Source organism: Stegostoma tigrinum, chromosome 12 (genome assembly GCF_030684315.1).
Source record: "Stegostoma tigrinum isolate sSteTig4 chromosome 12, sSteTig4.hap1, whole genome shotgun sequence".
In the NCBI taxonomy this organism is placed as follows: Eukaryota; Metazoa; Chordata; class Chondrichthyes; order Orectolobiformes; family Stegostomatidae; genus Stegostoma; species Stegostoma tigrinum.
Genome location: NC_081365.1, coordinates 74,857,006 through 74,929,094, shown reverse-complemented (window position 1 = coordinate 74,929,094; position 72,089 = coordinate 74,857,006). Strand labels below are relative to the sequence as shown.

General features: G+C 41.7%; 1 protein-coding gene across 2 annotated transcripts; it reads right to left on the bottom strand.

Moving 5' to 3' along the window:
• Positions 1-27,425: 27,425 nt before the first annotated feature.
• On the bottom strand, positions 27,426-62,305 carry LOC125457067 (TSC22 domain family protein 1-like). 2 transcript variants are annotated; one of them, XM_048540777.2, is made up of 3 exons: positions 62,004-62,305; positions 34,222-34,273; positions 27,426-29,139 (listed from the first exon to the last, which is right to left on the bottom strand). In XM_048540777.2, the coding sequence occupies exons 1-3, from the start codon at positions 62,048-62,050 to the stop codon at positions 28,891-28,893; spliced, it is 348 nt and encodes a 115-aa protein (XP_048396734.1). In that variant the 5' UTR covers positions 62,051-62,305; the 3' UTR covers positions 27,426-28,890. The 2 variants fall into 2 exon arrangements, with proteins under 2 accessions (XP_048396734.1, XP_048396733.1); XM_048540776.2 differs by lacking the exon at positions 62,004-62,305 and adding an exon at positions 34,925-35,289.
• Positions 62,306-72,089: the final 9,784 nt, after the last annotated feature.

The following is a 72,089-nucleotide window of genomic DNA, read 5'->3' as shown; positions in this document are numbered from 1 at the left end:
ACTCGCTGCGCTCTGTCAACCTTTTATCAAAACTGCAATTGACTGTCCTAATCCTGTCAGTGGGGTTTTTGTTAGCCAGCCTTTTATGTAACACCTTTCTGAAAATCTACATTGAAAGTATCAAGTCCATTCACTTCATTAATTTTCTTTGGGAATTTTTTAATTGTTTGGGAAAAGTCAATCAAATTAACCAAACACAACCTGGTTTTTACAAATACGTGCTGACTTTCTTTACGTGTGGGTCTACCTACAGCACAGGGACTGCAGCGGTTCAACAAGGCAACTCCCCACCACCATCTCAAGGGCAACTAGGGACGGGCAATAAATGCTGGCCCAGAATCCCATAAATAAATTTTAAAAGTTAACTCCCACCAGGTATCTATTGAATTATGTTTTTCTGACAGTTCGTTCGTCAACCTCACCCAGAAAGTGATACTAAACTGACCGGCCTGCTCATCAGAACTGTTCTCCCTTTATTGGATAAGGCGGCCACATTTGTCATTCTCCAAAACTCTGGCACCACCAACACGTCCAGAAATCAACTAAGATTATGCCAAGTCTTTCTGCTGTCTCTGTCCCTCACTTCCTTTAGTAACCTGGGATGACGCCATGTGCACCTGGTGATCTAGATCCTGCAATCTTTGCCTTTTGTAAGACATCTTTAACCAACTTTCATTCTATAATTATTTTTGTGTTGGAAAAGCCTTACCCCATGAACATTCTTACTGTTGTCTACACTTAGGATGTCACTGTGAATAATCTTTAATTGAGTCACCTTTTTAACATCATTCCTGTTCTTATTGATGTGAATCCTTTATGGTTTTTGCAGGTGTGATGATGGCTTTGGGCATGGCATGTGTTTAAAACACTGAGCTTTTGGCACAAGCTGAATGGATGAAGCTCTTAAAAGGTCCTTGAAAATGGAGTCACAGGTAGAAGGGTGGTGAAGAAAGCTTTCGGCATGCTTGCTTTTATCAGTCAGAGCATTGAGCATAGGATGTCTTACTGCAACTGTACAAAATGTTGGTGAGCCTAAATTTGGAGTCCTGCATGCGGTTCTGGTCACTACTATAGAAGGGATGTTATTAAACTGGAAGGAGTGCAGAAAATAATCTCTAGAATGCTACCTGGACAGGGTGACTTTAGTTATAAAGAGAAGTTGGATATTCTGGGCCTTTTATCCCCTGGAAGGCTGAGGTACTTTTAGAGGTACATAAAATTATGAGAGGCATAGATAAGGTAGATAGCCGACAGCTTTTCCCCATGGTCAGGGAGTGTAAAACTAGACAGCATGAGTTTAAGTGGAGAAGTACAAAAGGTTCCAGACAGGCAGTTTATTTCATACAGTGGATGGTGAGTATCTGGAACAGACTGCCAGAGGTCGTGATGGAAGGGAGTACAATTTTGTCATTTTAAGAAATATTTGGACAGGTAGATGGATAAAATAGGTATGGAGGAAAATGGACCAAATCCAAGAAAATGGGACTAGATTAATTGTGAAAATTGGGTAGCATGGACAAGTTGGGTCGAAGGGCCTGTTTCCATGCTGCCGACCTCTATGACTCTCATTAACATGCATTAATTTTGTGAATGTGGGCACAGTCACCCTGCTGCTGAGATTGCTCAATCAGCAAATTGCTCTGTAGGGAACGTGAATCTTGTGTGTACCTGGGAGGGCCTTATTTTTACGTGCTGTTGCAATAGAGGAGCCTCATTGCTTGTGTTAGTAAATTACCGGGTACCATAATATGCTATTTAATAAAATTGCTGAACGTAGATTGTCAGACCACTAGTTTATTCGTTCACACAGTCAACTCAGTGGAATATTGAATACAGGCCCATTGTGCCTGCTGGCATGTAAACACCAAGTCCACCCTAATTGCATTTGCATTCAAACCTCCTTATCATGTAATTGTCCAATTTCCTCTTAAATTCTGTTAGTTCTACTCCTTGCCTCAAAGGCTTCTTTTAGTAAAACATTCCTTGTCATATAATAAGCCGCTATATGTAAACTATTTCTTCTTATTTCTGCTTTAATCCTTCAGTGACAATCCTCAGTCACCAAGCCCCCTTTACTGAATTGTCCACAACAGTAAGAATTGCATTTTTAACCATCTCACCATCTTTCTAGTGTAGAAATGCTGTTATATTCCTCCTTAACTGTCTCCCTTCCAATTTTTCTTCCTTAATTTGACCATCGTTGTCCCTCATGAACCTTCCCCGTCTCCTATCACTGTCTCTAACATATTTCTCCAAAGGTGACATTAGCTCGACATGAGGGATCTCCTAATGAAAGTGTCAGGCTTTTTATTGTGGAAATTCTGCCTTTCAGGTCATGATGTCACCTTATTGCCCACTGCGACTTGATCCTGTCCCTCACACAGCGTTGTCAGCTAAACAGGGAAACTTAACACAAACTGGTGGAACGGCATCTCTTATAATTTGATACCTTACACCCTCCTGAATCCTTGAAGTTGAGCTTGACAACTTCAGAACATAAACTGTGTTCTCTATTTTTATTCTTTTTCCCCTGAAGTACCAGTTTGTATGTTGTCTTCCTGTCCTTGCTTCAGTCAGAGCTGACATTTGCAACTTCTTGTGCAATGAGGCAGACTTGAAAAGGGAGCCTAAGGTGAAGGAACCCTTAAGGGGCAGTGACCATACTGTGATATAATTTACTTTGCGATTTGAGAGGGAGAAAATAGAATCAGAGGCAACGGTATTACAGCTGAATAAAGTCAACTACAGAGTTATGAGGGAGGAGCTGGGCAGAATTGACTGGAAGAGGAGTCTAGCAGGAAAGGAACAGCAATGGCAGGAGTTTCTGGGAGTAATTCAGGAGACACAGCAAAGATTCATCTCTAGGAAAAAGATGGTATAGGGAGGATGAGGCAGCTATGGCTGACTAGGGAAGCCAGGGATAGCATAAAAGCAAAAGAGAAAGCATATAATCTGGCGAAGGGCTGTGGGAAACCAGAGGACAGGAAAGTTTGCAAAGGCCAACAGAGAGCAACAAAAAAACAGTAGGGAGGGAGAAGATTAAATATGAGGGTAAGCTAGCCAGTAATATAAAGGAGGACTGTAAAAGTTTCTTTAGATATATAAAGGGCAAAAGTGAAACATTGGACTGCTGGAAAATGATGCTGGAGAGATAGTAATGGGGAACAAGGAAATGGGTGAGGAATTGAATAATTACTTCACATCAGTCTTCATAGTGGAAGGCACGAGTAATATCCCAAAAATTCGAGAGAGTCGGGGGTCAGAGCTGAGTATGGTGGTCATCATCAAGGAGAAAATGCTATAAAAACAGAATGGCTTGAAGGTGGATAAATCACCAGGACCAGATGGACTACATCCCAGAGTTCTTAAGGAGATAGTTGAAGAGATAGTGGAGATGCTAGTGGTGGTCTTTCGGGAATCGCTAGAGTCAGGAAGGGTTCCAGAGGACTGGAAAATTGCTAACATGACACTCCTGTACAAAAAGGGAGTAAGGCAAAAGACTGAAAATTACAGGCCTAACCTCGGTCATGGATAAGATTTTGGAGTCCATGGTGAAGGATGAGATTTCTGAATTCTTGGAAGTGTATGGTAAAATAAAGCAAAGTCAGCATGATTTCATCAAGGGGAGGTCATGCCTGACAAATCGGTTAGAAATGTTTGAGGAAGTAATGAGCAGGGCAGACCAAGGAGAGCCAATGGATGTAATCCACCTGGGCTTCAAGAAGGCCTTTATCAAGGTGCCACACAGGAGGCTGCTGAGTAAGATAAAGGCCCATGGTGTTTGAGGCAAGGTGCTAGCATGGATAGAAGATTGGCTGTCTGGCAGAAAGCAGAGAGTGGGGATAAAAGGGTTTTTCTCAGGATGCAGTGGTGTTCCACAAGGGTCAGTGTTGGGACTACAACTTTTCACTTTATACATTAATGATCTAGATGAAGGAACTGAGGGTATTTTGGCTACGTTTGCAGATAATATGAAGGTAGGCAGAGGGACAGGTAGTATTGAGGATGCAGGGAGCCTGCAGAAGGATTTGCATAGGTTAGGAGAATGGGCAAAGAAGTGGCAGATGGGGTATAATGTGGGAAAGTGTGAGATCATGCACTTTAGTAAGAAGAATAAAAGCATGGAATATTTTCTAAATGGGGAGAAAATTCCAAAATCTGAAGTGCAAAGAGACTTGGGATTTCTAGTCCAGAATTCTCTCAAGGTAAACTTCCAGGCTGAGTCAGTAGTCAGGAAGGCAAATGCAACTTTGGCATTTATTTTGAGAGGACTTGAATATAAAAGCAGGAATGAACTTCTGAAGCTCTATGAGGCTCTGGTCAGGCCACATTTGGAGTATTATGCACAGTTGTGGGCCCCATATCTTAGGAAGGATTTACTGGTCCTGGAGTGGGTTCAGAGAAGTTTCACGAGAATGATCCCAGGAATGGAAGGCTTAACAAATGAGGAACGTTTGAGGACTCTGGGACTAAACACAGTGGAGTTCAGAAGGATGAGACTTACGGAATACTGAATGGCATGGACAGAGTGGATGTTGGGAAGATGTTTCCATTGGCAGGAGAGACTAGGGCCCGAGGCCACAGCCTTGGAGTAAAGGGAAGACCTTTTAGAATGGAGATAAGGAGAAACTTCTTCAACTAGACAGTGGTAAATCTATGGAACTCATTGTCACAGAAGGCTGTGGAGAACAGTTCATTGGGTATATTTAAGATAGAGATAGATAGGTTCTTGATTGTCAAGGGGATCAAGGGTTACAGGGAGAATGCAGGAGAATGGGGTTGAGAAACTTATCGGCAGGCTCGATGGGCCGAATGGCCTAATTTCTGCTCCTATATATTATGGTCTTAATTGTTCTGCTATTAACACCTAGTCTGGTCCAATACTTTGTTTCTTCATTACGGCCATTATTGTTCTCTTTGCCTTTCGTTCAACAACACCTTTGACCTTTAATCTCCCTCACCCTCCATGGCCATTACCATGCACTTTTGTTCTTCTTACCTCCCACTGTACATGCACACACTTAATGTTATAGGGAGAGATCTTCGTCAGTGAGAGTGGGAAGTGCCAGAGTACTGGACAATTGCAAACATTTAATTCAGGGATGTTATGGCACGCCTCTGGGTAGGTGGAACTTGAATCCTAACCCTCCTGATCCTCAGGTAGGGACATCACCCCTGCACCAAGACCTTCTTTCCAAACCACTGGCCTTGTTCAAAAAACATTGTTGAGGAAAACCCAGCAACTACATGCCAGGCAGTTGAACTTCAGTGGTGGGAAGCTTCTGGAAACAAGTATTTGAGATAGAATTAATGGTCAAATGTGGATTAAATTTGGAGTGCCAATGTGGGGTTTATTAAGGGAAAATTGTGTAATAACGTTTGCTGGTATTATTTATTCTATTCACCCATGGGGTGTGGACATCACTGGCTGGGCCCAGCATTTATTGTCCATCCCTCGGTGCTCTCAAAGGAGGCAGTCAGCTGCCTTCTTGAACCACTGCAGTCCATGTGCTGTGGGTTGACCTACAATGCTCTTAGGGAGGGAATTCCAGGCTTTTGACCCAGTGATGAGAGTCTGAAACTTGGATACAGCCTAGGCTAGTGTCTTGGAGGGAATCTTGAAGGTGGTGGTGTGCCCATGTATCTGCTGCCCCTGCCCTTCCAAACGAAAGTGATCATGGGTTTGGAAGGTGCTGTCTGAGGATAGTTAATGAAAGTCTGCAGTGCATCTCGTAGACAGTACACACTGCTGCTACTGAGCGTCGGTGGTGGGGGGAGTGGATGCTTGTGGATGTGGTGCCAATCATGCGGCTGCTTTGTCCTAGATGGTGTCAAGCTTCTTGAGTGTTGTTGGGGCTGCACCCATCCAGGCAAGTGGGGAGTATTCCATCACACTCCTGACTTGTGCCTTGTAGATGGTGGTCAGGCTTTAGACAGTCAGGAGGTGAGTTACTCGCTGCAGTATTCCTAGCTTCTAACCTGCTCTTGTAGCCACTGTCTTTAAATGATGAGCCCAGTTCACCTTCTGATCGATGGTAACCCCCAGGATGTTGATAGTGGGGGATTCAATGACATAATTGAATGTGGAGTGGTTAGATTGTCTCTTAATGCAGACAAGGGTGAGGTGATGCACTTTGGTAGGAGTAACCAGAAGGCAAAGTACTGGGCTAATGGTAAGATTCTTGGTAGTGTAGATGAGCAGAGAGATCTCGGTGTCCATGTACACAGATCCTTGAAAGTTGCCACCAGGTTGACAGGGCTGTTAAGAAGGCATACAGTGTTTTAGCTTTTATTAATAGAGGGATTGAGTTCTGGAACCAAGAGGTTATGGTGAAGCTGTACAAAACTCTGGTGCGGCCGCACTTGGAGTATTGTGTACAGTTCTGGTCACTGCATTATACGAAGGATGTGGAAGCTTTGGAAAGTGTGCAGAGGAAATTTACTAGGATGTTGCCTGGTATGGAGAGAAGGTCTTACGAGGAAAGACTGAGGGACTTGAGGCTGTTTTCTTTAGAGAGAAGAAGGTTAAGAGATGACTTAATTGAAACATATAAAATAATCAGAGGGTTAGATAGGGTGGATAGGGAGAGCCTTTTTCCTAGGATGGTGACGGCGAGCACGAGGGGTCATAGCTTTAAATTGAGGGGTGAAAGATATAGGACAGATGTCAGAGATAGTTTCTTTACTCAGAGTAGTAAGGGAATGGAACGCTTTGCCTGCAACGGTAGTAGATTCGCCAACTTTAGGTATATTTAAGTCGTCATTGGACAAGCATATGGACGTACATGGAATAGTGTAGGTTAGATGGGCTTGAGATCGGTATGACAGGTCGTCAGAACATCGAGGGCCGAAGGGCCTGTATTGTGCTGTAATGTTCTGTGTTCTATGTTCTATTGGAGATGGTCATTGCCTGGCATTTGTGTGACACAAATGTTACTTGTCAGCCCAGGCCTGGACTGAGCTCCACCAACCACAACCGTCTTCCGAGAGTTTTCGCTGATACCCATTGATTCTAGGTTTGCTTGGACTCCTTGGGGTCTCACTCAGGCGAATACGGCCGTGATGCCAAGAGCTGTGACTCTCACCCCATATTTCTGAAGGGGTAACCCGAGAGGGTCAGTGAGGGTAGTGCTGCTGATGTGCTGTACATTGATTTTCAAAGAGCATTTGCTATAGTGTCTCACAACAGGCTTGGGAAAAATTATAGCTCATGGAATAAAAAGGGACACTAGCAACGGTTGAATGATAGGAAATCATGATGAGGCTTTTGGTGTGCAGGGGATAATTCCGAGTTTGCAGCTAACATGAACATTGTGAAATATGAGTGTCAAAGAAACATTGGCACATCGATGAAGTGGACACATAGATGGCAGGTGGAGTTCAATGCAGAGAAGTGGAAATGGTGTGTTTTGACAAGAAGAACATGGGGAGATACTATAATATAAAGGGTGCTACCCTGAACCAAATGTAGGAGCAGTGAGACCAGGGTACATACGTGCACAAATCACAGGTCTGTCTGTCACTCAGGACAGATAGAGAATACAGTTAATAAAATATACAGTATCCTTCCCCAGTGGCCTTGTAGTTGGGTGTTCTTATCACCATGTCCTGGGATCAGTTCCCAAATGGAGTATTTTAACATGGGTGTGGTTTGTCCTGGTTAAATTCATCAACAGTTTTCTCTCTCTCTCTCTCTCTGTCTCTTTCTCTTTCTGCATCTCTCTGTGTGTTTCTGTCCCACTGTCTCTCTCTCTCTCTCTCTGTCTCTTTCTCTTTCTGCATCTCTCTGTGTGTTTCTGTCCCACTGTCTCTCTCTCTTCTCTCCACCCCCAACCCCCTCCCCTCTCTCTATCTCTCTCTCTCTCTCTCTCGAGCCTGTGGTCACTTTCACTTTCATACAGTATCTTAGACTTCCCTGATAGGGACTTAGAATACAGGAGCAAGGAGGTGATGTTGATTTTGTATAAGATCTCAGCTGGGAGTAATGTGTCCAGTTCTGGGAGCCCCACCATGGGAAGGATGTGAGGTCATTGCAGAGGATGCAGTAAGGTTTACAAGAATATTTCCATAGGTGAGAAACTTCAGGCATGAGGATAGATTGAAGAAGTTGTGCCTGTTCTCCTTGGAAATTTGATCAACATTTTCTAAAGCGTGAGCAGGTCGGGTAGAGTAGAGAGTTACGAGTTGTTCCCGCTTGTAAAAGGATCAAGAATGAGAGGGCATTTCTAAAGTGATTTGCAAAATAAGTAAATGCAAGGTGAGAAAAAAATCTTTTATCACCCAGCAAGTGGTTTGGGTCCAGATTACACTGCCTGCAGGTGTGGTGGAGACAGGGTGAGTTGTCATAATATTTTTAATTTAGCCTGCATTGCTGAAGGCGTGACTAGGTATCATTGTAGTAAGAGAAACAGTGCATCTGGGACTTAAGTGAATGGGACAAACAATTGTAAATCATCTCCTCACTTAATGAAGGCGTGTGAAATAATCTGTGGAAGGAGTACGAATTAGAGTGGGCAAATTCAACGTCAGTTCAGGCACTGAAAATGAAACAGAGAGAACGAAAATAATATTGGGTTAATAGAAGAACAGAAGTTCACAACAGATAAAGGAAATATAAATCAAAGTTCATTAAAGTTTTAGCAAAGATTTGTAGCACAGATTGTGGGTGAGATTGTTGACTTGCTCGCCAAGCAATGAACGAAAACAAAGCCAGCTTAGCGAGCAAGTCAGCAATCTCACAAAATTCATTAAATTTGACATCTTAAACCTTTCTACGGTTTTAAACTGATGGGATGGCATCCGTGAGAGAGGGGCTGATAGGCAATGATTAATAATGATCACATGGTGAAACGATTTTGTAACAGCTAGATGCAATTTCTCTGTCAAGTTGAATTTACTGTCTACCAATGCAAAGACAGCAACTTCAGCGTCTTCAGTATATTTCAAAGGATAGAACTATTGGTGGACTGTCCCAACCCAGACAGTATTTGTGTGCCAAGTCCTCACCCAAAGTTGCTTTGTGGCTTGCAGATCAAATAAAGGCAAGTGCCAATAGCCTCGCTACGGTTTTGACAATAACACGTAGCCGAACGTAAATCTGATGTACTCACTGGGTGAAAATAGTTTTTGTTTAAGTTTTTGACGTTTCTTTTGACTGATGCTTAATAATTTTTCACACTAAGGGGCCTACTTTAATTATGTTGAACACAACAGTAGTTTATCGTTTTCACTATAGTAAGTGCCAGCTACACAGGCTACATGATCCGGTTCGCAATGTTTTAACTCTGCCTGGCTTACTTCATAAGGAATCCTCCTCTCTCTTAATAGTCCCAGGTAAAGATCAAGGCAGTATTAGTGAATCCTGACTCTGGGGATAATCAGTGTCGATGAGGAAGAGTATTAGAATCAGTAATCAGCTTCTGTAACCTACTAGCAGGGGCAGAGAGAGAGACAGACAGACAGAAACATTGGCATTAGCATCAAACTATGCAACCTTATTGTCGGTTTAAAAGCTCCCAAGGCATGTACATGTATGAGGGCTTGGAATGAGCTGGCACAAGTCAAAGCGCGTGCTGAGGTTGGCGCAGTTGATTTAAGGATTCAAACCTGGCAGATTACATGATATCACTGGCCATGTGCTACCAGAGACAGACAGACAATTAAAGGCGCTACCCCAAAGATGCAGACATTGGGGTTTGTGAAGAGAATGGCGTCCGTTTAACCATAACCGAGCTGAATGGTAGACCAGGCTTCAAGGGGCTGAATGGCTTGTTTGAGCGCTTCAGGCAGCAAGCGCATGAATATGACAGACAGGGTGGAGTGTATTTCTCAATACAGTCAGCATTGATCGACCAGGAGGGGTTTTACACTGGCAAGGGGCCAGATGTCACTTCCTGTTTTAGCTTCTACCACCTCCCCTCCCCACCAAAAAAAATCCCTTCATCAAGAAATGAAGGAGGGGAACTGACTGCTGCCGATGTGGCGACCGGGGGCCATCTGTACTTCTGCCATTTTTACAGTGCAGCGTACCACACTGCAAAACCCAACCAGGCGACCACAAACCACAGCCCAACAGAAGACAACCGCTCAGAAACTGGGGCACTGTCACCCGCAGGTGGCAGGAGGACTGCTCCAAGATGTGGCAGACTGAGGGCTGTACATGTGATGAAATAAGTGGGAAAGGAGCTTAAAGGGAAGTTAGTTCTAATAGAACATAGAACACCGATCATTACAGGCCCTTCAGCCCACGATGTTGTACGAACCTGTTATTCTACTAAGATCAATCTACCGTGCATACCCCACATTTTACTACCATCCATATGCCTATCCAGGAGTCGCTTAAATGTCCCTAATGTATCTACCACTGCCGGCAGCACATTCCACGCACCCACCACTCTCTGTGCAAAGAACCTACCTCTAACATCTCCCCTACACTTTCCTCCAATCATCTTAAAATTACGTCCCCTCGGAACAGTCATTTCCACCCTGGGAAAAAGTCTCTGGCTATCCACTCTATCAATGCCTCATCATCTTGTACACATTGGAAGAGCGTTGCGCTGTAGCAGCAGGTACACAGTACTATTGGCCAGGCACACTGTTCCACAGATCAAAACTGGAAGAGAGTGGCTGATTAAGTCTTGATATGACTCTCTCAGGCTGAAGACATTACACCAAGAGAGATTGAATCATAAAGAATGGAGGCATGGGTTAACTAATTTGGTTGGTTGCTAATGTGTTAACAGTTAAAATGTAAGGACCCAAATCTTGAACAGAACCCAGATATTCTTGGTGAGTTTCCTTTCCAGCAACACAAACAGGGAACATCATCAGCGCAATGTTGCACTGAATACTTGGAACTATCACAGGCCCTCATAGACCAGCAGGTCTCCTGTCCCATGCCTTACACAAGATGAGATGTGACACGGCTTGCTCAGCTGTGAAGATAATGATTCAATATTCTGCTGTCAAAGCTGTTACTTTATTTTTGGGGTGACAAACTCAAGCTGCAGATCAATGCAAAGTTGCTGAGGGAGTTGTGAATCATCAGCACCTAGAGTTTAATGACCTCTGTGTCTGATCAGAACCAGGATGAAACAATTGCCTTTTCATGTCTTTCTCAATCTGTCAGCTCTGTTAAAGCAGAATTTGCAGATGCTGACTGCCATGGCACTTTGTCTGTCGAGAACTTTCACTGCATTGTTTGAAATAGACTTTAGATTTAAGGAAGATGGGCAGTAGTGATTTGCATTGGAAATAGAGATTTGCTTTGAATAAATTTGTCTGGAACATAGAACATAACAGCACAGTACAGGCCCTTCAGCCCTAGCTGTTGCGTCAACCTGTGAAACTATGGCAGAATGTAATTTAGCAAACATTGTGTTGGATACCAGCGGAACCTCTCTCACATGGAAATAGAGTGTAACACAAACGCACTATTATGGCACAGCATTTGTGGAGAAAGAGTTATTGTTTTAGCTGCATGAACTTCTACCAGATCTGGGATTCTCTCTCTGCCGCTACTGCTGAGCTTATTTTCCAACATTTTTCTGTTTTGTATTCAAATGTCCAACATTTGCAGTGTTCTGCTTTTTGATGAGTCATTTTGAGGCATTTTTTTGCTTTTCAGTTGTAAATGTGAATCGAAAGCAATTGGGAGAACAATGAACCAAGGTCTGACAGATGTCAGATGTACCTTGGAAGGATGCCTTATCTTTATTCCTAAGTGGATGCCTCATTAGCTGACAATTTTCACTTTATTGCACTGAACCTATCTTGGATTTCATCCAACCTTAATCTGAAGCTCAGCTTTCAAAGTTAACAACACACCTCAACTCTCCCAAGACAGTCTCAAAGGCTAAGAATACTGTTCAGATAAGTAACTCACCTTCTGACTCCCCAAAGCGTGTCTATTATCTACAAGGCAGTGTGATGGAATATTCCCCACTTTCCTGGATGGGTGCAGCTCCAACAGCACTCCCATCCAGGACAAAGCAGCCTTCTTGATTGTCACCATAAGCACTCTCTGTCATGATGTTCAGTAGCAGCATTGTGTACCATCCACTGCAGTAATTCACCAAGGATCCTTTAGACAGCACCTTCCAAACCCATGACACTTCCATGTAGAAGGACAAGGACAGCAGCTACATTAGAACGCCACCCCCTGCATTCCCCTCCAAGCCACTCACCATCCCGACTTTGATGGAACGGTGATATATTTCCATGTCACTGGGTCAAAATCCTTGAACTCCTACCCTAAGATTACTGTGGGTCAACCTAAAACACACGGAGTGCAGCGGTTCAGTAAGACAACTCACTACCACCTTCTCTAGGGGCAAGTAGGGACAGTCAGAATTTCCTGCTCCAGCCAGCGACATTCCTGTCTCATGAATGAATTATTTAAAAAGTTGCTACCTTATTGTCATTTTTCACCGTTCCTGAACTTGACGTCTCTACACAATGCTTAGTTGCGCCTCAGTGAATCTGCTTTCTAGAGATACAGCTGTAAACTGTTGGTGCAATTTCAGAGTTTCTCTGTTACCATGTTTTGAAAGAGTGTAGTATATATCCTAGAGCTTTTTGGGGTCTGGAAAGGAGTACTTTAAGATGTTCACTGCTTAGTGCGGTCAGATTTTGGAGCATAATCAATTTAGGCAGGGATTTTCGCTTGTGTTTTGGCATCATAATTGAAGAATGGCCGAGACCAGACAGACAGAGTAGGATAATTCCAGTGTCATCATGGTTTCAATGAAGAAATGGGTCAAACAACACATTATATTCAGCATGAACATAAAACCTCATTGTAAAATAGTCTTGCCTAAAGAACTGTGAAATGAAATGGTTAGGATGCATTGTGAAATACTTATGCTCTAAGTACACTGAACTGCTGGCCTGGAGCATTGCTTGGCTCTTGTCAAGCTGAGAAGTTAATGACCCTATTTAGTAAAGAGTCTGTGCATGCCTCAGTACACACATTGCAGCAAATCTCAGGAACTATTCATATAAATGATGAGGCCAAGAAGGGAGTTTTCAGTGCTCGGCAGCAATTGGTCTCAAAGTGGAAAATCAGTGGGGAACCCAATGGGGATGAATCCTAGATGTGGTCCTGTCTGTGGGTGAGGGGGTGGGCAGCCATTGGCAACTGTGCCCCCATTCCATGAGAGCTGACAACCAAGATACCACAGGTCTCAATCAAGTCCAGTGGTGCCCAGGCCCCTGCCCATCTGTCCATTACATTCAGAGGCCAACGGCCTTTCGAAGACAATCTCTTGGCAGGCGATCACAGTATCTTCAGCATCAGATTCTCCAGTGGAAGTCCGTATTGGAGAGATACGCTGAACCATCTACAAAGGGTATCATTGTTGCTGAACACATGGAGGACCCTTGTGGTTCTGGGCCTTATTCTTTGGTGAGCACCTGCAGTTTAAGGTGCTGGTGAAGTCTCCCAGTTACTCAGCAGTCTTCATCCCTCCTAGGACCACTCTTCCCTTCAGGCACCCCCATGCTCCTCTTTGCTCTGTGTCACACACGCTTTGTCATCCTTCAAAACTGGCATCATCCGTTCGCCATGGGAACTGCTTTGGCATCATTCAGCTCTCTCAAATGATCGTCTAATTCATATTCTCCCCTTCCTCTCTTGTGTGTTTTCCTTACATTCCCAGACCCAGCTGTAAGCCCATCTGCCCTCCAACTCCCTCTACAAATTAAGTCAGTTGGCTATGACTGGATAACCTCATGAATATTGTCCTTTTGGCTGTCCAGTCATCCCTTTTACTTGCTTCACAGCATGTCCATAGCAATTGACATTCTTGGCCATGCAACTCTCAATCCCCTGCCCTCCACAGGACAGCCACCTACAGGATTCCTCCAAATGTGAACAGTTCAACCCATTACCAGAAAATGCCTTCTCTTGCTGCCACCTCTGCAGACCCCCATAGAACTAATAATGGTCACCTCAAGCCCCACTTCCTGCAACGCCTTGTTAGCACCACCTGCAGACACGGGGTCCACCCTATCCATGCGAGCACCATCATGCTGTCAGATTGCTGTGTGGTGGCAAGGGACAAGTGACTCAGAACCTATTCCAAACAAAACTTTGCAAAGACTGAAGCTACTCTCTTTGGTCATTGCCAGGAAGTGCCCATTACTCATCTCATTCCTACCTACTGCTTGATTAAGACTGTGTACAACTTCATTATCCTGTACAACTGCAAACTCCAGAGCCTTCCCGAAATGTTCTCGTTTCCTCCACACTCTACCTGCTGCTGCTGAAACTTGATGAGCCCTTTCTCTGCTTCTTCGGCCGAATTTTCTCTGACAGTTGGTTTTCAAAACCGTAGCACAGTCACTTCTCATCTTCTCCAAAGTTCTGCCCCCATTTGGTCCCATTTTCCTGACACCTTGTTCTTGTTGACTTTTGCTATCATTGAAGCTTCCAATATAAAGAGTGTTTGACCTTGTCTGCACGCCTCTCAGTGGCCTTGCTTCAGTTTCTCTCTGTAACCTTTGCATTAGTTTTCTGATTCCATCCTCTCCCAATGGCCCACTTGCCAGGCTATCCTCCAGCATCCCTCTCCTGCTTGTGCTTTCACCCCACCATTGGACATAGGAATGTTGATCCCTATTCTCTGGAACACTGTCAGGCCGCCTCCCAGCAAGTGTGCTGGGACATTTCCTCCATCAGTGTTGCTTTTTAAGAACAGGCAACAGTTTCCACAGGACTTAAAGAAACAGGCTGAGTTAGCATTGGCCTTACAGATTAGGGGGCAAGGCCAAGCGGTGGCCACTATGTGAAAATGCATGTTAAAATGTGAAATTGTTCCAAAAGCCATTTCCTGTGATCTGAATTTCCCACGGACAGAATCCACAACACCTCCAGCAGTTCTCTAGTTATTCCTAGTTCCCCTTCTATCGCCCATTTTTCTCCAAATGCTTATTTAGTTTTCTCTTCAAGAGAGAGAAATTGTTGTGAAAGTACTTACACTACCATTTCAGGCAGTACATTTCAGATACACCCCATCAGGCCCCCCAATTCCCTTCCGTTTGAGTCCTCTGGCTTCTGACTGGCCTGCCATTATTTCTTCACAATTTTGAGCATTTCTTTCAAACCCCACCCTAACTAACTTCCTCTTGCAGTAAAGAGAACAACTCTCTTCCTGACTCCCCAAAGTTCCTTATCCCTGCTGCCGTTCTAATAAATCTCTTCCAAACTCTTGCGTAATGAGCTCGCAACGTGTAAACCAATATTCAACTCCTGCTTAAAAATCAGTAAACAAAACTTCCAACAGAAGAAAAAAACACTGAGGTTTGCTGTTGTGAACTTTACTCCACATCTGTTGTTTTCCAAAGAAGGAACGGTGGATAATATTCTCATATACTTGTAGTCGATTAGATGTAGCTTTAGAACTACTGCCATTACTCTTTCAGGCATTATATTTGAGGCAAACTCTGAGCATAAATAGAAATACAGCATAAAAGGGGTGGTAAAGCGGCTCACAGCACCAGGGACCTGGGTTTGATTCCTCCCTCGGGCAACAGTCTGTGTGGAGTTTGCATGTTCTCCTCTTGTGTCTGCGTGGATTTCTTCTGGGTGCTCCAATTTCCTCCCACAGTCCGAATATGTGCAGGTTAAGTGGATTGGCAGTGCTAAATTGCTCATAGTGGTCAGGGATGTGTAGGTTAGGTGGGTCAGCCATGGGAAATGCAGGGTTACAGGGATATGATAGGGGTGGGTCTGAGTGGGATGCTGGGAGCGCCAGTGTGGACTCGACGAGACACATGGCTTCTACACTGTAGGGATTATATGATTGAGCACTTAAAGCAGGCCATTGTTTTGTGCTCTGTGATGTAGGACTCTGTGGATCTTTATTGGAATCCTGCCCTTTTGAAAGTTCCTGTTCAGTCTGCTTCCACCATACTCTCAGGCAGTGGATAATGCAGTTTGTAGTACTTATTCTTGTAGCGACATCAGTTTACCGAGGCTCCAAAACCATTGGTTACTATGAGTACCTTTTCCCATCGTCTCTCAACCTTGCCTGAACTCAGGAAGACAACCCCAGCCTCTGCAAATAACTGAAGCCCCTCATCACTGGTCCTGCTCAGGGAAATCTCTTCTGTATCCCAGCCAAGGATACCATGGGAAAAGGTGCAATGTTGGAACAACAAAATTAAAAGCGATGATAGGAAATATCTCGTACAATCAAAGGGCTTAGTTGTAATACGTGCGGACAGAGATGCTGTAATACTACGGTAACTCACCTTCAGCTGGACATGTGTGAACAGGACTGGATTACATTTGAAGCTCATTAAAAGTGAAAGTTGATGCTTATAGTAACTGGAAACTTTCACTGTTAGCTGAAATAAGCAGTTACTGTATATAGTAAAAACTGGGAAGTGTACAGTTATTAGTAACCTTGTATTTACTGTAGATGTGTAATATATATTTGGAATCATTACAGTAGCAGGTGAAGCAATAGGGTTACTCTACACAGTAACTCACAGCATTAACATGGGAAAGAATTTGATGGAGCCAGGGTCATCAAGAGAATAAATCACCAATCAACTGCTTAAGAAAACAGACCAAAAGCAAATAGACAATAATCATTAACATTTCACAAGGAGCAGAAAGTGTAGACTACAAACACAGTGTGAATGAAATTAATGGAAAATCTGCAGATTAGTCACCACCCTGGCTCAAAGCAAAGGGGCAAAATGGGACTGGTTGTGAGCAGCAATGTATCGGCCAAATCTCCCAGTGTATTGCTTTATTATTCTGTGCCGTGTTCATTAGTAATGCCTAATTTCTTTCAGAAAGTGCTATTATTCTCTCAACCTTACCTGAGGCAGAATGGCTACTGAGGGTCCTTCAAAAAGCAGGAAACTACCAGCCTCAGAGGTGACTGGTGTCACAAACTTTACAAACACAGCACATGTCATTCCTCGGTGAAAAGGGGGCTTGGTGATGATAACGGACGTGAACTAAGTTGACAGCATTCCTGGGTGTAGACAAAACATCGGGATCTGGGGCGACCCTAACTGACTGACTGTTAATTGCAGTCAGATCCTCTGGGAGAAAGTCAAAGGGCTGTGTATAGGGAACTCTCAAGATCTGTCATGTGTTACAGCACTTACATGTTAATGGTCATCAGTGGAAACAGGTTCGACTCATAGGAACTGGGAAGATGCCATTGTGAGAACTATTTTCAACAAAATGGTTCACTGCACCTCAGTAAGTGCACAGCCATTGGGTTTTTGATATCATATTAGATATTAAAACTATTTCTGCACATTAAAGACATTAAGAGATGTGATGATGGAATGGGAAAATGGTATCAATTTAGAAAAGCCAGCCATGATCTAGTTGAATAACAGGCTTGATGGGCTGAATGGCCTACTCCTGCACCTATTTCCTATGGAACAGATTGAGCAAATTTGAGGATTAGCCTGATGAATGGAGATTAATAATCCTTTCAGAGAGAGAAGTGGATGCTGTGGAGCTCTGCAGCTGGATTTTCACAATAGTGACTTAGTCCAGGGCTGTTAGTAAGAGCTCAAGGTTCAGGGTGTGCTTGGTAGAACTGGTTTGTGGATAAGACTTTTGGAGAGAAATTAGCAGCTACTAGTTAAGTTGGAGGCTGGAAAGACATGCTGAGTAACGCCATATGTTTCGAACATAAATGGTCTGCAGTTGGGAGAGAATGCTGCCACCAATCTTCCTTTTTAGTCTGAATAAATAAACAACAGCATTTAAAAAACAAATCTGTAACAGCTTAGCCTCTGATAGAATACTAACTCTAAATTTTCAAGTGTCTTTTTTCTGGGATAACCCTCCTCTCTGCCCTTTTAAACAATCCTTTTTTAACAGGTTAGACAGTCCCTAGTATAGCACTGTAACAAAAATAAAACCATCAGCAGAAACTTTTGAAAAGAAATTTACCGAAATCAAATCAAAATGACTTAGTCTGGGCTGATGATTACCGCAGCCCTAGCTGGTGGAATCCTCCTTTCTACTCCTCTGAAATAAACTTCAAACAGTGCCTGGGAGGGGCCAGTAACAAAACCCAACCGAATGGTCCATAGAAACATACAGAACCAGAATGGAAACCAAAAGGACTGCAGATGCTGTAAAACAGGAACAAAAACAAAGTTGCTGGAAAACCTCAGCCGGCCTGGCAACATCTGTGAAGGGAAAAACAGAGTCAACATTTCTGAGGAAGGGTCACCAGACCCGAAACATTAACTTTGTTTTTTCCTTCACAGATGCTGCCGGGCCTTTCAGAACCAAAATGGAAACTTAATCCTCCTTTCTAGGTATTTTCAAAGCAATTGTTCAGAGAAGCTATTACCCACCTCTGGAGCAGGCGGGACTGAACCTGGACCAGATGTAAGGACACTACCACTATCCCACAACAGTTCTCTAATCTACCTTTCTGTGCTGAGCCTGAAGACCTGATTAACGAAGATCAGTACTGTGCTTTCATCTGCGAGGGCCCTTATCTTACACAAGTTGGTCAGTTTATTTCATGACAGCACTAAGTACAAGTTACGTTGATTCACTCCAGGCAGAATAACAAAGAACAAGAACCAGAGATGGCTCTATCACTGCTCCACCCGAAGACAGAGATAACGTCGTTAGGTTGAGTTGCACTTAATGCCTCGTCATGATTTATTTCTTTCAGAACCGCACTCCGATACAATAAGTGTCTCAGGAACTGGAGCTGAACCATCCAATTCTGATCTAAGCAAATTGGTGAAATTGACAAATTCAGCAGGAGCTATTCAGGTAGTTAGTGAGGCTGGGTTGGGCAGAGGGGCTGTAGTGACATGGTTGCAAATTTCAGTGCAATTGTGAGATGTTATACCATGGGAGAATACCTACTCAGCGTGAGCGGAGAGAGAGATGCTTAAGTGGTTCATTATTCCTTTATTCATTCACAGGATGAGGGCGTTGCTGACCAGGCAGCATTTATTGCCCATCCCTAATTGCCCAGAGAGCAGTTCAGTCAACCATATTGCTGTGGGTCTGGAGTCACATGTTGGCCAGACTAGGTAAGAATGGCAGTTACCTTCCCTAAAGGGCATTAGTGAAGCAGATGGGTTTTTCCCCAACAGTCGATTCATGGACATCATTAGACAAATCCCATCATCTGTGGGATTTGAACCCAGGTCCCTAGAACATTACCTGGGTCTTTGGATTAACAGTTCAGTGATAATACCACAAGGCCATTGTGTCCCCTTGGTAACAGATTCCACACTGATCACAGCCAATGTTTCCCCCTTATTGGATTGGCCATTGCTGCCCTGACAATCTCCAGGATGATGGTATTCTCAGATCAAATCTTCTTTGCCACTCCCAACACAACACCATGCCTTTTGGAAACCCGAGAATAGCCCCAAGGGACAGAATGTGGCTCAGGGGCACTGTGACAAAACAAGACACCAGTACGAATGCACATTCAGGTCAGATACTGACGCAGTGTGCATTTTAGATGCAAGGCCAAGAGCTGGAGGCTATACTGGACCGGGCCAGCCTGAGCCACAGGTGCCCACTTGCTGAAGGATGAAGTCCAGCTTCAAGAGAGTAGAGCAGGAGGCTGACAGCAGAGACGGCACGGTGGCAGCGAATGGAAAAAAAAACTTGGCGGGTAGGCAGAAACTCAGGGTCATACCTGAAAATGAATGGTCACCCAATCTATCTTTACTCTTGCAAATGTCTTTTGTAAAATTAGTTTGTGGGATACACGTCGTACTGTTAAGGCCAGCATTTGTTATCCAGCCCTAACTGCCCTTGAACTGAAAGGCGTACGTTGCCGTTTCAGAGGGCAATTGAGAGCCAATCACATTGTTGTGGGTCTGGGGAGACACGTGAGCCAGACTGAGTAAGGATGGCGGATTTCTTTCCTTGAATGGATATTACTGAAACAATTGAGTTTATGCGACAATTGTTGGTGGGGAGGGGGGTGATGAGGAGAATGATGATGAATATTAACAGTCACTCTTCCTATTTTCTCAGCTGAGAAGTCACCATCCCCACCACAAAGCCCCTGTCCAACACACAGCAGCTGGTAGGACCTAGGATTGTGCCCATTCTCTTTCTCAGGCTGTTGCTGTTGATGCTTTCCCCAAGCCACAAAAGTCACCCTTCTATCTTTGCAGAAAAGGGGGTGGTGTTTGGTCCATTGAGTGTACTTTTTGTCCTCTTCCCCCCCCCCCCCCCCCCCCCGGCCCAATTCATTCACAAGATGAGGGAATCGCTGGCCAGGCAGCACTTATAGCCCAGAGGCCATTGCTGTGGGTCTGGAGTCACATGTAGGCCAGACTAAGTAAGGATAGCAGTTTCCTTCCCTAAAGGGCAGTAATGAACCTGATGGGTTTTCCCCAACAATTGATGATGGATTCATTGTCATCATTAGATGATTAATATGAGAAATTTTTTTATTGAATTCAAATTCCTCTGCTATGACGGGATTCAAACCCTGGTCCCCAGAACATTAGCTGGGTCGCTGGATTAACAGTCCAGCCACAGTACCACTAGGCCATTTCCTCCCACGGCTCTAAATGGAACACTCTGGTCAGTCCTCTTCTCCCCTGTGTTTCTTCAGCCTCCAGTTTATCTCCTTCAAGACCCGAATCAATTTCCTCTCAAAATCATTAATATTTCTAAGCTGCTGCCACCTGCTGCGTATAGAATTTTCTCCTCATACCTCCCCTACCCAACACCTTCAATTCCTGTCTCCTAATCCTTGTACCAGATAGTGGGAACTGTTTTTATCCCCCCCCCCCTACTTATTTCTTCCTTATCCAAGCCATTAATAATCTTGTGGAGCTCCATCAAATCACCCCCTCAATCCATGGGTGACCAGAACTAGGCACAATACTCTAGTTGTGGCCTAACCAGAGTTTTAGAAAAGTCCAGCATCACTTTACACTCAATAAATCTGTTAATGAAGTTTACCTATCCCATATGTTTTACTAACCACTCTGTCTCAATGTGACCTAGCACCGTTGAAGGCCTATGCACATGTACCCCATCCTTGGACAATTCTGGCACTTTCAACATGATGCAACCACCAAACACCTCTTTCTCTCCACTTTCAGCATTCCAAAGGGACCAAAGAGAACATAGAACAATACCGACCCTTCAGCCCACGATGTTGTACCGAACCTTTACCCTAAACCTACGGTCTTTCTAACCTCCACCCCTACCTTACACTATCATCCATATGCCTATCTAATAGCCGCTTAAATGTCCCTAATGAGGCCAACTCCACTTCCCTTTCGGCAATGCAATCCACACTTCAACCACACTCTGAGTAAAGAACCTATCTCTGACATCTCCCCAATATCTACCTCCTTTCACTTTAAAACTATGCCCCCTCATAAAAGCCACCTCCACCCTAGGGAAAAGTCTCTGGCTGTCTACTCTATCTATACCTCTGATCATTTTGTACACTTCTATCAAGTCACCTCTCATCCTTCATCGTTCTAAAGAGAAAAGCCCTAGCTCTCTCAACTTTACTCATAAGACCTTCCCTCCATTCCAGGCAACATCCTGGTAAATCTCCTCTGCACCTTTTCCAACGCTTCCACATTTTTCCTGTAATGAGGCGATCAGAACTGGACACAGTACTCCAGATGTGGCTGAACCAGGCTTTTGTGCAGCTGGAGCATAACTTCACGGCTCTTGAACTCAATCCCTCTATTAATGAAAGCTAACACACCGTACGCCTTCTTAACAACGCTATCCACCTGGGTGGCAGCTTTCAGAGAACTGTGAACATGAACCCCAAGACCCCTCTGCTCCTTCACACTGCCAAGAATTTTTCTGTTAACCCTGTTTTCAAATTTGTCCTTCCAAAATGAATCACCTCACACTTTTCAGGGTTAAATTCCATTCCCTCTGAAAAATGCTGGATCTCTCCCTAATCACTTCCAGCACATCCTGTCCTCCGCAGGAAACCTTCCCCACACAGGCATTGGTGATGTACCACCTGTTCTTTTACCTTCTTGACATCCAAAGTCTCAAACACTCCTCCCAGGGGAAATTGAGATTTACTTGTCATTTTTCTTCATCTGGGTCTAGTGGATTTACTGGGGGCCATGTAATCTCCTGTAAGCCTCATACCCACTTAGTGGAACATCTCACCTCGGGTCACAAGTGTGAGCCTGAGCCTCTGGTTATCTGTTACTTTAATTCTCTATTTCTGTCCGAGATCTCTGATCTCTGCCTCCTACACTGTCCCAATGAAGTTGAGTATAAACTGCAGAAAACATGACCCCATCATTCAAATTAGGCACTTTGCAGCCTTCAGGAGTCAATATTGAACTGAACATTTCAGAGTGAAATCTCTGCTCATAGCTTATCTTAGACATCAATTATTGGTGGAAATTGTGGGCTTACACATATACACTTCCTCTCAACATTTATTGCGAAAGGAATGGGTTATAAAAGTGAAGAAATTTTGTAACAATTACATAAGCCATTGGGGAGACCATACCTGAAGTCTCGTGTCCTTCCAGTTTTGGTCTCCTTACTTAAGGATGCTGTAGCACTGGAGGCAGTTCCAAGGACATTCACCAGATTGAATCCAGGGATGGAAGGGCTGTCATGCGAAGAGCGATTGAATAACTCGGGTGTGTACTTACTGGAGTTCAGAAGAATCGAGGTGGTCTGACTGAGGTAAATAAAATGCGAGAGGGAATGCATAAGGCGGACATTGAACAGAAGTTCTCCCTTATAGGACAGTCTCAAACATGAGGTCATAGATGTCGAGAGAGGGGTTCAAAACTGAGAGGAGAAACTACTTCTCTCAGAGGGTTGGGAATCTGTGGAACATACTGCCCCAGACTGTGGAGGAGACAGAATCAATCAATCGATTCAAGAAAGATGATGTGTTCCTGATTAAATGCAGGACAGAGGGCTATTAGCAGGGCCTAGGAGCAGGCAGGACAGTGGAATTGAAACCAGGATGAGATCAGCCGTGATCATGGTGAATGGCAGAGTGGGGTTGAAAGGCTGAATTGCCTACTCCCACTCCTAATTCCTATGTCACAATTTCTTATGTTTCTTTCCTTGTGCCAAATCATTCACTTCTGTTTTGCACTAATCATCCCATTTGTCTTTTAATCTCTCCTTCCTTTCCATTCTTTATCCTTCACCACCCACCCTTCACATTATTAAATGAAAGTTTAATGCAGTTTCTCTCCCTACTAAGCAAGTCAGGCAGCATGTTTTTTTCTTAAATAGCATTTTTCTCTTTTCAGATTTGCAGAACGTGCAATATTACATTTTTAAATGGAAAAAGGACAATGGATTTGCATACAGAAAGGCTTGGCGCATCAGCGAATTATCAAAGTCTGTATCTGATGTTAAGGAGAACAGCGAGCCTGTCACCGCAGGGCTTTTCTCATTAAGTTCATTCTTTGTAGCATAGAATTGGTTTAAGTGTCCATTGGAACGCTCATCAACCCAAATGAGACACAGAGTCCAGTGAGCAATGACTCAGCTTCAAGTGCAGCCCAAACAGACAGTTCCCAATGTCTGAGCATGCAGTGTGTCATTTTTAGGGGTTTGTGATCACACTTATCTAATATAGGCAGTCAGCAATTTGCAAGTGATTTTTCTGAAAGCTTGTTTGTTCAGCAGCAGTTTATCTAATTATTAGATACGCATCATACCTAAAGAAAGTTTGTACCATGATGATTGGAGATGGATCACTGATAGCAGAGGACAAACAGACCATCAGGGCAGCCTCCTGCTCTCTACCCAAGGCATTAGGGAGCTCTTCCCTTAGTCTGTGCTCTCTTCTATCTGCCTGGTGACCGCACGATGAGAATGGCAAGAGAGAAATCCTCTCCTCCAAATCACATTTTTAGGGGACAGGCTTTGGATCGGTCTGCTGAATCCTTTCAGCCAATGGCCATTGAATAGCCCCGTATGACATTGTATGACCATTGTTCGCCCCATCCACCTTAGAGGGTTAGTTTGCCCATCTAAGAATGAATCCTTACTTACTGTTGAAGATCACACACTGGTATCAAACACACACACACACACACACACACACACCCTACACCCTATTGATTATTGACACTAGTTCAATGGGCATTGTGACCTTGTTGTATTTTTGTTTTCGTATGCTAGAATTTTGCCATGTTAATTACTATTGAAATAGCTTTTAAATTAAGTCTCCTGCTACACTGTAAATACTTGGAAAATTGTGTGTTTTTTTTAAGAAAGGGACCCCAGTGTTCATGAGGGCTGTACTTGCGGTACAAAAACTCTCACAATTGAACTCCTTCCTCTGGATAGCTTAGCACAGAGGTGTTTCTAGGTTCCCAGGTTCCCACCTGCCCCAAAAATCTATGTAGTAGATAGCTGAGGTGCCAGCACAGGGAAGCAGCAGTAGCTTGGTGGCTCTATTCATTAGGGTGCAAAGTCGGTCTGTAAACAATCGCTGGAAATGGAGACTGAGAAATCAAGGAAGGGGAGGGGGGTGTCTCATACAGACCAAGTTAATTTGAGGCTGGGGTAGAAGTTGTTAGCAGAGTCAGTGAACTGCTCCAGTTTAGCCTGGGTGCAGTGAACCTGCTGAGGTAAAGGCAGGTGAATTGCCCTCTTTGCACCATGAGTAGAGCCACCTGCTAAGAGCCAAGCGTCACCCCCTTTCAGCAATTTGTGCTGCACTGCATCTTCTGTTCATTCTCCGAGTGGTCACACTGCATTCCTAGAGAAAAACTGCACTCACGTTTGGGAGCAACTGTTTGAAGCCAGGACAAAGTCGTCCTTCCCTGCTGTCCATTTTCTGCAGTAGTCAGCAACTTCACAGGACTCCAGAAAGTGCACACTTTTACAATCACAAAAACAGCCAGCAGAAATCCATCAGAAACTAATTTTAAAAGTAGCCTATGATACAAAAGGCAGTCCATGATCCATTTAAATAACTCTGGTTTATATGGCCCTTCCAGCATCTGATTGGCTGTTTAACAGTGAGCAATTAAGAGTGATCATGAGCTGAAGCTTCAAGGTGGCAGCACTGGTGTCAAAGACAAAATAAACCTGCAGATATTGGAATCCAAGTTAGACAAACAGGGGGCTGAAAGAACACAACAGACCATGTGGAGAAGGAGAAGTCAACATTTCAGGTATGACACTTCTTCAGAACTAGATGTGGGGGTAGGAGGCCTTGCAGATAAAGAGGGGGGAGGTAGGAGAATGGTGGTGATAGGTGGGCACCGGTGGTAAGTATGACCTGGTTGGTGGCTGGGAGGGTCAGAAGGTGGAATGGAAGGGAAGAGGTGGGGCTGGAAAGAGAACCACCGGTGGGTGGGAAGGTTATATGAAATTGGAGTACTCAAATGTTGAGTCCTTTGGGCTTTTGGAGAAAGTATTTTGAATCTTTCATCATTCCCAGGTTTGCGATTAGGTCATTGTCTTGTATCCAATTAATTTTTATTTCCCCCCCTACGTTTGGCTTCCCTTTTGAACTTTTACTCCTGTGCAGGCAACCAAATCAGATCAATACTTCAAATCAGAAGAAGTCATCAGATGCCTAGGATCTGCTCAGCCTCAACTCTTCTTCTGGGTCTCACTAACTTCCATTCTAGCAGTCTGGACCATTGTGAGCATGCAAATTCACAAAACAAACACTTGCACCTACATTCAGGTGCGAAGAGGGTTTCTATTTGAACCATTAAAAATTGCAGCTGACCTGCCAGTATCAATTTCTGCAAACATACAGCAGCCTAAAACGAGTACAAAATGATTTTAAAAATGTAACTGCGTATAAATGTGCTCAGCTGAAATCTTGATACAATTTGAGAGTATGAAAGGTAAAAGTCAAAGTCGATTCAGTAATAACCAACAGCACCAAATATGCAAACTGTATCTGCCATCTGCACTTTCTAATCATGTTTAAACTGAAGGCTCATATGGACTTACATACACAAGCGTTATCAATTATTAACGTTAAATTTTGGTCACTGCTGCTGTTTGGCAAGGTTAGCAATCTGTGGCCTATAGTCATTTAATCTCATTTTCAACTTGCCCCTCCCTTTTGACTTACATAAAAACTATTACATTTCTAATATTATCCCTTTCCCTGGCCCAAAATATTAACACAGCCTTCTCTCCACAGTTGGTTACCTGGCCTGCTACTTACAGCATTTACCTCATTTACACACCTGCAGTTGCAGGATTCTGCTTCCACAGGAGTCAACCAGATTTTTGTTAATCACTCCAGAAACTTTATACATATCAGATATAAAACAGACACTGCTGCACAAGGAATTTTTTTTTCATGAAATGAAATTGGTTCAGTAGTGGAATAACTGAACAACATTCACAATAAAACCATGGACAATCTCAAAAAGTAGCCTCCAACTTAGAAAGATCATGTTGCGAATAGCTGTGAGATGTCAAAGAAGGCCAAAGATGTGCATGGCCAATCCACCTAACCTGCACATCTTTGGACTGTGGGAGGAAACCGGAGCACCCGGAGGAAACCCACGCAGACACGGAGAATGTGCAAATTCCGCACAGTCGCCCGAGGCTGGAATCAAACCCGGATCCCTGGCGCTGTGAGGCTGCAGTGCTAACCACTGAGCCACCGTGCTGCCCCGAAGGGGTGTGGAATGCATTGCCAGAGAGGGTAGTGGAGTCGACCTCATTCGGGGCATTTAAGCGGCTATTAGATAGGCGTATGGATGATAGTATAAGGTAGGGGTGGGGGTTAGAGACCTTAGGCTTAGGATAAAAGTTCGGCACAACATTGTGGGCCAAAGGACCTGTACTGTGCTATGTTCTATGTTGAAATACATTGATTCTTTAAATTCCACACTGCTAGTTTTAATTATGATAGGCAGGTATATGTTAATTAAATACTTTTGACAGTGTGCATCAAGTTAAATTGCACCAAACCTGTATTTTGAAAACATTGTAAGGTGTCAGGGAGGCATTAAGTTATCAAATCAAAAGCTGAAGAAACTGCAGAACCTGACTGAGTGGTTTCATACACTCAACTGAGCAAATCTTATCAGGTCCATCTCATCTGTCAGTGGCCAGTCTGTGAAAAGACAGTGTAACACTACAATTACCTTACCTTCAATCACAAATAGCTGCATTGTGGTGCAAAACAACATGATAGAACAGTCAGTGGCAATCACTGTCACACAGCAACTTAGCCTCTTTTATTTGACATATGTCAGCCTGCACAATTTTAATCAAGTAACATTTTCACCGAAAAAAGTTTTCTCATTTAGCAATGTGATTGTCAGTGCCCGAGAAGGTACTGGCGAGATTCGGATGCGTGGCTTTGGATGAATGCCAAAGTATATTCCTGCCACTAAACATTTGTTTCAAATAATTTAAATACATCTTGCCACAGTTTGTAATATTAAAAAGTGTAAAGACACAACAATTCAATCAAGACTTGTTATTTACCAACTTGAGTTTATTGAAAGTTTCGAAGTTGTGCCGCAGTCGAGTATAACTGAATGTGTTACAACTGTTTCAGAACATGCATCAGAACATAAGCAACACTATCACTGTTAAATGTGAAATCCATAGTAGGAATTAGAGCTTCTAACAGAGGTTTTGGGTCTGGAGTGTTTAATTGTCAAAACACACTCTTTGTTGGGGTTACAAACGCTGTACTACTGGCGAGTACAATGTTGTTGAAGGTATTCAACGGTTAGAAGCAACAAACATACCTAGGCTGATGAATCCATTGGTTCTGGATCCTAAAGAATCCAACCAGACCATTACAGTGCAGATTTAACAGACCAATGGACCAGTGAACCAACAGATAAGGTCTATGAAGCATCAAAAAGAATCAATTCCACTGGAGCCCATAGATTCTCATCTCTTAGTGCTTCCTCTGACCAAGAGACCATTTCTATCACTGCAACTACTGTGTAGCATCTGCCACTACTTAGTGTTGATAGACATAAGAAATGGGACCAGTGGACCACTTACTTTCTATAATTACCAGTCACGTACCATTAACTTACAAGAAAAATTCTTCCAGCCCTGCTATGTCTTAGGACAGCATAATTGTTCACAAATGCCATTTCTGTTCAACAGCATAAAAAATGTCCAAACGCAATTGGATCAGTGAAACAGCAAGTTTTCAATCTGTACAACCTAATAGATACAGCTCTATATTACACAATACTTACACTACGTACACAATATACATTAGAGGAACAACCCCATGGATTGTCCAAAATTTTGAGTCACATCTAACTTGAAAAAAATCTACACCTCTCCAGCTCTTGGAAAAGCAGTGTAAACATAGCAATCTTGTCAATTTAAGGTCCAAGGTGACAGTTCTACAGTTCAAGTTAAATACTGTTCAGCTTTGCCTTCATACTCCCGTTTTGTCTTCATAACTCATTTAGAAATCAAAGTGGTCTACAGCAGTGTAAAGGAGGGCACTGCCCTCTCAAAGACTCTCCAGTCAGTATCTGATTGCCTCTGATCCACTTCTTCCTCAACCTTGTCGGGAAGCAGTTACATTGGTGCACACAAACATACACACGCATGTACACACATAGGTGTGCTGAATGAAAGGAAACTGCATGCATTTTCACAGCATGAGCAATGATCGGTAACCAGCACTCAGATCTGCATGGCTGCTTTTCTTCTCCTCTGCATATAACCACTCTCTTTGAGAGAACAAGGTTTTCATTCCACACCCTCAAAGCAAACTCCTTTAGCCAAAGACGACTGTCTTAATACTGAAGAGAGTTTCTTTCTGAATTTATACAACTCTAGTTCCCATAACCAATTTGGAATTGTTGGTGTGCGATGAAATATTACATGATGATTGATATGACAGTTTATTTCTCTTCTCTGCAAAGCCCGATGGCCCATTGGATTGTACAGCCAGGCCTTTAAGCTGATGATCCCCCGTTTGGTGGTGTGGGTTGAGTAGATTGTCCTGATTGAGACACTGGCGGGGAACAGCCAGTTGTCTGCAGCTGTGCCTGAAACTGTGCTAACTGCTCAGGGCTAGCCAGAGTCTTCAGCAGATTGTTTTCCTGTTCCAACTGAGAATTTCTCTCCACCAGTTCTTTGATCTGTTCCTTAAGGACCTCCACCTCCTCCCTCACAGCGTACATCAAGTGACTCTTCACAAGATCCTGCAAAGTATAAAGAAATTATATCTAAATAATGAGCAGCATTTTTCAAAGCTTTTCTATTTATTCATCCGTATAAAATAATAACACTTTATTAAATTTTTCTGCTGCCTCCTTCATCGAATACTTTGTTTAGATATTAATATAATCCCACCATACAGAAACATCTCTGTGGGAAGCCACAGAAATAGGATTTCCATGAGGCTATTTCAATTGTACTGAATTCTGACCGAAGGCACTAGTTTCCCCTTACTATGTCCCTTTACTATACATCATTTGGCAGTAAAAAGCAGTATTGCACACCTGAACAGCTGCAGTTCGACAAAATAAAGGAGACACAGGCCAACTTAAAAGGCATACAACAAGACTGCACTGTCATTAAAAACAACTCTGGATAGGAGTCTGTTCTGCACTGCTTAATTAAGAGTGGGTGCACTCTGACTCAAGCTTTGACCTTGGATATCCAAGATGATCACGGAATGAGCAATGTTTGCATAGGAAAATATTGTACATTCTGCATCCTTCATTTTGTAGATTAACTCAAATTTCTCAATCATGGTTTCAAGTTAATCTCTGTTACAATGCAAAATGATATGCTTGTTATTTTAAGGGTCATAGCTTAAAATTTGGAAACCACTTGCACACTGCTGTAATCTGCACTTTGAAACAATTCCCTGTAGAGTACCTCAGACTGCATTAGTCCCTAACAGAGATAGCAGGATCTGCAGATGCTGGAGAGTCTGAGATAACAAGGTGTAGAGCTGGATGAACATAGCAGGCCAAGCAGCGTCAGAGGAGCAGGAAGACTGATGTTTCGGGCATAGAAGGGTCTGAAGAAGGGTCTAGGCCCGAAACGTCAGCCTTCCTGCTTTTGTGACGTTGCTTGGCCTGCTGTGTTCATCCAGCTCTACACTGTGTTATCTCATTAATCTCTAACATGCATCTTTCTCGGTTTCCGTTCCTTATGATCTCTCCAAGTTTTACAGAACACACGTCTGACATTTTGAATTTTGCCACAATTCTCTTTCTTCTCTCATTCAAATCTGCCAACAACCTCCGCCCTTTCTTCACAAACTCCATTTTTGTAATCAATTGCCCTTATTCGAAAACTTCCATTCTACTCAAGTCCTTGAGCATGTTAACATGTTTCAAATCTCTGCCCATTGTTCTACCCGCAGATCTGTGGCTGAACCCACCCAATCGGGTTTGGTTATCCCACCAAAGTAACCTTCACAGTCACCAGTAATATCCCACATCATTGACAATGGTGAATTAGACCACTTCAAGCACTGACACAGTTGACCACCTCAACTCCGATCACTACCTTGCTGTCCAACTGGACCAGGAAACAGCCTTTCCAACTCAAATTCTTTCCATCCACAAGACCTCCTACATAAGCCTTCACAATACCAGCCATCTCTGCATCCCACTGAAGCCCTCATTGACGCATTTACTGCCGTTAGACCTGACAAATCCAATACACTTCTGGCTGACCTCCACAACCTTTGTAAAATTAAGTCAGCACACAAATTTGTTGCCTGAATTCTGCACCAAGTCCCACTCAGTCATAACCCTGCACATGGCTGACGAACACTTATACCTGCTAGACAAATACCTGGAATGAGGAAATGGGGATTGGGGGGATCTTATGAGGCAAGAGTGGACAGGCTAGGATTCCAAACTCTGCAGGTCAGAAGAGTAAGAGGTAAATTGATTGAAGAATATATAATCCCAAGGGACCCTGTCAGGGTGGATGTGGACAGGATGTTTTTATTCTAAGTGAGAATCTAGTAGTAGGGGTCACCAATTTAAAACAGAGGAGAAATCTTCTCTCTTAGAAGATGAAGGGTCTTTGGAATGCTTGGAAAAGATGATGTAGGCAGAGTCCTTAAATATTCAAGGCTAAAGTGGATATTGATTCTTGTTAAGCAAGGGGTTGAAAAGGTCATTGGGTTAAGGTGGGATTGGCAGTTATAGCCAGGTTAGCCATGGTAATGCAGGCTCAAAGGACTGAATGGCTTATTTCAGCTTTTGATTTATGAAGTTTATTGGTTTCTTCTGATTCTTCATACCTAGTCCGTCTCTATTTTTGTAATGTTGTCTAATCTCACAACTACTGGGAATATCATGTGTTCTTTCAATTCAGGCCCCATACTAGCTTCTCATCATTTTGCCTTGCCTTCAGCCAAGGTCCAGAATTTCCTCACTCACTGCACCACATTCTCCTCCTTCAAAACTACCAATAATCAAGATGTACGCAAGCTTTAACATCTGAGATTTGGAAATGCACCTAGAGACAATGTACTAAAGAGCTGTATATCACGAGCAATTCCCTTCATTTATCTATTTTCTGGTTAGCAAGCAATAAAAACATCCCAGATACGGGTCAGCATGATTACCCAGGATGTGGACAGCTCTTGTCAAACTCTAAAGTGCTCCCCATGGACGGACAGACAGACAGGCTGGCAACTGCATTCATGCTGCATCTTTCTCACCTCTGCCTGTACCTTCTGTCCTCCCTCCAATACCCTATCGCAGCCCCCCATTCTCCCCCTCTCTCTATTCCTATCCCCTCCCACACTCGGTCTCCTGTCTCCCACCCCCACTCTCAATCCAATGCACTGTTTCTCTCTATTCCTTCCCCCCCCTCCCCCCCGCCTTATCCTGTACACTGGTTCTCTCTCTCTCTCTCTCTCTCTATTCCTACTGCCCTTATCCTGTACACTGTTTGCCTCTCTCTCTCCATTCCTGCCCCCACCCTTATCCTGTACACGGTTTCTCTCTCTCTCTCTCTCTCTATTCCTATCCCCCCCCTTATCCTGTACAGTATTTCTCCCTATTCCTATCCCCCCCTTATCCTGTACACTTTCTCTCTATTCCTATCCCCCCCCTTATCCTGTACACTTTCTCTCTATTCCTATCCCCCCCCTTATCCTGTACACTTTCTCTCTATTCCTATCCCCCCCATATCCTGTACACTTTCTCTCTATTCCTATCCCCCCCTTATCCTGTACAGTATTTCTCCCTATTCCTATCCCCCCCTTATCCTGTACACTTTCTCTCTATTCCTATCCCCCCCTTATCCTGTACACTTTCTCTCTATTCCTATCCCCCCCCATATCCTGTACACTTTCTCTCTATTCCTATCCCCCCCCATATCCTGTACACTTTCTCTCTATTCCTATCCCCCCCTTATCCTGTACACCTTCTCTCTATTCCTATCCCCCCCTTATCCTGTACACTTTCTCTCTATTCCTATCCCCCCTTATCCTGTATACTTTCTCTCTATCTCCCCCCCCTTATCCTGTACACTTTCTCTCTATTCCTATCCCCCCCCCTTATCCTGTACACTTTCTCTCTATTCCTATCCCCCCCCCTTATCCTGTACACTTTCTCTCTATCTCCCCCCCCTTATCCTGTACACTTTCTCTCTATTCCTATCCCCCCCCCTTATCCTGTACACTTTCTCTCTATTCCTATCCCCCCCCCTTATCCTGTACACTTTCTCTCTATTCCTATCCCCCCCCCCTTATCCTGTACACTTTCTCTCTATTCCTATCCCCCCCCTTATCCTGTACACTTTCTCTCTATTCCTATCCCCCCTTATCCTGTACACTTTCTCTCTATTCCTATCCCCCCCCCTTATCCTGTACACTTTCTCTCTATTCCTATCCCCCCCCTTATCCTGTACACTTTCTCTCTATTCCTATCCCCCCCCTTATCCTGTACACTTTCTCTCTATTCCTATCCCCCCCCTTATCCTGTACACTTTCTCTCTACTCCTATCCCCCCCCCTTATCCTGTACACTTTCTCTCTATTCCTATCCCCCCCCCCTTATCCTGTACACTTTCTCTCTATTCCTATCCCCCCCCCCTTATCCTGTACACTTTCTCTCTACTCCTATCCCCCCCCCTTATCCTGTACACTTTCTCTCTATTCCTATCCCCCCCCCTTATCCTGTACACTTTCTCTCTATTCCTATCCCCCCCCTTATCCTGTACACTTTCTCTCTACTCCTATCCCCCCCCCTTATCCTGTACACTTTCTCTCTATTCCTATCCCCCCCCCCCTTATCCTGTACACTGCTTTTCTCCCTCTCTACTCCTGTCCCCCTTCTGCCTCGCTGCTCCTTCCGCTCCTGACAACTGCTGACGTCAGCGGGCCCCGCAGGCCGCGCCACGTCACGGGCAGGCAGCCAATGGGAGGCCGAGTTATTTTTAGCCCAGGGTTTAAGGTTCTGCGATCGCCTGGCAACAGGCGGAAGAGCAGCGGGGAGCAGCGTGCGCTCACTCACTCGCTCGCTCTCACCCAGGCTCGGGGCTCTCCACACACACACACACACACCACCGCTTAGAAATAAAAACCTTCAGACGCAACCCCTCATCGTTCAGAAAGTTTACAAACAAATGCGCCCAAACTACTCCGTACACCCGCCCCCATTAGGAACAAAAACCCCGGCTACCATAAACATTCCTGTGGGATGGTCCCGAGTGTGTTTATTACCAGCACAAACTGATCATGAAACATTCAGATCGAGCTAGGACATAATCCTCATCCCGCACGACTGCAAACTCGATAATACAGATGGATTGTTTACTTGCAACCCTGGCACTGAGAGGTGACTGAGAGATCGATGCACGGCACTGCGCAAGCAAGAAATACAACATTGCATCTGTTAGTGCCCCGGCTGCATGACCGCGGCATCAAATTAGTTCTTCGAGAAAATCATTTCGATTTTCTTTAAAGAGTGAACGAGGGCTCACATCTATGGATCAGCGAAGGCTGCTGCACACAGAACAAGTGTCTCACATTTACCTTGAACATCCATGCCATGAACAATGGGCAAAATACCCCTCTCCACAGAGGGCGAGCAGCCGAGTTCCTGACACTCTGGAGGATGTCCAATCTGCATTGTTACACCGGAGATTTCTGAATTCTTTCTGCCCCATTGCACGGTTGCACTGACGAATGCCTGGCCGATCCCCCACCACCCACATCCCCTCCCCTCCGTCCCTAAAAGGGTTTTGAGGTCTCTGAACTGATTTTAATACCTCTTTACTGTCGTTCGCTGCACAAACACTTACCATGGCTTGCTCGATTTTGTTGTCTATGGCTACCACACTGGCACCAGAAGAGCTGTAAAGAAACAAAAAAAAAGATTAAAGCAACAATCCCAGCTGGAAAAGAAAGCGAATGGAAGGCAAATACAGCAATCACGCCTACCAAGATCTAATGTACAGCCGTAACCCGATAATAGCTTTGTTTTTGTGTTGATTGATGCATTTTATTTACCCCCAGGCGCAGCAAACAGCGACCACTTGCAGGCGATGCAACACTTTGATTAATAATAATGCTTCAGCAAATAAGCTAAATCGGGATCTGGGTCAATCTGCAGGATTAAGCCTCAAAACAAAAAAAAGCCGAGACCTTCATTTTCTGCTGACTCTGGGGGTAGATGCCCCCACTGTAATGCGGCAAAATAACAAGCCTGGGAGACGACGCCAGCCATTTTTCCCTGCATTGATCTCCGCCAATATTTCCATAGGCACATACTGAGCAGCAAACCCAAGCTCCAGAGACATAGACAAGTTAAAATCATTTTCAAATGTCTCTGATTCCCCCAGAAAGAGCCAGAGATTTCACATCAGCTGTCAGCGCCTTCAGCACCGTTGACTGTTGCAATGCAAATGATATTTCGGTATACCATATCTGCCTAGCTTCAAATGAAACCCAACCAACCTCTAGCCGTTGCAAAAACAAAAAAAAAATCCAACAACCGACATTTACCTACTGTCTAATTTTACGGAGGCGTTTTCTGTTCCGAGCAAAGAGGAGAGAAATGAAATCGAGAAATTTCTCAGCTGGTAAACCCCAAGCTCCATCGCCAGTGACTTATAATATTCAGCATTCATGCTATTCCAGAGCAAAAATGAGTGAAGAAACGGGAGCTTTTCGTTTGCAGCCTTGGTGAGCCGGCGTGGTAAAGAGAAACGCTATTGCTGAAGGCTAGATTTTGTGAATTTTGCAGTGAAACGGCAATGTACTGTAGAAACCTTGGAGAGCCACCTCGACAGCGCTCCACAAAGAAAGCTTGTGATGCTCACAAACAGATCTTCGCTGCTGCTTCTCACCACAAAACCCTCAGCACTCTCATCAGCATAATGTATGTACAGGAACGCCCAGCAGCCCCGCCGCTATAGGCTCACCTGATCAGATTAACATCATATCTACGAATATATTAACACTGAGGAACACCCAGCAGCAGGCACGAGGTCCAGGGAGGAGAGGGAGGAGATGGTTTGCGGGGGGGAGCGGGGGGAGGGGATGTGAGTTGGTGGGGGGAGTAGGAGAGAATCAGATAATGGTTGGGAATCAGATAGGGAGGAGGATCAGGTTGGAGAGGTGGAAGGGGGGGGAATAATATTCAATATTTTTCAGACTGGAGGCCTGTGACCAGCGGTGTGCCACAAGGATTGGGGCTACATCCACTGCTTTTCGTCATTTATATAAATGATTAGAATGTGAACATAAGAGGTATGGTTAGTAAGTTTGCAGAATTGGATGTGTAGTGGACAGCAAAAGTGACCTCAGGAGTACAACAGGCTCTTGAACAGATGAGCCAGTGGGTAGCAGATGGAGTTTAATTCAGATAAATGCCAAGTGCTACATTTTGAAAAGGCAAGTCAGGGCTGGACTTATACGCTTAATGTAAGGTCCTGGGGGGTGTTGATGAACAAAGAAACCTTGGGGTACAGGTCCATATTTCCTTGAAAGTGGGGTCACAGGTAGACAGGGTGATGAAGGCAGTGTTCGGTATGCTTACCTAGAGTGGTCAATGCATTAAGTTCTGATGGTCATTGGACCTGAAACGTTAACTCTTGATCTTTTCTTCACAGATGTTGCTAGACCTGCTGAACTTTACCAGCAAGTTTGTTTTGTTCATTGAGTTTAGGAGTTGGGAGATCATGTTGTGGCTGTGCAGGACAATGGTCGGGCCACTTTTGGAATACTGCATGCAATTCTGCTCTCCCTGCTATAGGAAGGATGTTGTGTAGCTAGAAAGGATTCAGAAAAGATTTATAAGAATGTTGGCAGGATTGGACAGTTTGAGCGAAAGAGAGAGGCTGGATAGGACAGAGCTATTTTCCTTGGAGCAATGGAGGCTGAGGGGCGACCTTATAGTGGTTTATAAAATCATGAGGGGCATGGATAGGATAAATAGGCGATACCTGTTCCCCAGGGTGGGGGGAGTCCAAAACTAGAAGGCGTAGGTTGAAGGTGAAAGGAGAAAGATTTAAAAAGGGACCCAAGGGGCAACATTTTCACACAGATGATGATGCATGTATAGAACACCCTGCCAGAGCAAGTGGAGGAGGCTGGTATAATTGCAACATTTAAGAAGCATCTGGACGGGTAAATGAATAGGAAGCATTCAGAGGGATATGGGCTGGCATATGGGACTAGATTAATTTAGGATATCTGGTTGTCATGGACAAGTTGGACGAGTTTCTGTGCTGTATATTTCTACGATTCTAATCGTCCTTCACTTGTCACAATACCTATCCAGCTGTCTTACAAAGCAATGCCACATTCATACAACTATTTGATACACAAGGCAAACAACCCACTGCTGGAATATTTGTTCACTGTCTTTTTACATCCCATTTCCCAATGTTGTATGAACTCTGGCAGATTGACTTAATCTACATTTCTAAGAATGATAAAGGAGTTACATCGAAGTGGTTTTTTTTAAAAATCAGTCTTTTTGAGGACATTTACATTTGCTCATTTAATATTCCATTTTTGAATGTTTACATTAACTTAAGATTCTAAGAGGAATCAGGAAAAGGGAGCAAAGAGGGCAAGAGCTTTTCTGGTAGTAGCAAAACTATTTGGAAATTAAAACAAACTTTCCTGCAAAATTTGACGCACTTTATAAGACTAGATTTGCATTTTGTACAGGTAGTATTTAAAAAATTGTCAAGGTACACTGAATATTTGCAAATCATTCCCTGATCAACGTCCCAATTTGGTCTGTGATGCAGCTGTTGTGATCTTGTTTTCCCAATTGTTTCTAATTTTGAGATCAAGTGTTATAATAGGGAAGTTCAGAACAAAGAGGTATTCCCCTACTGAATTTGCCAAATTTTCTTTTCTGTAAGTAATGAAGTCAGGATCACTTAAATCGCACCACATTTAACATACAAGTCTATTCAAGTCTTATTTCTATGTCTAGCACATGAACAACAGTGGACTTTCCCAATATCAACTAAGTGCACAAGACTTCCAGCATCAGTCTGACTAGAGTCTGTATAACAATCCACACTTGTGTAACAACTTGCATTTTTGACAAGTGTCACAAGGCATTTTTGTTCTCAAACCAAATATAAAATCCACCCACACGACGACAGTTGACAACAAGTTCAATCAAAAGTAGGTTCTTATCAGTATCTTCAAAGAGAAAAGGTACTTGAAAGCTTAGCTGTCAAAGGGTGGTGCAATGAAAATAAGGGATTGCCAACAAGTCAGAAGTGGATAAGCAGAGGGTTATACAGCTTAACATAATATAAATGTCTCTGGACTGCTTAAATGGAGCAAGCTAAAAGCAGTAGAGGAGCAACAAGATGACTAAAGGCATGGCTCAACATCGGGTCATACATTCCTCAATGGAAAAAAAGATAAACATACTTGCAATTCCATATTAATTGTCCAATTAACACCATTATTTATAGAACATGGAAATTTGATATAAAGGAATTCAGTAAAAGGAAAAAAATGGTCTGTATATTTGACAAACAACAATCAAGTTTTTGGGAGGGGAACCAGATTCAGAGAAACTACTTTCTTCCCCCCACCTTCAAAGTTTAAAAAAAAAGCTGCTCATTACAATACCACACAATTCAAAGCTGACTTGTATATGTGTCTTAACAATAAAGGAGACTTTCAACGCTGTAGCCTTACTGAGCACATTTTCATTTAATATCAGATGTAACATTAATCTGTCAAACTCAACTCACCAGCCACTACAGTACTCTCATACTGCCACCTACTGGTCAACTTTAACAATCTTATGCATCAAACGTTGCATTACTGGTAGTCTGGTTCTACCAGATGTGCCGACCAATAACTCTGCAAGGCTGGTGAAGGCCATTAGCAGCAGGCAATCCATGCACATTACAGTAATGTACAGTGACATAATCCAATGTTTAGAGTTTCAGATCTGAAGGGATGATGAATGGTGTTCGCACTTCCTGCAGGCTGAAAAGAACGAACGAACTCCGACTGCATATTCACAAAAACAGCACTGATGTATGTGCTGCAAGACTGTTGAATTATCAATAAAAATATTTTGACACCAACCACCTGAGAAAGTATTTAGGACAGATGACCTGAAGTTTGATCAAAGCAACAGGCTTGAAGGTGCATCTTGAAGTGAAGAGACAAAAAGGTTTAGTGGGTGATTGTTTGGGGTAAGACAGCCAAAAGTGCGGTAACTGTTGGTGGAATGATTAAAATCAGATGTTCAGAGGCCAGAATTCAATCCTTATGCCTGCAAAAACAAATCATTAGTTCACAAAATACTACATTCACTTCCAGTTTGATTTTCTAAGAGGTGAGAATTTGGTTACAAATCTGTAATAGAAGGACATGGATATCAAGGTTTAAAATTCACCCTTGAGATCTGGACTTTGTTGGCAATGTTCCTTGAGAAGGCAGAGGTTTGCTTTCACCATGAGCCATTGCATTCCATGTGACGAAGATGTTCCTTAATGCTAATCGGAAAGGGGTGCCAGGATTGCAACCAAATAATGATGTAGATTATCCTGTGTCATGGTTTCATCTAACTGAGGTGCTGGTTTTGTCAGGAGGCACAAAGCTTCGGCTCAGTGAGGAAATCTGATGACTTAAATGCATATTTTCATGAAAATATCTGAACTGAAATTCTTAAACTGCTGTATTGGGATTTGCGCACATCTTCCCTGGATTAATATTGGTCTAATACAACCATGACAGTACTGCACCATCACTTAGATGGATCAAATCAATTGGAAAGACTGATGTTTACAAATTGCATTCTGCGCCTTTCATGCCTTCAATTACAAAATAATCATTACATTAGTTTCATATATGTTTTGATCTTCGAGGAAGAGAGTTGGGAGGACATGTTGCAGCTGTAACAGGACATTAATTTGGCTACTATTGGAATATTGCATGCAATTCTGGTCTCTCTGCTATAGGAAGGATGTTGTGAAACTTCAAAGGGTTTGAGGATGCTGCCAGGGTTGGACTGTTTGAGGTACAGGGAGAGATTGAATAGAGTGGGGTTATTTTCCCCAAGAGCATCAGAAGCTGAAGGGTGACCTTGTAAAGGTTAATTAAATTGTGAGGAACATCGTAGGGGAAATAGACAAGGTTTTTTCCCTGGGTGAATGAGTCCACAACTAGAGGGCGTAGGTTTAAGGTCAGAGGGTAAAGATAATAAAAGGGACCTAAGGGGCAAATTTTTCACACAGAGGGGGGTGCATGTATGAAATGAGCTGCCACAGGAAGTGTTGGAGGCTGCTACAATAACATTTAAAATGCATCTGGATGGGTACATGAGTAGGAAGGGTTTAAGAGGGATGTAGGCCAAATGCTGGCAAACAGGTGTAGTTTACATAGAACATAGAACAGTACAGCACAGAACAGACCCTTCAGCCCACGATGTTGTGCCGACCATTGATCCTCATGTATGCACCCTCAAATTTCTGTGACCATATGCATGTCCAGCAGTCTCTTAAATGTTTGATATAACATATCTGGGTGGCATGCACAAGTTGGACCGAAGAGTCTGCTTCGTTGTATATCTCTGTAACTCTATATACAAAAACCTGCATATTCAACTTTCTATCAATCTATATGCACAGCTGTACCATTCTCTCCCAAGACACTGGAAATTACCATGAGTACTAAGGCTGGGTAATATGCTTTAAAAGTTAAGTTTTCCATCTGACATCTTTTGTTGTTAAATTTTGGCTTAAAATGTTAATAACACATGATTCAGATAAATTTAAAAACTGAAAATTGAAAATAAAAGCAGGAATGCCCAGCCCATCTGTCAGCATCTCTGAGAAAAAGGTGTATTAGCAGTCCAGCAGAGATCGTTGATCAGCTGAGCTACTTTCTCCTTTTTTCCCTTAATCTATACAAGGCTGGCATCATTCAATTCTTACACACATTTCAGGTTAACATTCAAAATGGTGACTAACTGCTTTGAAGTAACAAGCCAACAAGGTTGTTTAACCCTTCAGACATGAAGAAATGGTGGAAACTAAGGATATAGTAAGAGGAGCCCGATCATTGTTTTCCACAAAAAAGCAAAGTTTTATTGAACTCATTCTGCATTTAACTGACAACATTAAGAGGGACTAGAGTGAACTTATATTCAGCCATTGTTGAAATGCATCTTTAATTTTACATAGCAAACTGGGAAGCTGCATTTTCAGGGCGTCTCTCTTACGTAAATGTTGGGAGCAATAAATCACATAATTGCCCCATCTATATTCAAACAGGCATCATTCTTCGAAGTAGCACTGTTACTTTGTAAGAAAGAAACTTGCCTTTTCAGTGTAACATCATTAAGCTATTAGATTTCTAACAATGATGTACTGAAATCAATGACTACTTCATCTGATATCTGCTTACAGTCATCACTAAACCCTGCCCAGTGTCAATGCAGATGATAGCATACAACAAGTACCCACCAATTGTTTATGTCAATTCCTAGCCCTATGTCACAAACTCTTACCCCACAAGCCCTGACTCAATTTTAACACTTACAAGTTAGGTTAACCCCAGTGGGCAGGGGAGGGAAGAGGAGTTGAGAAGGGATAGTGGATTTAGCGTGTAGGTGAGTGGGGGCGCAAGACTCCCTACAGCTACCCAAATTCCAATGCCCCTTTCTTCCTCAGTATTTCTACGTTATTTGCACTGACTCTAATTTCTATGCTCAAGATTCTGAAAAGGTCCTTTTCCTCAATGAAGGTTTCCCCATGATCTTGACAAAACAATCTAAGTTAGGAGTAAGGTAATACCAGCTCAGCAAACCTAATCCGGAACACAACATGCTCCTGGTCAATTTCGGATTTCAACTCCACCTTCCCGCCCACAGAAACACACAGGCATGGTGAAGAGCATTTTGATTACTCAGCATTGAATTAAAATCGTGGGGTCACGACACACCTTTGCCTCCAGAAATAATCAGCGAAAACACTGCGAGTGACTGTTTCAGCTACTTGATGCACGATTATTTATTGAATGCTTCCTATAGTTCACAATTCCAAGGGCACCATTGTAGAAGCAGCTGAGGGGCCTGCATCTTGCTACTCAGCCTTAAAGTTTTCATGAGTGAGCTCCACTATGCAGGCCTGGTAGCTCTGCCTACTGTTCACAACAAAGGTCCTATTCTCCGTTGAGCCCTGGGCAGGTAATGGCAGGTAATCTTCCTGTAAAGCCCAATCATGCAAATTCTTTTGGGAATGGTTTACAGTGAAAACTGCTGGGTCACTGATACAGATAACCTTGATATCAGCCCTAGTATTTCAAGGTAAACCAGACCATGGGTATGTCAAAGAAAAATGAGGGAAGAATCACCTCTATCCATTAACGTCCCTTCTCTCAGATCATCAAACTGGGATTTGTAAAGACCTGGAAGAAGATCGCAACGATATGTTTTTCAAAGTTGCATAACTGAATGAAGGTGCTTCTTTTAAAAAAAATTATATAAAAGCAGCAATCAGTTTCCAAATAGTATGAGCCAGGACCTATCAAGCACTGAGATATGCAATGGTTGAATTTGAAAATTAAAATTCAAGCAGCAGCAAAACCTGCACTCATTCTTCTCATGGGGTGGGATGAAAACAGGAGTGAGGCTAACTTTTAACATTGGTTCTTCATGGGGAATGTGCTCACAATTACTGAGTGCCTCTCCAAATCCTTTTAAAATTGTTGAATTGCTCCATTTCACACTTGCCAAACAGTAGTCACAAGATCTGATGGACAAACACTCAGCTCCAAATCAAACAGATTTTGCATACTTTCATCACAAGGATACATGTTTGGATTTCATTTAGACTGAAATCCCCTCTCACAGTTTTAAGAAAACTCATGGATGGGAGAGAGACAGATCTGACCACAATTTGACACTAAATTACTAATCTTCCTCAAGAGATTACAAGGATGCTGGGTGAGAGAGATGGCAAGGGTATCATAGTGGTTGCTACAGCTTAGATCTTCTGAAAGTATTATTTTCTTGTCCAACAGTTTTATAAAACTTCCAGCAAAAGATCCTTGTTCTTTAGCACAGGAGCATTGTGCTTTGTATTATCTGGACTCTCAGTAGTCACAGTGAGATCTCTCCCTTTGTGATAACTAAATTTAAATCTTCACTACATTATACAATTCACACTTATTTAGTGAGTTAAACAGCGAGATTAAATCACCATTTAGTTTAGCGAGAGTTCAGTAAGAACGAAAGGATTTAGTGAGGTGATTCCAGGCAAGAGGGCTGAGGTAGCTGTGGATTTGGTTATCTTTAGAGGGACAGAACAAAGGATGTGGGAATAGATGTAAGATAGGAGAAAGTTAAAGACACAGTGGGGCAAAGCCACGAGGTATCTGGATAAGGATAACAAAAATATTGCTTTAAATGCATTGAAAAACAATGCCCTCATTTACAGTTTCAAAGAGCAGAATCAGGGATAAAGAGAAAACATGGAGATTATCTATTTTGTCAAAAAGGCAGCAAAGTGAGGATGGAAGACCACCTGAGAGAAAAATGCTCAGTCAATGCCAAATAGCAAGCACATGAACAAAGTCATGTAAACTAGAATTAAAGTTAGATCAGTCAACAATCATGGCATAAACTAAGTATCTTTCTGGTAAGTGTCACCGTTTCCCCAATGTTCTGTTGACACACAACCTGGCAATCAAATGATTTTCTGGTTAAGACATGTAACAAGCACTCTCCAGAAACCTTTCAGCTCCATCTTCCCTGTACTACCGCACTAGTTTATTCCTCCACTTCTCTGCTTAATTGAGAACAAATACTGGACCTCGAGTTTATTGCCCAGAATTAAATTCACTTCCCCTACAGGTAGACTGTCATGATTCCTGTTGTCATTGCTCACAATTGACACAAAAGCTAATTTAGCAGGCTGCTTATGAGACCAAGCTCATGCAATGTCATTACAAATGCCTAATGCAACAGGCCACCTTCAAAACACAATGACATTACAAAGGTTGAATTCAATGACTCTATTACAATATAAAGATAATTGAAGCAGTAAAAGAATTTCTGCAATAACAAAGCTGTAGAGCTGGATGAACACAGCAGGCCAAGCAGCATCTTAAGAGCACAAAAGCACAGAATTTCTGATGAAGGGTCTAGGCCTGAAACGTCAGCTTTCCCGCTCCTAAGATGCTGCTTAGCCTGCTGTGCTCATCCAGCTCCATGCTTTGTTATCTTGGATTCTCCAGCATCTGCAGTTCCCATTATCACTGAAAGAATTTCTGCAAGATGCGTCACATGTTGCAGCCTTTATCACCTTAAGCAGCATACAGATCCACCAAAATACAAACCAGGAAAGCCAGGTGAGTGGTATTTGGAAGAGGACAACATAATTTTTTTCCAATCAAATCACCTTCTAAGGCATGAGAAGGGAGCAGCTAATTTTGTTGATGTAAAACTATGAAGCACTGATACAGAATGCGTTTAAAAATGCGAAAATTGCAGATTTGCACAGATACAGAGGATATAGAGTCCAACAAGGACTCCAGCTTCCTCAATTTTTTCTCATCTAAATTGATCAGTGAAGCCTTCAATTGTCTTCACTCTCAATCTCCAACATTTACCTTGATGGGACACTGCAGTGGGATATTTACTCTGCATCTAACCAACGCCATTCATTGCTGACTGTTTGATGGGATAGTTGAAACTTCACTGAGCAAAGACTGGACAGCATTATCTTTTGCGCAATTGGCTCTAATTAAGCGGAGGTAAATGTTCACAAACATGTAATGCATTCAAATAGCAACGAGAGGCATTTCTTCCACTTTATTCAGAACCTCCTTTCTTCCAATGCAACAAGAATATCTGGTATTACGGGATTCTCACAGGACTGAGTAATCCTCTCTGCATAATTCATATAACAGGGCCCTCAATCAAAATTCCTACAGCCCCTTTGTCTCTGCTCATTCTGCTGAATTAAGTTGCCACTTGATATCTGGCTGCCTCACCTGACCGTCTACTGAACCAAAGGAGTCGGCTGGGTATTTAGTGACAGCTTAACGTCGAGTAAAAATTTAAAAACTGTCGCCTAATTAGGTTTAAAAAAAAACTAAGTGACTTTCCCTTGTACTGTAGCATGTTCACATATAATTTCAAATACTAACAGTCAGAACTTATTATTTAATACACTATAACAAACTAGCTTCAGATAGTTGACAACAATTCAACGCCATCCTACTATTGAGAATTAACTTTGAGAGGAGGCAGGAGGTATTGGGATACATATGATGTGACAGCCAAGTTAAAATGTTCAACAATAAGTGCAAAAATCCGGCTCACAGAAAACTACAGCCAATGTTTTCTGCTCCTTTCCCCTTTGTAGGGTTCAGCACAACACAAATGCAAAACAGACACTAAAATCATTCTCTCTCATTCCCACAAGGTGGAACTCTGTACCGGAAGGAGGAACAGACCTGGAATATGTTTGCACAGATCACTGGACGTGGCAATGCAAGTTGAAAAAGTGGTTGAAAAGACACATAAGATCCTGGCCTTTATTAACTGAGGCAGACAGTAGAGAAGTGAGAATGTTGTGAATACCTTTGTAAAATGTTGGTCCGACCTCAACTAGAGTACTGTCTACACGTCTGGACACTGCATTAAGAGACAGTGTAGAAAAGTAGTGTATGGGTAGTTCAGAGTTTGAGGGAGTATGAATTAAGTGGTAGTATGGACATGCTGCATTTATTTTCTTTGGGAGATCAGAAAGTTGACAGAGTTTCTTTTCTTCCTTCATGGGATGTGGTCATTGCTGGCTGGGCTTGCATTTATTGCCCTACCCAAGTTGCCCTTGAGAAGGTGGTCATGTGATATCCATATGCTGTAGATAGACCCAAAACGCTGCTAGTGAGGCATTTCCAGTACTTTTACCCAGGGACACTGAAGGAACAGTGATATATTTCCAAGTCAGAATGGTGAGTGGCTTGGAGGGGAACTTTCAGAGAGTCGTGCTCCCTTGCATCTGTTGCCCTAGTTCTTCTGGATCTTGATGGACGTGAGTTTGAAAGGTACTGTCTAAAGGAGATGGAGAGAGTGGATGTGGCATCAGTCAAGCGGGCAGCTTTGTCTGAGATGGTGCCAAGTTTCTTGAGTGTTGTTGGAGCTGTACTCATCCAGGGAAGTGACAGTATTCCACAACACTCCTGACTTATATCTTATAGATGTGGAAGGCTTTGGGAAGACAGGTGGCAAGTTTGGCATTACAAGACTCCAAACCTCTCACCTGCGCTTGCAGCCATAGCATTTACGCAGCCAGTCTAGTTCAGTTTCTGGTCAATGGTAACTCCCCATGGTGATGAGTGTATGGGATTCAGAGGTGGTAATGCCAATGAATGTCATGGTAATGGTTAGATTGACTCTAGTCATTGCTTGGTGATTGGTCATTTGCGTAATGTGAATATCACTTGCCTATGTCATCCAAAATGGGATACTATCCAGGTCATGGTGCATTTGGATGTGAACTGCTTAAGTATCTGAGGAGTCACAAAAACGGTTAGGGTGAACACTGTGCAATCATTGGCGAACACTCCAACTTCTGACCTTACAATAGAGGGAAGGTCATTTATGAAGGTGAAGATGGCAAGACCTAGGACACTACCGAGGAACTCCTGCAGAGATAGCCTGGAAGTGTGATGATTGACGTGCGATAATCACAACCATCTTCCCTCACACCAGGTAAAGCACAACCAGCTAAGTTTTCCCCATGATTCTCTTGGGTGTTAATTTTCGTAGAGTTCCGAGAGGTCAAACTCGCATGTCAAACGTAGTCTTGATGCCCATGTTTGAACCAAGGCAGTATGAGGTCAGGAGCAGAACAGCCTTAGCAGAATGCAAACTGGGTGTCACTGAGCAGGTTATTGCTGAAAAGGTACTGCTTGATAGCACTGTTGAGAAAACTTTACTGATGATTGTGGGGACATAATTGGCTGGGGTGGATTTGTACTGCTTTTCCCATAGCTTTTGTAGTATCCAGTGCATCCAACCATTTCTTGATATCAACTGGAGTGAATCAAATTGGTTGAACACTGGCCTTGGTGATGCCAGGACTACTGGAGAAAGCCAAGATGTATCATCCACTTGGCAATTCTGGATAAAGATTATTGCAATGTTTCAGCCTTAACTTTTGTACTGATGTGCTGGGCTTTTCCATCATTCACTGAGGATATTGTGGAGCCTCCTCCTCTGGTGAGTTGTTTACTTATTCAGCACCATTCACGACTGGATGTGGCAGCACTGCAGAGCTTACATCTGATCCGTTGGTTGTGGAATCATTTCTGTCTAACAACTGCTGTTTTGTTGCTTGGCATGCAAACATTCCTGCTTTGTAGCTTCATCAGGTCAATAGCTTCTTTTTAGGTGTACCTGGTAGTGTTCCTGTCATATCCTCCTACATTGTCCATTGAACCAGAACTGATCTCTGGTTTGATAGTAATGATCGAGCGGAGGACATGCTGGGCCCCGAGGCTGCAGATCGTGGAGTACAATTCTGCTGCTGTTGACGGCCCACTGCTAGAGCTGTTCAAGGTCTGTTCCATTTAGCATGGTGATAGTGCCACACAACGCAATGAAGGTTATTCTCAATGTGAAGACAGGGCATCCTCTCCACAAGGACTGTACAGTGGTCACTCTTAACAATATTATCATGGACAAATGTACCCGCAGCCAGCAGACTGGTAAGAATGAGGTTAAGTATGCTTCTTCCTTGTTGGTTCCCTCACCATCTACTGCAGACTTAGTCTAGCAGCCATGTCCTTTAGTAAATCAGCAGGTCCATAAGAACTAAGAAATAATAAAAAGAATAAGTCATTCGGCCCCTCAAACCTGCTCCACCATTCAAAAAGATCAAGACTGTTTGGACATTACTTAGGTCCATTTTCCTGCCCTTTCCCCATCAGCCTTGATTTTCCTACCGTTCAAGAATCCATCTAGCTCAGCTTTAAATGTACACAGGTCTTTGTGGCAAGGAGTTCCAAAGACACTCAACCCTCAAAGAGAAAAAAAAATTCACTTCGGTCTAAAATTGGTACCCCTTTATTCTGAGGTTATACCTTCTGCCCCTGGTCTCTCCCATGAGGGCAAACATCCTCTTCGGGCCAAGCCCCTGAAGAATCCTATAAGCTCCAAGATTGTTTCCTTACCCCAGTTGGCCAAATGCCACGAGACTCATGGTGTCCAGAGTCAATGTTGAGGATTCTCAGAGCAATTCTGTCCCCACTATGTGCCGCTCTGCTGGATCTGAGTGCATGCAAATTAACTGTCGTGTTTTTTGCATCCAGAAACGCTCCACTATATTGTGTGATTCTTAAGTACACATAACTGCATGAGAAGTTACTTCTAAGGTGCAATTTCATTTCCTCTATTTCTCAATTAAACTACTATCCTTCCCAAATGTCAAAGACTATGAAATTCAAAGGCAACAAATCATATTGTTATACACAAAAGCAACCGGTTCATAGTTTTACTCACTTCACTACAAAACAGCTGTAGGATAAAAAGGGATACAGCCATGAGTAATGGCAGGTAGTGGCAGGTAGTGGCAGCGTGTGTTCAACAAGCTTAGACCAAGTCTGAGTGACTAAGATAATCTCGTCAAGACAAAATATTGCTTTAGTGAACATGATAATTAAATGAGATGGATGATGATAAACTTCAAGGTCATTTAAAAATGTCACTTGGATGATAATAACATGAAAGATCTTTGGAACCTGTGATCTGGTTTACTCATGGAACCATCAATAACCTATTTCACACAAGTCAATTAAGTAATCAGACTAAAAGTACTGAAGCAGGAGCCTTAAGAATATTGCATGATTAGCCACTTTAAAACACTTACTTCCTTTATCCAGAACCTATTCCTTTAGCACCCAACATTTAACTAATCTTACAAAAGGTACAGGCCTCATGTTACTCAGTAGGAAATGAAATTTTATAGCTTTTCATGTCTTATATAGATGAGACAGTCAGTACATTATTGTAGAGCTGTTTGCACTTTTTACCATCCTACATTAGATTGTCATTTATCCCTGGAACTAGAGAAGCTTTAACAATTTCATAGCATTTAACAGCCTTTTAAACATGTTAATTCATATTGAGAATTCTGTTCAAATGTGGTGCAACTATCATGGAGTTCAAGTAGTTCAAAATGATGTGGGTTTACACTACCCACTTTGCTGATATTGATAATGAATTCACTGTTGCAACAATGACAAATTTATTCAAAAAACAAACACAGTAGAAAGCAACTATTCAGCCACTGTACGAGAACCTTAAGTTATCTTGAACCACTACATGCTTCTTACTTACAAAACCTACCCAACACCTATTTATCACTCCATGTGCAGACATCATTCCAACAATTCTAAAATTGTTATTTTAAATAAATTTATTTAAATAGAACTTTAAATAGAACTGCCAGTATTTCTTTGAAATTTCAGTGTTTAAAACTTTTTAAAAAGTCTACCTACTCAGACATTACAATACATCTCCATGGCCATCGCAAGGTGGAACGTGAATCTGGAATTCCCGGCTCAGGAGGTAGTGATACTATCATTGCCCTACAAGACTGTGCTTCATTCAAAATTGGAGATAGCTGAAGCCCTTTCACCAAATCACTGCAATAACGAATTGAGACAGACTTCTTTAGTATGGAATAATGCTGTTCTGAATGGACAGCCAAAATGAAATACTTTAGCTACATCATCTTGCCCTCACAGTGGCAAGGTGTGATTTACAACATCAGAAGGATCAACAGACGACCCATTTTCCTATCTTGATATTTAAGATATAAAGGCCTGAGCATCTATTAATGCACCCATGATCTTGTTACATTGGCATGGTCGTTATGAATGAATGACATATGCTACTATTGCAACAAATGTTTAGTGTTCACACCAAAGACAGAGTCTAGATTGTATTTGGGATGGAGAATCTTCAAGTGTCGGTTAAGGGACAGCATTTCTTGAGCAGGTGTGCACCACCTTGGCTACGCTTAGGATACCTCCTAAAGCTTCAATCAGATGCACCTTCATTATCATCTTGGAGAAAGTTTTTAAAAATTTCGTCTACAGGTTGAAGTGTTTGCCTGCATCTTCACCTGGTAGACGAGCAGAGCAAGTATCTCAAGTACTGTTGTTTAAAAATATGCATACGTCATGTTTAAAAAAATGCAGAAATTTTCCTATATTTAATCCCTAAACTGTAAGTTTTGGAATTCTTCCCAATTTTACTGTCAAATATTGTTTTGCAAATGCTCTTACGAAGCACTTTGGGACATTTCATTATGTCAACCATTTTAAGTGCATGCTGTCATTAATCTGTCCGAAAGCTAAGCTTTAATCACAGCGCTATTAGCCAACCCTACACTTTTATTCCTCTTTTGGGTGGAGGACAGGAAAAAAAATGAAGGCTCTATTTGCATGATTTTCATTTATCTGTCAGCAATATAATGCAATCACAACTTACACTGAAATAAAATGTTCAAACGTGATCTTGTTTATAAAAAATCTGATTCACAAGCTTTAATGCAAAATCTGAATTAGTGGATTGCCTGCAATTTAGCTTTGGAGATTACTGCAGCCATCTAAAAATTACACATTTACAATTACATCATCTTTGGAATCCTGGAACATCTCAGTGAATAATCAAAATCTGCATTTTCTGGTTTCATACAGATTCATGAAGTTTTGCCTTGAACAAGTACAACAGCATTAGCTAGAAAATCAGCAGTCGACGTGCCAATGTTGAAGACCAACGGCTGGCATATTTTGCCAGGAGAAGTACTAAAACTTGGAGTGACCCTTGCAAATGATCAACGGGAAAAATGACCTCCCACACTGACATCCTTTGATGTAACCCAACAGGACATTTTTGGGCAATGGGTTCATTTTACCTTTACTAGTTCTGCCAGACATCCACTTCCCACCATACAGGGTAGGCAAAGTGTGGGACAGAAATACACCAGAAAGAAAGGGCTGCAGTTTCTCACACTCTGCACAGATGTGAAACGCTGGCTCCTTCAATTCACCAAAGTAACAAGCAGCTTTAAAATCAGTGAATTGACCCAGCCTCTTCCAGACTTCATCTATACTTCGCACTGTCACGGGAAGGCAGCCAACATAATCAAAGACCCTTCCCACCCCAGTTATAATCTCTTCCAACCTCTTCTGTTGGGCAGAAGATAGAAAAGCTTAAACACATGTACCAGAGTCAAGAACAGCTTCTTCCCCACTTCTCAGACTTCTGAACGGACCCCTCAAATTTTAAACTTAACATTGATTAACCCTTTGTGTGCCTTCTCTCCAGCTACTACCTTAACGCACTTTGTACAGTATGATCTGAATGCACCGTGCACAAAACTTCTCACAGTATTTAGGTATAAATGACAATAATAAATCAAATTTAAAAAAACCATTGTGCAAGTTCCTTCACCACATGGGCTACAGCAGCTTAAAAAAAAAGCTTACCACCATGCAAGGACAGCTAGCACTTTCAGCCTCGGCAGTGACATTCAGATGCTGAGAAATTTTATAGTCAGAGCATTTTATGTTAACTTTATGGATCCTGTAATTGGACTGTTTCAGGAGCTGCGGTGCATTAGATTTAAGATGACATCAAATGGATAGATTTCTGGAAACAGGGTTGAATCTAACAGAGTAACTATAAACAAAGTAGAAAGAACTGAGGGTTATTTAACCTGGTTAGAAGTGCTGAATTGTATTTGTAAAGGAATCAATTTGAGATGATAGTCAAATGAAGAGTGAGAAAAACAATGACTGGAAAGCCTAGATTAATCACAGTAAACAAACGTGGCCATCTTTCAGTTTTAATAGCTTTTTTCCAGAAAAGTATTACATTTAAGAATCTGCTTCAGTGAAAATGCATTCACTGTATAACAAAAACCAATACGAAAGGTGTTATTTCCCTCAAAACTGTTTAAAAACACTTGCTAGCTTGTTTCAGTAGCTTATTATCCAGGCACCTACCTTGTTTTGGGAAGCTCTTAATTTTGTGGGTTGGCAAGAGGTTATCTGATTGTACTTTGTTAAATCACCAACACAGATAAAGAACACGCACATGCAGTCAGGTGGTAACTAGAAATTTGCAACGGCAACTATCACTCAGTGCTAAACAGGAATGCATCGAGGTAGATCAGTTTTAAAAAAAGATTTTGTTTTAAAAAGCAACCCACTGATGTGAGGAAAATACATGTCTGATAAGTGTCGCTCCATGTGCTCATGAGCTATTAAACAACTTAAATAATTTTTATCTGGCACACCTCACGAAAAGGTTTTGAGGATGAAGTACAAAGATCCAGTTCAAATCGTGGGGATTGGGGAGGCACTAGTAGTACCCGCTTTGGATTATGTCATTTAAGAAGCTTACCTGCAAATTAATGCCACATGTTGGGGAGCTTCATTTATACTAGTGACTGACGCCACAGATTGAGAAGCTTTCTAAGGTAAACTTAGATTTATACAGTCCAAGTCTAGACATTGTAATGAGACAACAGAAATAAAGCTAAGAATTCGAGGATATATATCTGAAAAGAGTGACTGTAATGAGGTTATTTAAGCCCACACTTGGGAGCAGTGAGCGTGGTTCTGGCATCAAGCCACAATGAGGAACGTCCAAAAATTGAATAGGTTATAAATTACAGGAGATTTTGCAAGCAGAAGATCCATTGTACCTGAGATTAAAATGCTAGGCAATCTTACAGAAATATGCACAAGCTTGAATGACAGCTTTCTGAAGCTAGGCTCCACTTATTATGTCAAGTGTGGAATGAAACCCAGCAAATAATCTCAGATGCAAGTTTGTGGGTAGGGTGGGGAAATACATGAGAAGTGAAGGGGAAACAAGTTTGAGATGATCTTGTATTTTGGGAACTTGACATTTTAAAACATGATTGTAGGCATTGGCTAGCTTATTGGCAATGTATCAAAAGAAAAAAAAGTGCACAAATTTCTTAGATAACAAGGCGTGGAGCTGGATGAAGGGTCCAGGCCCGAAACAACAGCTTCCCTGCTCGGCCTGCTGTGTTCAGCCAGCTCCGCACCTTGCTATCTCGGATTCTCCAGCATGTGCAGTTCCCATTATCTCTGCACAAATTTCTTTATGCATACAAACGTGACACAGATTGTCTTTTATATAAATCATTCAAAACCAATAAATTTATGAAATTGCTAGCAATTTGCACAACAGACTGACTAAAAGGTAAGGTATATTGTTCGAAATTAGTTCTTGTAGACAGACTTGTTTTCCCAAGGTAACATTACACTAAAATCATACTATCAAAAGCAAACTGGTGTACAGAGGTGTTGATGTACCAGTTACACGCAGGCACAGCTTATGCAAGCAGTCAAATATTTTCCTGAGAAAGTGTATTTTATGAAAATGATAGATTTCAAGTTCACACCTTGTCACTCTATACAGGGGTTGTCCATTTAAAGGTAACCAGTCTGTTGTCTTTGTAAATACATCTTATCTCAGTAAACACACACTTTGTCACGCATGGACAAAACACAATAGGGTGAATGAACAGAGGGGTTTAGCGATTTGTGAAAATAACTCTGATGACCTTTCCTAATCAACGACAGCCGAGCACAAACATACTGATTGGACTTCAAACCAACTGGTTCCTACCGTAAATTCCCTGATCACTGTGTAAAACAGTACAAATATTTTACAAAGCACAAAGGGAAACAAGAGAGTAATTAATGTGAAATTGAACACATAGATTGCAATGGAGAAATGGAATTTTACAGTACAGGAGGTGGGCATTTAGCCCATTGTGACTGTACCAGCTCATGAAAGAGCTCTGCAGCTAGTCCCATTCTCCAGCCCTATAACCCTCCAAATTCATTACTTTCAAATTAAATATCCAGCTCCTAGGGAACCTGCCTCCACCACCCTACACCCAGAACATTCTAAATCCTAACAATTCTCAGATTAACACTAAAGAAGGTCTAAGAAATGGCTTCAATCTCAAGTACCAAAGACAGGTTCATGTCTACTGTGCAAAAGTTTTATTTGACAGAGATTTGCACCAATTTAGAGACCTCACACCAGTGAGGGCCATAAGGGTTGCAGAAATGAGACTTCTGTAAATCAGGTAAGCACATCTTTGAATGGGTTGAAGAATATTATTTAGTATTCATATACCTACTCATCAATTGCAATATGCTGAAAGGCCTACTCCTGCTCCTATTTTCTGTTATCATATTAAAAGTATCCAATCACTTCAAGCCTGAACTGGAAGCACTTGCTGCCAATACTGAAAGCCAAGATGTTTCATTTTCTTGCACAAACATCCTTCATCTTTATGGGAAACAGGAACTCACTCAGTATAATCATTCTGCTTGTGGCTTTTTTCTAACAGAGAAAGCAGCCTTCAAAGTCTGTTATGTAGAAGCAATGTATGCAATTTTACAAGCATACATTCTGCAGGTGGTATAAGAAAATCACTGAAAAAAACTATGAAACAAACTGTACTGCTGTAAACAATGGATTGCCATAAGCATATCGATCCGCCCCTCTGGTTAAAGTTTTTTTTCCACACATTCAGCTTACATCCAGCACCATTACAGGAAGATTTGGACAATGATTACACATAATGACAACCATCCACATTTAGAAAATAAAATTAAAGGGAAAATTCAGGAAATAAAAGGCGAGAGAACAAATGTAACAATACGGTAGGGATATTTTTAGCAAATCAAATTTTTGTAAGATGAAAATAGAGGCATATCAAAACTTGCTATTGACATTTGGGATCAGCACAAGTCATATTCAGAGTATTGTCCAATTAATTATCTAATAGGATTGCACTGAGTACTTCTATCAAGCACAATTTTACAAGTTTTTCAGGAAACTAAAATTTTAGTAATGTTATGAGAGCTCATGATGTTAGAATGGAGAAGATAGTTGGCAGTTTAAATGCAAGGCGTGGTGATTGGAATGTGTATATCAACACTAAACTACCATCTTGTATTTACTTAGCACCCTTAAAATAGCAAAATTACCAGAGGTATTTCACAGGATTAAAATAAACACAGAAAGTGACACCCAGCCAAAAATATTAGGATAAGTCAAAAGCTTGGTCCAAGAAATGGGATTTATGGAGAGCAGCAAAGACAACGCTGCAGTCTTCCCAACGCTTAACTGACGGAAATTTCTGTTCACCTTTGACTGATGTTAGGCAAGCTGTCTAACACCAGAGGTGTTGGGAGGATCAGAAAATGGTAATGGTGAGCCAAGTCTAGGGGTCATCAGTACAGGATTTAACTTAGAATGTTAATGACAAGAAGGAGAAGGCCAAGGTAAGGTAATAATGCCAGGGCAAAAGAAGACATTACCAGAGATTCTTTGACCACAATTCATTTGTCACAAGTAGAACATGATAACGGAGGCCCATTTAGACAGGTAATAAACAGAAGAATAAGGAAGGGATCATATATCGCAGATCCAGTCAAATAGGGTGTCCACTGTAATTCTGATTTAAATGACTAAAACATCTCGGAGCGAGTGTGCAAATTGCAATTAGCTTGTGTTTTCACTAGCATCGATTTGGAATGCATAGCTAGTTTGAACATACTGTATTGTCAAATCTGGATTATAGCCTATTTGTAACTCAATCCAGACTGTTCCAATATATTTGGGGCATGAAAGCAAGCCATAAATCTGTACTAATGTATTTTAACATGTTCAGACTCAGGTATAATAAAAGACCATTTACATATAGTTACCTTGATTTGTTTTGCAATCATCAAGCACATACAAGCTTAAATAGGAGATTCTTGCAAGTTTGAGACTTATAGCTTCTTCCTCAAAAACTTGTCACCCCTTTAGTAAACATCAAGGAGGCTAACGCATTGTGTAATTTCCCTCACAGAGAAACTGGGGTAGACACTCATCAGTTCCCCAAAAATAAAAAATCAACTTTAAAGCAGTCAATTACAAATATAACTGGATAGATTTGTTCTTTTCATTACCATCGGTCTGAAAACACAACTGAACCTGCAGCAAATTCCAGCATAAACAATTCAGAGATTTTTACTGGTGTCTCTTACTAACATCACCAGTAACAAAGACAAATCTCTCCAACAATCAATGACGCTCATTAGTCGCATGCAGTTTTACATCCACCATCTTGGCTTTCCTTATGGTCAGATGTCATGTTGTTTATGAATCCAACCTGCAGTATGAAGTACAAGTGTAATAAAGTCTCCAAATACAAAAACTGTTAATAATTTACAAGTGAACTGTGACTTCCAGTGGAGAACGTTTTCCAACAGCAAAATTAGGGCGGGTTCAAGGGTAAAGTGCACTGATCTATCAAAATATTGCACAGAGGTAGAACTCAAGCTCATATCACCATCAGATTTCAGTCAGGTTGGAGTGTTGGTGTTCTAGTTCGGGAGTCTGCTTCACGTGAGAAAAGTTTAACTGCTACCTGCTGAATCTAGATTTCAATGGTATTTTCAGAAATTCCTAGAAATGTATGACACATATCTTTGCTTTTAAGATGAAAAGTTGCACTTTTCTCACATTTACACTTGTACCTTACATTAGGTTACAAGGCTTTAAATATATTTTCTTGAAGTGGCAAAGCAAACCACATGATCCCAGGCCTTCCCAGCTCTCTCATTTTGGGCTATGCATGGGGTGTCCTGTCTCTTGCAAAGTGGAACAATGGCAATAAAGAAATTTACCTACCTTTTTTGATTTGCAGGGGAAACAATATTACATTGTCTCCTTTACATACTTAGAATGTTTAAAGTTTGAGACAGAGAACACTGCAGGATTGTTTTGTAAATCAACGTGATTTACACCAGCAGACCTAGGATCCCCCTCGTTCTCACACACCACCCCACCAACCTCCGGATACAACACATCATCCTCCGACACTTCCACCATCTACAATCCGACACGACCACCCAAGACATTTTTCCATCCCCACCCTTGTCTGCTTTCCGGAGAGACCACTCTCTCTGTGACTCCCTTGTTCGCTCCACACTGCCCTCCAACCCCACCACACCCGGTACCTTCCCCTGCAACCGCAGGAAGTGCTATACTTGCCCCCATACCTCCTCCCTCACCCCTATTCCAGGCCCCAAGATGACTTTCCATATTAAGCAGTGGTTCACCTGCACATCTGCCAATGTGGTATACTGCATCCATTGTACCTGGTGTGGCTTCCTCTACATTGGGGAAACCAAGCGGAGGCTTGAAGACCGCTTTGCAGAACACCTCCGCTCGGTTCGCAATAAGCAACTGCACCTCCCAGTCGCGAAGCATTTCCACTCCCCCTCCCATTCTTTAGATGACATGTCCATCATGGGCCTCCTGCAGTGCCACAATGATGCCACCTGAAGGTTGCAGGAACAGCAACTCATATTCCGCTTGGGAATCCTGCAGCCCAATGGCATCAATGTGGACTTCACCAGCTTCAAAATCTCCCCTTCCCCCACCGCATCCAAAACCAGCCCAGTTTGTCCCCCCCCCCCCCCGCCACTGCATCACACAACCAGCCCAGCTCTTCCCCTCCACCCACTGCATCCCAAAACCAGTCCAACCTGTCTCTGCCTCCCTAACCTGTTCTTCCTCTCACCCATCCCTTCCTCCCACCCCAAGCCGCACCTCCATCTCCTACCTACTAACCTCATCCCACCTCCTTGACCTGTCCGTCTTCCCTGGACTGACCTATCCCCTCCCTACCTCCCCACCTATACTCTCCTCTCCACTTATCTTCTTTTCTTTCCATCTTCAGTCCACCTCCCCCTCTCTCCCTATTTATTCCAGAACCCTCACCCAATCCCCCTCTCTGATGAAGGGTCTAGGCCCGAAACGTCAGCTTTTGTGCTCCTGAGATGCTGCTGGGCCTGCTGTGTTCATCCAGCCTCACATTTTATTATCTTGGATTCTCCAGCATCTGCAGTTCCCATTATCACTAGCTATAGAGTACCTGTTCTCAACATCAGCTATAAATGAATGAATCTTAAATTAGCATTAAGACATGGTGCATTCACATGCTTTGTAGAAACAGGTTCACAACTATATTTTTAATCTACATAAATGTTGAATTTTTTCATGACACTGAATTGCATTCCACAAGTTAAGTTGGTCACATTCCTATAGCTTTTAAGCTTCAATTAGCAGCACTGGGTTCCACTGCATGAGACAACAAGGTGTACAGCAGGATGAACACAGCAGGCCAAGCAGCATCAGAGGAGCAGGAAGGCTGACATTTTGGGGTGTGGGTTTCCCTCTATCACTGATTTTAAAGCAATTGCCAGTGCCTCTTTTCATACTGCATGGGAACTAACATCTAAAACTTAGGAAAATAAGGAAAACTAAAAAAGTCAACTGTAAGTTAAAAACTTTAATTTATGTTAACTGATTTTTAACTACATTGAGAAACCTTTTATTTGATTTGTCTGATATCTTGCAAAGGGATCCATTTGGAAATTTATGCCACTATCAGTTTGAAACACAAAGATTATGAATTTTGCAATTACATTGGATTTCAGCTGAAATGACCTGACAGAAAACAAACTGGCTGTTTTTGTTGACAGCTAGTTCTGACAAACAGTCACAGGACTCAAAACGATAACTCAGTTTTTATCTCTACAGATGCTGCCAGACCTGTTGTGTTTTTCCAGCACTCTGCTTTAATTTCAGATTTCCAGCATCTGCAGCTCTGTATTTATTCCCCAAAAATGAATCTGAAAAGCCATGCCCCTCCTCCTCTATCAGAAATGTAAAGGAGTCATTGTCAATAAGTCTTTGTAGCCTCCTCCCCAAGTCAAACAACCTAACCCTTCAGAGCAACTAATTAATTGAACAGAGCTAAAACGATTTCAGCCGATGGCAGTGTTATGGGCTTGAGAACTTGCCATAAACTGGTGAATCAATTGATGAGGGAATATTACAGAAAACAGGAACCCTGTAACCAGCATACAAATAAAGAAATTGCATATATTTTTCAATTTGAATGCCACCAAAAAGTCCAACCAAAAGAGCATGATTCATGCAAGATGCCACCCTCAGGAATGAAGTAACAAAGATTAAGGTGCATGAGTATTAAAAACTGCACTGGCACTGGTCACACAGGGGGCTCCTTCCCACTGTAACCAATACCCCTGCTTCCTACTATTAATGCAGCAGTCTGTAGAAGAATTACAACGGGTGCAAGAAAAGCTTGCTGTATTTCCCTTAATTTATCAAATCATTCAATTTCTCCATAAATCAATCTTCACCTCAAATGTTCAATTTGCCTTCTAATTTACACTAATTAATTGAATCAGAAGTAGACTACATTACCACTCCACCCACCACTGCCGACTGCCTACCACCCTACGTAACCACTAATACAAGTTAGAGTTCAGAGCATGCCCATCATTTCATGAATGACTAGTTTCCTTTGTTTTGGTACCTTGTACTTCATAACAGTCAGAAAAGCCTTGGCAAATCCATTCATTACAGCCACATGTAGTTGTTAATGATTTAGTTGAATTAATTTTTTTGTACTTTTTAAGATCAATCTTCTCTCTCTCTCGTTACTCCCAAAGCCCACGATGTTCCTCTGCTACTCATCTTTTGTTTTTGGGTACAACGTTGTCAGTGAGTGAGTTGGCATTTATTGGGATATTTGTGGCATGCATCATCATTTCTAAAAAGTGCGCTGAACTTTATTATTGTGAATACCTTTTGCAATCTCAGTAGACACATCAAAACAACTTCGGCAGTTTTTCAAGTTGATTTCTAAAGGAGAATGCTAATTTATTTTTAACATTCAAATTTTGCTGTCTCAGTTAAGTGCCTCTAACCAAACAGCCGGAGTGAGCTTCAAAGCTACATCACTGGTGGTAACTTCCAACTTTAAGGTGTGTCATTTCACCACAGCAACAAAAATCTTTCACATCCTCAGTCCTTGAGGATTTCTCTCTGCCAGGCTTTCCTGGTTAATTTTCTAAGTTTCATTCAATAGTTACTTTAACTGCAAACATATGCTAGCCTCCAGTTTAAACACACTACACTCACTATTGGCTCCTTCCCTGTACAACATGCTCATTTGAAGTCTTCACGTTGTTCCACAAGTGATAATGACAAGATCACACAGAATCCTTGATTTTGCAAAAAACAAGCAGAAAGTAATACCAATGAGCGGTGTTAAGCTTTTATAAGAACTTACTTAGGCTGCAGTTGCATACAGCTTTGTATCTGTAATTATAGAGTGCAAATGCAAAGAAAACGATGCCACTTCAACTGGCTAAGTAATTGCCAAGCAAATACAGACATTCATTACTGCTGCTATCCCAAATTACTTTGCAGCCGGTGGAGTACTTTTTGAAGAGCAGTCACTTTGCAGGAAACAGAGCTGCCCGTTTGCATATAGCATGATCTCTCAAACAGCAATGATCACAGTATCTGTTTGTAATGCTGCCTTGGGATATGTATTGGCCAGGTCACCAGGAGTAACTGTCCTCTACTCTTCAAAATAGTGCCATGAGGCTTCTTACAGCAACCTGGCAGAGCAGGTGATCCATAGTTTGACATCTCATCCGAAAGACTGCACCTCCAACAGACAGCATTCCCTCAAACACTGCACTGACATTTCAGCCTTCATTTTCAGCTCAGGTCTGGGTGCAAGGCTTGAATCAACAAGTGTGTCACTCAGGCTTGAATCTGATGTTTGGGATGTGGAACTTTCCATTCCAGATGATTGTCAAAGCAAAACTTGTGAATTTGTATGGAAGGTAATGATTTTATGCTTTGAAAGCAAAAAGAAAATTGAATGGATGCATGAAATGGAGAGGTTAAACTATAAAAATTACATAACTGTAATTTTAAAAAATTAAGAAAAAATGTTGTACAAGTTTTTTTGGCCAGTTTCCACTCTGCAACACTACAATTCTTGTTTTAATGTCTTTGCCAGAGTTCTTTGAAATCTCTATGCCCATCCCTCCCTTACCAATTGTTTGCAGAGGTCCCAGCTATCTCAGTTTTGCAGTCTGCAACTCACTAAACCTGGCTACTATTTACCTCACCTTCACCTTGTTTTAAGTTCTCTCCATTCCCATTTATATATTGCTGCAGGCACATGACTGCATTGTTGGTAACTCTGCTTTTAAGTATTTTAGCTGGAGAAAATTTGACAGAAAATACTCATTTCTGCTTTTGCAGGAATTCTGAAGTGCAGCTAACATTCAGTTAATTGCAACTATTATTTATCTCTTTGTATTCATGAAATAAGTTCTGAAGTTCAATGATCAAAGTTAGGTAAGGACAGATTCCAGTACATTGAAGAACAAGCAGGGAGGCTAAACTTGAAAAGCAGGAACTCAGCAATAAATTCTGTCATCCTGAAGGAATTCTCTCTACTAAGCCAGTATCCTTGAAAACAATAAAGAAATGCATCCAGACTAATGAATACATATCGACAGGTTTACACAGTGGGAGAGGTGAAAGCAGTATGCTTGAGCTCAGGTATTCTGTAAAAGATGAGGTAAAAATTAAGTTCAAAAGAAAGTGATCATACCATGGCTCATGAATAAGTCCCTATTGACTTGATATGAAATGTTCAATTTTATTAAATATTTGGTTAACGTTTAGACAATTGTAAGTGCTTGTACTAGGAATGTAGGTCTGGTGCAAGATTACTGGTGTAAATGTTTTAGACTACACATGCAATGCAGATAACTAAGAGCCAGGAGGAGCTGATAATCCTTCACCCATACTGTAAATGGAATGCACGATTAAGCCATTTGGCTTACAATAAAAACAACTCACAATTATTATTCAGAATATGGAAATCAATGTCAATTGCATTGTAGCTATTTGTTTAAAAAGAACTGTAATAAGTATTAATATTGTAACACAGTAAAACAAAACTGAAAGAAACACTCCACTTTTTTCAATGTTATAACAACCAAGCTCCTTTAGAATCGCTTGTAATATAATAGAATAGCGATAAATTACAGAGGGCACTTAGCACTCTTGAAAAGTCAGGCAGCGGGGGTGGGGGAGGATTCAGTTTTCAACAACACTTTCAAAACTGCACCAAACGCAACATGTTGATATTCACAAACCTACTACAGTGCAGTAACGCTTCCAATGACAGGGCTACCGTCAGTGTGCAATTTCTAAAGTTTGAAGGCACGTTATCAAAATAGTGAACCACTTCAAATTACTGAGTTGGACATGGAATCAACACTAAGTAAGATATTACAAAATAAATACCGAAAGAACTGCAGATGCTGGAAATCAAATAAAAACAGAAATTGCTGCAAAAGCTCAGCAGAACTGGTTCTGAAGAAGGGCCACGGATCAAAAATATTAACTCTGATTTCTCTCCACAGATGCTGCCAATTTGGCTAAGCTTGTCCAGTAATTTCTGTTTGTGTGTCTAGGATATTACAATTCTTTATCTATGTGCTAATCATAACAATTCATCTAAAAGAAAAGCAATCACTAAACATTTATGCATTTGAGAAAATATTTTTATTATTAGGCACACTATAAAGACTACTTCAAGAATACCTCTTCAAATGTTGCTCCAATTCCCAAAATAGCACTTTGATTGCCATTCTGTCTCAGCCTCGAGCACGAAGAACTGGATTTTTTATTGATAAAGTCTTACGTTGCATGATCCAAGGGACAAATCAACACACAACACTTCAATGTACAAAATTCTGAGACACAAGGCATTACATTGCCCAAGGTACACCACTGTGCATTTCACAGCAAACACAAGCAGATCACAATGTCTAGAACACACATGTACGCTGTGAATCCTGCAAGTTTTCGATGCACCGATAAACTCATTTGCTTCTTACAAGCAAGATCGTTTCTCAGCTGGATACTAGCAACTGAAAGAAAACAAGAGCAAGGCAGTGACGTCACTGCACTTGGATCACCTGATACACAGCTACATAAACTATCACCAGAGATTAGAATCTTTACGATCAGTGATTATACAACTTAGTGAGCACAGAACAACTAACCAAGTCATAGCAAGTCCTGTAACACAAGGTGGTTTTCGATGCAAATGAAATCTATTCACATTCCTGTTCAACACAAATAAAAATTTGTAGATCAGTTACATTTTAGTACTGATAGTTTAGTGCTTGGTCAAGAGAACTCAGTAAAAAAAAAAATGGAAAGGAACCGATTATTTTTCCAATTACACAATGGATATTATCAGAGATATAATTGTGGATTCAGTCATGACCCCTTCTTGTGGGTGCATTCAGTGTCCGACATTTCAACTCAGCACGTTTTGTATATTAAAACATTCCTGGGCACATTACTGGAATGATATTAAAATCAAATTTGACATTGATTACGCAGAGATATTAGACAATGCGAACAAAAGTTTGGTCAAAGAGACAAGTTTTAAGGAGATAGTAGAAACTGCAGACGCTGGAGAATCTGAGATAACAAGGTGTAGAACTGGATGAACACAGCAGGCCCTTTGGGTCTAGGCCCAAAACGTCAGATTTCTTGCTCCTATGATGCTGCTTGACCTGCTGTGTTCATCCAGCTCCACACCTTGTTATCTAAGCATTAAGGAGCATAGTTTTTCTTTTCATTTTCACATGGAATGTGGACATTGCTGGTAATGCTAACATTTATTGCCCAGCTCCAACAGTCTTAAATCTCAGTTTCTTGCTAGGTTATTTCAGGGGGTAAAGTGGCGACTGCATTGCTGTGGCTTTGGCGACTTATCTGGGCCAGGTCATGTTAGGATTGCCTCCTTAAAGGACACCGGTGTACCAGATAGGTTTATACAGCAACCCACAATAGCTCAAAGAATAGCTTTTAAGCCAAGCTTCATTAACTGAATTTAAATTCTGCAGCTTCCATGGTGAGCTTTGAACTAGTGCCTGCAATGCATTAGCTTGAACATCTGTATACTAGACCAGTGACATTACCATTATGCCACGAAGGAGTGAGGTGAAGAGGGTTGGGAAGTGAATTCCAGAGCTTAGGGCCTAGGCAGCTGAGGGCATGATTATCATTGGCGAAAACTGTATTCACAAAAGGCCAGATTTAGAAAGTGGTAGGGCTGCAGTAGGTTACAAAGGCTAAGGCTATGGAAAGATTTAAAAACAAAGATTAAAATTTTAAAAGTCTCGACGTTGCCAGACCAGGGGGCAACATGGGTCAGCGAACACACAGATGATAAGTGAATGGAACTTGGTGTGAGTTCAGACACAGACAGGAGTTGAAATCGGCATACACGGTGCGAAGAATTCTCTCCGAGAGTTGGAGCAGTAGGGGATAAATGGTCTGCTGTCAATTTTGCCACGACTGGTCACAAACATGCCACTTTAAATGTCCCTCTCCGTGCTGTTAACCCAACCCCCAGCCTTCTACAAACAGAAAAACTGGGACCAATGAGAGATCAGCTCTTAAAATTCAAGTTAACAGCTTACACTAAATCTGGACTGCCCTCGTCTTTATGATTTAGCAGCATGCCACTCAATATATTTATCTACTTAACTACTTAAGAGCAGTACACCAAATAAAACTGAATAGTGTGTCAATCAACATGGTGAAGCCTTGTAAAGGCTGTCTTTGCTGAGCAATATGTTTGAGGAAGAGAAGAAAATCACAGATAACACAAAGAATGAGAGAAAAAGCTATCGGTTTCATTCTGTAATAACTGTCTAAACATAGGATTATTAGAACCGTTCACACTCCCTTCTAGGTGTACACTTGGGAGTCAACTGGAAATCTGAATAATTTGGTTCAGAGAGTTTGCTGTGTAAAATAACTACCCCTTGCAAGTAAGTCTAAAAGGTTCCCACAGCGCACAGCAGTGCTTTCTTACCTGTCAAATTCCAAGAATTCAACTCCAGGCAGTACTTTTCCCCCTTTATCCCTAAACCATCCAGAGACTGATGTAAAATGATTGACTGCACAGAGAAAAATTACAACTGCCTAAACAATCTGACTTCAAATTGGTTGGTCAGAAACAATGGAAAACTGCAGGAAAGATAGGCGATAGCAAACATTAATTATTGCAAATTTAATCTGCAGCATCAGATTTGAAGATTTATCTCAGCAGCATAGTTGCAACTTGCCAATACTGGCCTTTACCAAAAGAGGGACTTTGCTCTTACAATATTACTGGACTAAAGATGTGTATTGGACAAGGCCAGTGAAATCGCAAGGAATAAGACACTTTCAGGAAGAACCACTCATCACACTCACAATTTAACATGAGTGGTTCAAACTGATCCCAACAGGTACTCTATCATCTTGTCACCATTATTTCTGCTTTTAGTTCATAAATACAAGCCTCGGCAGCCAAATTCTCTAAGATTACCCTCAATATCAAGGCATTAAAACCAGTCTCTAAAGTTTTGGAGTAGATTTGTAGCTCAGGCCGTGGGAGTTGAGGTTGGTTGGCTCACCGAGCTGGATTGTTGTTCCACGGACGTTTCATTACCGTGCTGGGTAACATCCTCAGTGCAGCCACCGATAAAGTGAAGCAGAACCAGAAGTGAGGCAATCCAGCTCAAAGGACCCCAGAGTTTAAAAACCAGGCAGGAAAACACACCAACGCTTTATCAGAGGCTGCATTGAGGATGTTACCAGGCACGGTAACGAAACATCTGCGGAACAACAAATCAGCTCAGCGAGCCAACCAAGCTCAGCATTAAAACCAGCTCTGCACCATTTAACCTGGGCCTGTCTGCACAGGTTTTGTGTAATCGCTACACGGAAGAACTGACTTCTGAATTGAGTGTAGAATTTATTTTGCAAAGGAATTTTCTGTTAACACAGGTCTCATGACAGTTGAAGCATTGACCAAACAATAAATTGAAGATAACAGTCTATGGAAATCCACCCTCCATTGCACACCAGGATCAAACACTGACTACAATACTTATACAACATGGTAGACCTGTCTGTGAACATGTTGTGTCATACAGCAATAAGGGTTGGGTCTCAAAGAGGTTTATGCTCTCAATTTTTAACTGGCCAAATAAAGGAAGATGCAGAAGGGAGAGCGAAGAAATGATGAACTCATCCTTTTTTTGTGCGGCACTACTAGGAGCTGGTCCCCTCCCTGTATAACATTTTATCCAGAGATGTTTAATATTTGGACAGGAGCATCTGGATGGACAAAAACTGTACACAAAGAAAAGCTACATAAAACTGAAATGTTTGTCCTCATGCTGACACTGCCCAGCTAAATCATGTGAAAATTTGCAACTCAAATTAGATATTCTCTATAAAAAAAAATTATGGTATGTCATACCATTGGCACAAATACTAAACTGATGGCACACTTCTTATCCATATTTTCCCTTACTTCCTACATAAAATATACATATAGGCAACATTCTTGACTTTTCATGCTCAGAAACTAGCAATTCTAGTGCAGAAGAAATGAGATTGAAATTTTGGTTATCAATATCACTTACGCCGTTTCACTTCTTATTTCAGAAAATTTTAAAGCTTTGATTTACATTCCGCAGTAACTTCTGTATTAGCATCAGACCCATCACTTCTAGACACATCCTTGTGCTTGGAGCAGAAAGCCTTAGCTGGATGGCAGTTATACTGCAGTTAAATCTAAAATACAATAGCAAATCGAAGCGGAAAAGGAAGTTGAATGTTGTTGAACAGCTAGTACCTGCCAAAAGGAGAGAAATAAATTGTGAATTACTTTGTTGTGGGATTTGTTGTAGTTTGGTTCCATAAGTGTTACATAATTACCAATAGGTGTACACATTTCTCCACATAAAACAACTGAATTTAGGATAGCTGAATGGCACATTGAAATAAATCCTTCACCGGAACCAAGACCATTGCTAAACTGCTAATTTAATTCTTGCTATTAGAAGGTACTCAAACCTACAAGCTCTAAGGTGAGTACAAACACAAGAACATCACAACAAAAACAGAAACTGGTGGCAAAACTCAGAAGGTCTGGCATTTTCTGTGGGGAGAAAGAAATGCTAACATCGAGTCTGGTAACTCTTCACCAGAATTGGACCATCAACTGGGCTAAATGTCAGATTATAATATTAGGATTTCCAGTCTCCTTTTCATGCCTGCAAGCTTCGTGTCTCCTCACCAAAAAAGTGCTGCATCTCCAGCTAATAAAATCTGACAGGTTTTTAAAACATTTTCTCCACCATGTATTTCCTTTAAAAACAAGCCTGCATGAATATAACACCAGCTCAAATGTTTCACACTTACTTTCAAAGTCCATTTCACCTCATTCTTCACTTTCCAACAGATATTTTCAAGGTGCCCTTCATATTTCCAAAAACTCTCTCTGTAAGATCTTTCATTCGGTCACGCTAGTTTCTTCCTTTCACCTGCTGTCAGGAGTTGTGGCTCTTTTTCTCATTTACATATGCCTGTCTTGTCTGCCTGCGCGTCAGTGCACCCACCATCCCCGCAATAACCTGATTAATTTTGTTCTTGCTGTTGCCTCACTTCTTCAATCCTCACATTAACCTGTGATCAGTGGGATTTGGGGTAATTAAAGTGGTTAGTGTCTTTGGAGTAGACACAATTTCATGACTGCAAATCCCAACAGTTTTCAGTTGATGGCAATAACAACAGGTGGAGGCATTCACAATTCCCAGCTACAAATTATTTCAAACTGGTATGTTTTTTTGTGGCACCACTCAGTAGCCTTCCTTGTTTAGGGGTGGCATTGTCATCTCTGTTAAGGCCTACTGGTGCCTTCAGTTAAATTCATTATTCAAAGAAAGTAAAGACCTAATTGCTAAATTTAGCACAATATAAATATGGCTTTATTTTAAGAAAAAGAAATAAATAGAAGTGAAGTGAAAAAGATTTCCTGAAGTTAATCAAAATGCACCTTAAGTTTAAGTTTCAAAGAAGCCAATAATAAAAAAAATTGAAAGCAAGTTATACACAGCATGTCTGATTGGGGAAATGTTTACACAATTGGCACAACAATCAAGAAAGTCAGCTAAAGCTATAGATAGACTGGCAGAGGTTTTAGGGGTTAGTATCCAGTGTAAGAACTGATCATGGGTGTACTGTGGAAAATACAAGAAAAAGTTGTGTTATCATTTTAAATTTGAAGTAGACCTGCCAGGTCGGTGTTCAAAATACAACACGACTACTTCCATACAATCTACATTCTCAAATATGATTAACAAATGTACTTAACGGTTTAGATCTTATTTATTATATAAAGATTGGGAAGACTGAAGACATTGATTTTTGGTCCTCACTCTAAACCCTGTTGCCTAGCTACTGACTCTGTACCTCTTGTTGCTTTCGACTGTGCGATGAGCCTCCTCCCCATTTTCATGCCATTATTATGAGCAGTTATTTACATATCTAACTTTGCTCAAATTCACATGTCGTAACTCAGGTACTACTGAAACTTTCATTTTGTCTATCTATAATGAGGCAGGTTTAGGGGAAAAGGGAAAGAAATGGGGAGGTTTGCATCATGGAAGAGGGAGGGAATTCAGGCAATTCACATTTTTCAGCCATGGTGCAGATTCAAAAGGGAGCACCAATTATGAAAATTACCCAAGATTGATACGTGGACACTTCATTCTTAATTTAAACAATACGCAAATCATGAACTACTGCATTTCAAATCAATTCAGAGATCTGATTGAGCCTGCAAAGTCACTAGTCACTATTTGGCAATTCTATAGAATCAGACTACCGTGCACAAATAAAGCCTGGTCTCAGCCACAAACTTAAGGAAAAAAGAAAAACTCAAGCAAACCAGTTATCAGGTTGTGGCTGCGTACAGTGCTGAACAATTTGCTGGCTTATAACTTTAGCTCTGAACCAAACATTGTTCCTTTTCAGTACTGCAGTGACTTCTCACGTCAAAATTCCTCGATTCAAATGTTAAGAGCTCTACATTGTCAATTCACATTCACTTACATTGTTAAATCAGTGATTTTCACAACACAAATACCAATTATGTAGAATAGACCAAGTTAGGTGGGGCAGGAGAAAAGTACAGCCAATAAGGACAAAAACAAATCATAGATGCTAGAAACCTCAAGTAGAAATAGAAACAAAACCCTAAAAATATCATGCCCAACAAGGGCAGCTGTCTTGCAAAAAATGATTCTGGCAGTTCTTGGGAACTTGAAATGTGACACAGTATTTCTTGAGTGGTTACAGACATTCCAAAGGTTGTACTTGCCGAAAAATCTTCTGATAGTGAAATGAATACAGGCAATTGTAACGTTTTGGTTGGTCAGTATTAGGGAACACCTAGTTTCCGAAGTTGTTTACAATTTCAACACAAGAAAGATAAATATGTAATTGCCTCACGTATGGTCCAGCAAAGTTGTTTTTGCAAAACGTCAGGTACCTGTTTGTAGAGAATGATGTAATAAAACCTAGAGGAGAAGAAAGCCAGACTTGTCCAACAGTATGAAGTAAGATGACAGTTAAGCAAAATACTGGAATATGTAACATTGCAAATAACCTTGAGGTTTCACTGAGATTACCACTCCAGTCAATTTTGGAGCACAATAAGAATTTAAAAGTGGGCAAGGGAGATCTTTGGGGAGCAACTCGTATTCCATCAAGGATTTCAACTTGTCAGAAATAAATCATCTTGTTAACTCATTCATGCTATGATCTGTCAGTTGGTACAGGCATTGCCTGATTTGGTGCAGACAAATTCAAGAAGATTCTCAGTTCAGTCACTGGTCTGGGCTAGGCCAACTGATCCACAATTTATATTTTTATAGCTTGTCTCCAAACTCCATTATCTCCTTCTCAAAAGGACCAGAGAGTTTTGCCAGCTGACTGATTGACTAGAATTTGCAAGAGAACCAGGTACAGGAGCATTCCAGTAAGTGTACTGCCTGTATTTCGAGGATAGCCACTTAGTGATAGCTTTCTATCCTCATAGAGCAGCAGATAAGGGGACAGGAGAAATCAATCACCAGCAATTAAATAAATCTACAAGATTCAAACAGGATGAAACTACACAAACAAATGTCAGCGAATATTAGTAAAACCCATCCAAAAATAGCACTCTGCATTTATAAAGTACCTTTCAAATGCCCCCGTGAGCTTCAAAGACAAACAAACTAAGATGCTAGGCCAGATGTGATCAGCAATCCCTCCAAATTGTAAGAGAACAGGTTGAAAACCTTGGGATTGCTATATTCTGGGAGAAAATTTGACAATGCAACAACCAGCATGCTGTCACACCACTGCTTTTTAATGTGACTCAATCTTCTTTCCATTGAGAAAGTGAGTAGATTCCTCTAGACCAGTCGTAAGAGCATTACCATCCTTTTCAATTTCTTCAGTTCCATTTCAATGGGTTACATCCACCAGATTTGAACCCTTTCTCTGCAGCCATCTGTAAAATTGTTTTTGGATTTTTTTGTCTGCAGTTTACTGATATACACTCGATATTTAACTGTTTAATTTGCTAACCAATCACAACCCGAACACAAGTAGTGTTTTTTCTTTGAACTTAAAATTTGGCAGAATATGCTGAGTCTGTTAAGAAAGGATTAATTAAGTTATCGTAACAATTATCTCATTTTCATTCACAGTGTGAGCTGTACATTTAACTTTCTAGCAAATGAATGTATTACCAAATTATATAAATAACAATTATTTGCTTCCCAGGTTCCACCAGAACACAATTTGCAACAGATTTTGAAATTAAACATGTTGACAACAAAGCTCAGCATTTGGACCCCAATATAAGTGATATGCTAGCACTCTTTGTTTGAAGTTGAGCAATTTGGTTATCATTGGCATAACGCTAAACATTGGCTCAAACGCTAATATAGTCAAACATGTATTTTCATTTGGTAGATCAGCCAAAGCAATACTACATTGGCACGCTGCTTTGTGTCACATAATGAACGTAATCAAGCCACTGCTTTATGGCAAATTAGATTAGTGCAATTGCAGTTTTAATGCAGAGTACTGAAGCATTAGTGGTATTTTATGGGCCCAAATTATGGAATCACGTGCATATTTCTGTGGAAGCTGAAATCTCAATGGCCTTGATTCTTGTACATAAACTATAATGTCCATTCAATTGTAAAAGTACACGAGGTTTTCCAACTCGGTCCTGAAAAGGCCAGCTGTAGCCCCCTGCTCCCACTTCAATTAAATGGCAAATTGTTACGTTCCTGACTATGACCCAGGAGCTAATTTAAGTTTTTTCAAATTAGCGTTTAGTGCACTTGTTCTGTCTGGCAGGAATATAACAGACTTTGTGACTGGAGGTTTGATTGTGAATTTGTCTGGATTGAAATGACAACAACAAGGTTGGTTGGGGGTGGTGGGGCGGTGCTCCCGGGCATGATAAAACAGGAGGGAAATAGCTATTTCACAGGGAAAAATTCTGTACAACAAACTAACTTCTCGGAAAGCAATACAGTGTGTGCATTCAGCAAATATTCTGAAAACAAGTTCTCCACAGAATGTGGGCATCACTGGCACAGCCAGAATTTCTTGACCTCCTTGAACTCAGTGATTTGGTGTGGGTTGTGAGGCACATATAGGCCAGACCAGGTCTTCCACTAAAGGGCATTAGTGAATGGCGTGGTTCTTCTTAAAAATAAAGATAATTGATATTACTTACTAGTCACCTTCACTAAAAACCAACTTTCAAGTCCACATGTTTATTAACCAAAGTTAAATTCCACCGTGCCAAAACTGGGACTCTGGATTACTAGCCCAGCAACACGACCACTATATCGGCGTCTTGCCTTGCTTTCCACAAGTGACTGCTAAAATAAATGGATGGGGGTGGGATTACCACAACAATGCAAATGTGAATTTACTTGCCCTACACCTTGAGTGGTTACAAGATACGGGTGTGTGATTAGAATGCACTCTACTGTATTCAAAATGGACAGAGACCCAATGGCTATGTTTTGCCATTCCAATAATTTTGGGTAGTCAGAAGCTGGAATTTCAATTTATGATAGGGTAGAATTTCTTTAGCATTTTATTGAAAAAGACAATTAAGTACAGTTAGTGCCAGAATTTGAATTCAAGTTCTGAAATCAAGATCTAATCATTTAAAATTCAAAATCAGTAGCTGCAGGTTGTTTGAGACATACTTCAAACTGAAACTCAACAATACTCAGTTTTTAATGCTGCAATGTCAGTGTGAATTGGCTTTCAAGCTCAACTGCTTCCCAAGAGTAACAGCACTGGTGGACTTATAAACACTACAAATTATTCACAAACAAGTTTGTGATCATTCTTTGACCTGTACCAGCAAAAGTGACCTGGCACTGAAGTCTACTATATGCTAATATAAGGGTAATCAAATCAGTAGGTGGTTCAGAAGTGATACTTTCTGCAGTTTTGAGAATGGAGAAACTAGACTGCCCACAACTTTCATATCATTCCTTCTCACGATTTTGTACTTTAAATCAAAAATCATACAGAGTTTGGCCAGAGGAAACAGAACACAAAAGAAAATTTAACTAGTACAAAGGGTCAAGGACATTCACTAAAATGCAGAATTGAAGAAAACCAAGAAATGAGCATAATGCCAAAAAGACTAATGAGGAAGAATTTACACAATTTGGAACATAATATGCTAGCAAGATCCAAAGGTTGACAATAAAAATGGTAGAGTTTAACATTATG

Bases quoted from the DNA above. Each gene is read 5' to 3' on its own strand.
- LOC125457067 (XM_048540776.2), bottom strand. From the start codon at position 35,049: ATGAATGCTGAATATTATAAGTCACTGGCGATGGAGCTTGGGGTTTAC. The intron at 34,274-34,924 runs GTAAATGTCGGT...GTTTCTTTACAG, and splicing joins TCCGTAAAATTAGACAGTAG to CTCTTCTGGTGCCAGTGTGG. The intron at 29,140-34,221 runs GTAAGTGTTTGT...TATACTTTGCAG, and splicing joins ACAAAATCGAGCAAGCCATG to GATCTTGTGAAGAGTCACTT.